The 70,960-nt window shown below is 43.0% G+C and overlaps 4 protein-coding genes across 4 annotated transcripts; all 4 read left to right on the forward strand.

The window, feature by feature from the left end:
- Positions 1-11,705: 11,705 nt before the first annotated feature.
- fn1a (fibronectin 1a) lies at positions 11,706-37,143 on the forward strand. Its single transcript, XM_040027758.1, has 49 exons — positions 11,706-12,028; positions 12,687-12,812; positions 12,927-13,061; positions 13,309-13,440; positions 13,550-13,687; positions 14,553-14,711; positions 15,146-15,343; positions 15,489-15,671; positions 16,233-16,409; positions 18,468-18,623; positions 19,126-19,254; positions 19,524-19,667; positions 22,216-22,337; positions 22,461-22,629; positions 22,712-22,897; positions 23,025-23,153; positions 23,289-23,378; positions 23,463-23,657; positions 24,713-24,991; positions 25,539-25,802; positions 26,016-26,110; positions 26,435-26,603; positions 26,707-26,793; positions 26,884-27,075; positions 27,637-27,909; positions 28,459-28,573; positions 28,650-28,726; positions 28,819-28,908; positions 29,011-29,277; positions 29,373-29,489; positions 29,620-29,784; positions 29,868-30,023; positions 30,109-30,222; positions 30,320-30,589; positions 30,742-30,953; positions 31,338-31,425; positions 31,523-31,708; positions 31,784-31,873; positions 31,965-32,156; positions 32,245-32,334; positions 32,963-33,071; positions 33,194-33,410; positions 33,620-33,790; positions 33,882-34,020; positions 34,182-34,343; positions 35,043-35,168; positions 35,328-35,434; positions 35,544-35,663; positions 35,793-37,143. The coding sequence occupies exons 1-49, from the start codon at positions 11,899-11,901 to the stop codon at positions 35,859-35,861; spliced, it is 7,506 nt and encodes a 2,501-aa protein (XP_039883692.1). The 5' UTR covers positions 11,706-11,898; the 3' UTR covers positions 35,862-37,143.
- A 1,922-nt stretch (positions 37,144-39,065) lies between these two features.
- On the forward strand, positions 39,066-43,977 carry umps (uridine monophosphate synthetase). The gene is made up of 10 exons (XM_040027759.1): positions 39,066-39,531; positions 40,161-40,314; positions 40,653-40,777; positions 40,887-41,074; positions 41,179-41,270; positions 41,406-41,566; positions 41,646-41,763; positions 41,860-42,035; positions 42,127-42,241; positions 42,702-43,977. The coding sequence occupies exons 1-10, from the start codon at positions 39,382-39,384 to the stop codon at positions 42,878-42,880; spliced, it is 1,458 nt and encodes a 485-aa protein (XP_039883693.1). The 5' UTR covers positions 39,066-39,381; the 3' UTR covers positions 42,881-43,977.
- Positions 43,978-58,972: 14,995 nt separating this feature from the next.
- On the forward strand, positions 58,973-61,487 carry cryba2b (crystallin, beta A2b). Its single transcript, XM_040027761.1, has 4 exons — positions 58,973-59,130; positions 59,751-59,892; positions 60,290-60,432; positions 60,750-61,487. Exons 1-4 carry the CDS (start codon positions 58,973-58,975, stop codon positions 60,895-60,897), a joined length of 591 nt encoding a protein of 196 aa, XP_039883695.1. The 3' UTR covers positions 60,898-61,487.
- Positions 61,488-62,159: 672 nt separating this feature from the next.
- fev (FEV transcription factor, ETS family member) lies at positions 62,160-67,999 on the forward strand. Its single transcript, XM_040027762.1, has 3 exons — positions 62,160-62,312; positions 65,314-65,385; positions 66,466-67,999. Exon 3 carries the CDS (start codon positions 66,525-66,527, stop codon positions 67,005-67,007), a length of 483 nt encoding a protein of 160 aa, XP_039883696.1. The 5' UTR covers positions 62,160-62,312; positions 65,314-65,385; positions 66,466-66,524; the 3' UTR covers positions 67,008-67,999.
- The last annotated feature ends 2,961 nt before the right edge of the window (positions 68,000-70,960 follow it).

The raw sequence follows: 70,960 nt of genomic DNA on the forward strand, positions 1-70,960 counted from the left end.
ATCCAAATTAAAAGTCCCTGACTAAACAAGACTGGTTCTGAGTTTGTAGACTGTACAACTTGGAGCCTTTTCCCCACTTTAAAAACTCTGTTCAATGAAATATGACCAGATCTTAGAGCCAAATGTCAAATGGGGCACAAAGTAAATTGAATTTTAAACAGCTATTGAAAGTCAGAGTGAAAGAACGACTTCTGGGCTCATCATTCTTGCTTTGCGGTTTCCTTTGTGTGTCTAGACGAATATGACAATTAAATGAGGGGCTTGAAACTCACTTGTCTGTAATGAGTTTCAAATGCTGCAGAAAGTTGAAGACTGCAGAAAACGCACTTCAGTTTAATTCAACTTTATTAAGTAGTACCTGTAAAAGACGAACGGCGGACCCGACCACATTCCAACGCTTTCAGCGCACACTTTTATGTCCAGTTGTCGTACTTTTACACTTTCGGCTGCAGCTTTTCAGCCGCCAGCCGCGCACATCAACAACAACAGACAGTCAGGATCCAGCGCAGACTTTAATGCAGGGGAGGCGTGATGAGCTCCGGTGTGTCAGCTCCACGCAGCGGCGCCACAGACCACGCCCCGCCACAGTACCAAATCGCAACAACAGTCACCTCAAGGTTCTTGATATCCGGTCGTTAAGTGATGACGGGATGAATCCTACTTCCGGGCCTAAAGTAGTCTGTGTTTAATATGGCTTTTGTGTTGTTAACATGTTTTGTATTTTCTTCTATTTAATCTCAAAAAGCTCCTAAAACAGTCAGTGATCACTGTTGACCTCCCTCGGCTTTTATTACCGCTAATCATTTATTTAAGCTCAGTTTTTAAAACCTTAGGATGTAACTACAGCCCAGCCCATGCAGCAGTATATGAATGACTAACCTGGTATTGTGGATGGATTATCTCAGTTGTTCTCCTGGCTGAAGTTTGGTCCTTTTACAGCATCCTGCCATGCGATTACATTTGTTCCTGACCACCGAGAACACTCACGTTAACTTTTATCGAGTGGAAAAAAAAGTTAGCTTGTTTATGTTATGCTAACATAGCTGTGTCGCTAGCGGTCACGTAGCACATCATTATATACCAGCTAGCCCAACTTCAGTAACCCTACAAACGTCACTGCTGTTTAGTTTTCTGTCTTCATTTATGCTGGAAGTGATAGCAGAGCTGTACGTTTGAATTTGTTTCCAAAACCCCGCAGTCAGGACATGCTATATTGTATTTAGATAGAAGCTAGCGAGCTAACTTCCTGCTAACTTCTAAATTCCATTTTCATGGATGCCTGGATGTTAAACTCAGTTGTTACACCTGGTAGAGCAGAACGCTGATCATTTTATTAAAGATGAAAGACTTTAGACAGTTTTTCAACTCTCAGTAATGCCATAGTGATCGTTTGATATATGGACCTGCAGTTTAGGCCCAGACACGGCTAGTGACGTCAGACTTTACGACCGGATTGCAAGGTAAAGACCCCACAATAAATCAAAGGAAGAAGTACCTGGATTAAAGTACACAAAGGTTTACTGTCACAGGCAAACAGAGTTAGCAGTGAGCGGAAATATAAAAGCAGAATGGCTAATCCTTCTATGAGGGAGTTGAAAAAAACTCTATAATGCTACGATCACAAAAGGAAAGGAGTCGTATATACAGTGTAAAACCAACGTCTGTGACTAGCGACCTGTCCACAGCCGCCCACTTGACAACCCTGAGATGGGTAAGCAGTTTGGAAAATGGATGGATGGATGCCAGCTGGACCAGGAGCTGGTGCCTGGTGAGAAAAGGCGTTCTTTGTTTTTTCCTTTTAACTTCTAGCTCAAACAGTACTGCAGCTGCACCTTAGCGAGCTGTAATACCTCTCAGCTGAGTTTTCTGTCATGTGGTATTTTTCCCTTCTAATTTCCACGTCTCTCTACACGCCACATTATTAGGCAGATTAATAAAGACCCAAAGGAGAGTGGGCTGCATAGGCTAACAGTCACTCTTCTGTTCTGATATGAGATTAGATATTTGGGGCAGGTCACTGCACAACATCAAAGACCTGACCTGGTATATCTGCCCCGGTTCAGTGGACAGATAGTCTGTCCCAATAACGCCGCCCGTCTAGAGACATAAAAGGAACGTAGTCTTCCTCTCAGGCTCGTCTACCTCCTGCACACACACATATCGCTCTCTGTTGTCATGGAGCAGTAGATTTAAATCCCCCTCCTGGGGTAAGACATGATCATCTGGAGTCCGAACACAATTCAGAAGGAGACTTTCATATTTATTTGCACAAATGTTTGCCAAGTTATTACATAATTCATCCGTTCATGAATCAGCTCTCTTATTTTCATGATGTGTTGTCATTCGTTCCTTTTTTCTCACCAAACAAGGATTTTATGTTCTGTTTATGGCATATCCAGATGTCTCCAGATGTTTCCTTAAGAAGTAAAATGAGAACAAACACACCGATCTGATGTCAGCAGAAACACACACTACCTATCTCTCTTTGCATCCCATCCCTCGCTCGCTCCACCCAAAACAACTGATGTCTTTCCAATACTACTGGAGAAGTTGCATAGAGAATATGCATCTCCCAGTGTGTTTCCATTCACTGGTTTCTAGTCAGGCCAAACTGACTCATGCAGGTTATGACATAACACGCCAACTCGGAGAGAGGAGGAAAGGAAACAGAGCTGCAGTATCGTTTTATACTTCTTTCTCTCAAAAACCAAACGTATGACAGAGAGTACTGAAACAGCGCCACAATGCCTGACTGCAGGACCAAAACTCAACTCTAAGATCATTAAAAGACCAGCTCACTCATATTACATGACATACCCTGTGATACTCGCTTCTAGAGGGGTTTTCCACACAGATGCTTTAAATCCAGGGTTCTCAGACTGTGGCAAGCCTTGATAACATCTTACAGAGCCTCTCTTCCATTCAAAGCGAATGAAGCTTGTAGTAGAAAGAGCTCTGAGTACGAGTCCAGTCCCTCATAATCCACTACACTTTTCCTCAGTGTGGGCAGCAAACCTCCAGAGCACGCTTAATGTTTTTAAGCAGCTTACTGAGAAGCTAGTGGAACTCATGGGTGTGGGATCAAGAGCTGGTGTCGGGTGTTTCCTTTCCTTTTTTATTAACCCTTTAACTTTAACTATTACAGGTAGCTGCCACTGTGTCTCAAACATGCAGCACTAACACTGGACCGAAACTAATCTAACAGCCACATCACTAAATGCTAAATGAAGCCGAGCGGCTATAAACTAGGAAAAAGAATGAATGAAATGAGGAAAGCCCACCATCCTCTGAACAGACATACTACAAAGATGAAGAAGCAGAGTTTGATGTGTGTGCTGGGTCTGTAAACTGGCACCCAGTCATTAAAAACACTTCCTGCTTCCAGTGAAATCCATCAGTCTGTGAGATTTCTGTTTGATGTGAGTGAAACAGAGCGAATGAACTTTTTAAATTGTGCCATTGACAGCTCTGAAAGAGGACATTTGATAGAAATTCAGCATGAATGGAAGGATCACACACACCTGTGAGACAAGCATGTCTGCAGTAATCCATACTAATGTTAATCTCAAGTACAAAGCAAAGTGACTGCATGGGGTAATCCCTGCGTAGTTGCTGCCTTTCCAGCAGCAATTTGTAATGCAACAAGTTGCAGTGAATGTTTCTGCTCAGCTGTGGATGACAGATGGAAAAATGATGAGACGTCTTTAGCCTCTGGCCCAAACCTTGAGGGTCCTTTGTAGACTACATTGTTGTCGTGATACTTTGCACACACACACACACACACACACACACACACACACACACACACACACACACACACACACGTACAGACCTTCCAAAAACATCTCCATCTGTAGTTATGTGCCTCTAATTAGAACATGACTGTGTGTGACTCACATCAGAGAGAAGTCATCATTTCCCAGCTCTCCTGTTTCCATGCCCCTCTGTGCTTAGTAACTGTTTCTCTACAGCATTGCAGTGACTCAACAAAACATATCTGGAAGCGAGGCTGTTGGAGACTTTGCCTTCTTTAATTTCATTGCTTTGTCTTGTTTTTTTGTTTTTTTACTTTTTCTTGTCCCTCGTTTCTTCATTTCTCTGGTTCCTCTTTCGGGTGCCCTGTTCTGCATTCGAGTTATGACTTAGGAATTCCTCACCAGTGTTATGGTGTAACCATGGCAACCCCAGTCTGAATATCCCATGGTAACTAGACTGATGCTTCATATAAGTCTCACAATATTAGTTATTTTTGTTCCCTTTAAACGTTAAATTTGGGAAACAGCCTCCCGTGATCTGTTCGTTTTTTTTTTCTGGTTTTAGTTTAGAAAAGAAACTAAAAAAAGAAATACATTTTTATGTGAGGGAAAGGTCATTAAAGCATTGTTCAGAAACTCGTACATACACATGTAAATGTGCAGATTAAATAGGAGCAGGTCGGAGAGGGGACAGCAGGGTGAGACGGGTCACTCTGTGGGGTAACACATCTCGGTTAAGTTATCCAAAGAGCACATTGTCCATTCAGCCTCTGATACATGCTAATATTTATCAAGTTACCAAGAAGTTAACAACTCAGATTAAACTTTCCCTTTCCACCCCAGTGACCACAAGGAGAGTAGAAAGAAAAGAACCGTCATCTAGGAAATATCATGCGTTATGTGGAAAACTTGATCCGTAAAGTCCAGAAAGGTTTTATTTTTACGTTCACTGGCTGCTGTCCAACTTTCAGGCTCCTGAAAATAAATGTTCCTTTTTACAGGGAAACAGTCCTTCTGAGAAATCCCTTTAAGTCCTTCTCAGCTGTAGGATAAAGCTGATATTTTGCAGGGGTGACCAAAAACACCAAAACTACATGGTTAGCTTTGTACAGGTAGCTTTTTATGGTTAGTCAGTGTACCTACTTAATGCACATTTATGACTGCTGAGGTCAATAACACATTATTCATGAATATTTATAGTGGCTAAATATAAAGAGATACTGGAAAACAGCATAATTCCCTCCTCACTGAGAAAGATCTGCAAAAATATTTCAATCTTGAGATTAAGTTTGGAAAACGTCGCTGTAAAGAACAAGCTTTTATGGTGGTGTTAGGACACAAATCACATCTGTCTGTGAGGTCTTCCAGCTGCAACACACACACACACACACACACACACACACACACACACACACACACACCAGACCCCCTTGTGACTCTTGTAACTTCCTCCCATCCAGCATCAGTTCCCTGTGGGGGTCCACGGCCCACTGGATTATGGGCTGTCACCAAGAGATAAACTGAATGCTGCAGTGGTGACATCATCTGTCTGTTTGTTTGTTGGGTTGTCACTGGGGAATTGAAGAGATGGGATAAAGGAAGGAGGAGGGATTGGAAGCCAAAGAGAAAAGTGGAGTTTTGGAAAAAGAAGGAGAAACATGGAGAAAGAGGAAGTTTAATAAAACAGCAGACATTAAAAAATTCCAGAATAAGCAGCTTTAACCTACGTTGTCTTCTGAGTTTGTTCAGCCCTCAGTAAGTGCGCTGAATAATCAAACACTCGCAGTTTGCACTTCCACGTCGTTTGCTTTCAGAGGACAGCTGCTTAGTCTGGACGGACTTTTCAATTAACTGCAGCTCATCTGTGTATTATTCTTAGAAGTTAACAGTAACGTCCTTACCAGCAGGATTATTTGGACTCTTAAACCTCTGAAAGCTGCTGTGCTCAGGATTTCACAAAGTAAAAATGTATCCAAATGCATCCTCTAAACTTTTGTGGTTTTATCCAAAGAAAAGAAAAAGAAAAATCAGATGTACAGAAAAAAGTATTTCTAATCAGGTAATCAGATAAATATTATTACCTGTCATGTTATAGTTAATGCATAACTTAACTTCAGAAACAGTAAATAACGCAGAGATTTCACTGAAACAAAACATCAAAGTGAGAACTTGAAAGCATCACATTACTGTGTTATCTGTCAGCTTTAAAGGTAACAGGAGGTCATTCTGTTTGCAATTAACCAACCAGAGTTTTAACACTGTTTTCACTAAAGCCATCATTTATATTTGTAAACATACAGAACTACAGATTATGAATTAAACTGGGAAACATTGTTCATACAGCCCATGATATCAATGCTCAATGTTGGTTATAGAAAATCACGCTGAATAAAAACAAGATTTTGGCTTTAGAGTATCGTCAGTCACGAGGGGTCGAATATGCTGGAAAAATAAATCCAAAGGCATAAAATCTCCTTATGTACTTGAACTACATGTTTCTTAGTATGTAATAAAACTTTATTTACTAAGTTATTGCACAAAAATACACAAAAACAAATCAAACAGTCTTTTCTGGGAGGTGAGATGGGAAGCAGTGAATGATTTTTCATGGAATTACCCTAAAAACATATGAAGAAAGATGCCCAACACATGGAAGAGGAAAGGAAAGAAAATCTAGGAAATATCACGTATCATGTGCGGAAAGCCACCTCATCTGGAAAGTCCAAAAACATCTGGTGGTTATGCTCACCTGCTAGTGCCCTTTTACTTTTACACTTCGAAAGTGTTCCAGGTTTTTCATATGATGGCACTTCTGAGATTTCCCTTTAATCCCTTCTCAGCGTGTTACAGGTCGAGGACAAACTGCCCTAAGCACTAAAACAACGTGGCTACATGGTTTCCTGTCTAACGTATTTACCTTGAAACATTTAAAATGATCTTTAGCTACATCATGCACAGTAACATCTGTTTTTCGTTCAGCACTTAGTTTCATTTTGACTTTTTCATTCTGTTTAACCAACTGAACTATGATTGTACAGCACACATCATTAATGACTTTAAAAACCAAGAAATGGATGCACGTTTGAATTTATTTAGAATTTATGTCATTCAGACAGAATCAGAGAAAATCTGCATGTATGTACTTTAAACAGTATTTCAAAAGCACATACAGTCTCACATATACACTGAGAATCACTTCAGTCTTTGTGATGAAGTGTTGAAGCTTCTATACTTTAAGCTGCCATAGATGAGCCCTGTTAGCTTCTCCTTAGTGATCACCATGGACTACACCTCGTAGTCCTCCTATATGAGGAGCATCAGTTCAAATAAATATGTTTGTTTTTGTTCATGTTTGACCATCTGTGTCTGCTACTTTCACCAGACCCTGTGTGTCACACTTTCCAAGTGGGTAGGACGACAAAAACACATGTATCCCCATGACTGTAACAGTGGATGTGGTCCGTGAGGTGTATATGACACATTAGCATGTTTCCTGCCGCTTGTTCTAATCCGGTGGTTGTGGATCTGAATCATTCATATCTACGGTGCGCTGAAGCTCGTGGTGGTGGAGATGGTAGAGGCCATTCTGCTCTCACGCTCTCTCGGGTTGTCATGCAGTTTTCCTGCACGTCTCCACAGCAAATGGCTGCGGTTGGGTTTACACAGAAAGGGTAGATATCAGCCTCTCCTGGGGGGGTGCCACCCGCATATAATCCACATTTTTACAACCATTTTCATTTGCTTTTTTGAACCAAGCATCTTATATGTTTCTAAAACTCAAGAACAGTCAAATAAATGAGCAAACACACTGTGGGAAAAATAAAAAATGTTGTTTGATTTACATTTGTGACAGTTTACTACTAAAATACTGAGATTGTGAAAGTAAGATCCAAATGTAAAACCTTTGCTGATGGCTGTGAAGGATCCCGGTACAATAACAACTCAGCTGCAGATATTCATGGTACATTTCAACCCAGATCTGAACAGGTACAAACTGTGAGATCTGAAGATATCCAAAACTAACAGAAGTGAGAATCGTGTTGGGCCTGAGCGTCTAATCACTCCGTCTTTCTTTAGACTGTGAAATCATCTCCCCGGAGGAGAAAGATGAAGGCAAGAAGCTGGAAACAAAGAAAAAATGTTAAGAGAGACTTTAAGTGATTTTTTTTTGGTATAATTCACATTTTTAATATGAAACGCAGGTATTTGGGTCTGTGTACATACAGCATGCTACTAAACAATATGTAAAATGGCACTAAAAACTAGAACGAGTAAATTAAATATGAAAACCAAGTAGTAAAATATAATAACTGATCTTAATACATGTACAATATTACACAATGTGTGGCAGGGAGCAGCAGCAACAATTCACAAAGCCTATATTCAATAAAGCATGTCGTCGAGGTCCAAGGTTATTTATGAATTACATAAAATCATACAGTATTGTACATTTAGTGCACACAACGCTTTAAGACCTACTGAGAGAAAAAGGTGAATGCATGTAGACAATTACAGGTTTCTGTCCCATCGTGCCATCGTGCCACGTTCTTTTCTGATGCGTCATTGCCAAGTTTGTTGATGGATGAGCACAAAAATTGTTACAGACATTCATACTTCCTTGCTTGAGTTCATTTTATTGTGAAAGGTGATCTCCCAAATGTCTGGACAAAATCAAATCATTTATAATTAATCACACACACAAAACTCCAGGCAAGAGGACAGAAAGGAGCTCCGAACTCTCAAGAATCGTTGTTAAGAGCCAAAGGAGACTTCTCTGAGACATTACAGTAGTATGCAAGGAATGACCGTTGCTCAAGACACACTAACACACTTAATGATTATAAGAAAGAAGGAGGCAGAGAAGAATGAACGATTGCCTGCACAAGCAGACGGCACCAAAAGGCTTTCGGACGAGCGTGCCGAGAGGACGAAGGAGAAGGAAACAGGAAAAGCTGGATGGGAATGTGCAGTTGCTTTGCAGAGACTTTGCAGCTGTGACCTCTTTCCTCACACTTGTCCTCCTTCTCAAAATGATCATTGTGCATGTGTTGTGTAATACATTCATAGAGTTACAGTATGCTTTCCACACCTCAGCATTAACCCTGTATTTGCACATCCCAAATTTCTCAACTCTATATTCACTTTTATTATCAGCTCTCACGACGCCCCCTCTGCCTAGAGCTTACTCATATCGTCTGCAGAAGACTGAAATCTTCTGGAAAAAATTTCCAACCTTCCTTCTTTCGCTTTTACACTTTCCAACTTTCGTTCACCTTTTTCTTGACTTTTTATGCGCTCTCACAGACCTTCCACTTTCCTTCTTCAGTGCCGGATGTTTGCCAACATCAAGATCTCGTGTAGTCTGCTCTGGTTTCTTCAACCTTTCAGCTAAATCCGGGATGAAAAGATTAAACAGCACACAGTGTTTCATATGTTTTATAATACAAATTGTATACTTTTACAAATAAAAGGAGGTGTGGTGTCTGTATCCATGCTTTCCTTTATTCCACAGGTCACATAATGGAAACATTTCCTGAAATTCTGGTCATCCTGCTTAATTTGCTTAATAGCAAATTACCCTTTGAAACCAGTCACGTTAACCGTAATGATGTTCTTGCATTGAAATGCAAAGCCACATCGGGCATTTGGTTTGCACAATAACAAGATAATGATGTTAGGTTGGATTTCCAGCTTCATCATTGTCACTCATCACAGCAGAGCAGTAGCAGGAAGAGATTAAGTTAACCAGAGATGGGGGGGGCCCACAGGTTGAATTACTGCAGTACACAAGTTGATTTTTTTTGGTGGGGGGGGAGTTTTATGAAAACCAAAAAACAAAAGTGGATTATTAAAGTTAAAAGTTTTGTTTGAGATGAAAGCATCAGTGAGGGGAAAAGTAACCACGGAGCGGAAGCATTCCATTTATTGTTGGCAGTTTCCTATGGTTAGCCTCAGTTTGTGTGTAACAGCATTTTAATGTCACATAATTATCTCACTGCATAAGGTTGGTTTAAAAATGATTAGCTCATGACGCTGGCATGATTAGATGACGCATGTTGTTTTCCTGTCCTTTGCTACACGCCTGAAGTTGTTTGTTCCTCTGCTTTAAACATTTTTATGGTTTTCTGTTGTCACGAGTTGTACGTTAAAGAAGAAAGAAGGAACAGCTCGCTGTCCCAAAGCCATACGGAGAGACGAAGAAGCACAGCGCATCATGTTGTCGGTCCGTAACCAAAAACACATGTGAGGTTTTCTGCGCTCAGGAGCGATCTTTCCTCAGTTCTTCGGAAACACGAAACACTGGATTCAGCTCATGGGATAGGATGACCTGTGTGTCTGTTGATCAGCAGCCGAGTCCGTGTATGTCGACATACAGTGACTCAGACTTTTATGCTGACAGCTGTTGAATCTGTTTCATATTTCTAAATTTTTGAAAAGAAAATATGTTTTCGGTCATGCAGCACACGCCGACAAACTTCCCATGCATGAGCCAAAACGTAACGGGCACACTGTGGTGCATCATAATCAGTTCCCCTGTAACTAATCACTGTCTCCCGGTGTGAAGCAAATGCTCAATAAAATGAAGTGTTGCGACAGATGTCACAGAGCCAAATGATGCCAACATAAAATCTCTCTAACGCCTCAAAAATGTGCCCAGATTTCCTGACGCACATAACATCGCAGTCAGAGCGCCTTCGCTCACATTTCACCGTGGCTTGATTGGCTTAAATTACCAGCTGGCTGCCGATTAATCTGCTTTACTGCTGTAACTGTTGAGCTCATGACATCGCAGAGGAAATAATGACACCCTGTGAGCTGTTTTTCATTTCTAGCAGGGCCTGGAGCGTGAAGTACACATCAAGCGGTAACCCATGTAACTCCAGTCTTTGTACCATAAAGGTGTCTGCATTTACATTTCAGGACATGTCCACATAAAAGCTAAGTGCGCAGCAGAACTGCTGTTGAATCAAAGCTGTTAATGCGGTTAATATCCTAAGCTGGAGACTTGGGTGCAGTTAACTATGAGGGCTTTCCTTTTATTAAACCGTTAAGTTTTGACGTTGAATAAGTTTCCAGATTCTAATTTCACTGTAAAAAACACAAAAGTCTGATTCACTTGGAGTTTTTCTCTTCTAAAGATAGGTATCCGTTTGCAGTGCCGCCGCTCCCCGTTAGCAATCCCCAAAAGAAACTCCTGGTCAGATGTAATCCACTACTCATGCTTTTTATGAGTTCGACCGAAATCAAATCCAATCAAAAACCAATGAAATGTGGAAGCTACGAATCAAGAGGATGGACGGTGGGTGAGACAGAATGGCAAACCTCTGGATTTGCACATTACAGGAGTTAGCCTGTATCACAGTGGACTCGTTTCAGTAAAACACCTGGACATAAACACTTTCCAGACACTGAAACTGTAGGCTACTGGAGACTTTCCAGACACTGACGCCATGTGACCTAATTCCTGCAGATCGCTGCTCAGACTGTATAAAACCTATATGCCAAAACACTGCATTGCATCAGTGCCCTGCAGGAAAGCGAAGTCTGGTTGGTGCAAAAGAAGCAGAGGAAGAAGCTTCACATGAGATGCTTTTTATCTCTGGAGAAAAGAGGCGAAGTTTGGTCTTGAACCTAGAGGCAGTGCTGCTCCCCTGTAACCACCAGTCCCCACCTCTCCCACTCCCACCCCCACACACAGTTTGTTAAGTTTGGTAATCTGCGTGATGAAAGGTTATTTTAGAGCAATTCTTCGTCAAACATAAAAACAAACAAGCAAACAAACAAATAAACGAAGCAAAAGCAAGACAAAGCAACATTACATATGAATGATCTTTGTTTCGCAAAAGCCTGCCTGCCCCACGTCTGCGTGGGTAGTCCCTCTCATTGTTGCACCTCCCTCCTCCGCCTGAAAGTAAGCCATGCCCAGATAAATCACTCCCAGCACAGAGTGGTAACCTGCACACTGGGGCCGCAGACTGCAGAGGAGGACAGAGGGAGCAGGCTGGGACGCGGCAGAAAGCGCACAGTCTGATTGGAGCCGAGTTCTCTGGGTGTATTTGAAATAACACTTTCATATACGCATATAATAACAGCGGGACACCTGCAGCTTCATTCTGCTTTCATTGAGTCACTCTTCGACAGTATGACTGGCAGCACCATCGCCAGGGTGCTGGTTGCCCTGTGTATCGGGAGCGCAGTGAACTGTATGCCCAGAGGGACGCACAGGGATCGGCGTCAGGCGCATCAGCATCACGTCCCCTCAGTCTCTCAAGGTAAGCCGTTTGTGAGTGAGTGAGTGTAGCAGCCTGTGAGCTTCCAATCTGAGGCCGGAGTGGGGGGTGGGGGTGAGGACATTTTAATTAAACTGCAAAGTTTGCGCACTTTTTTTGGGGGGGTCCTTGGTGGTCCTTGCTGGATTGTGCAGTCATAAAACTCTGGATTAACCTCAGTCACCAGAAAACCTCCTGTCCTCCCCAGACTGGGTCTAAGAATGAGAAGGGAATGAAAATACAAAGCACGCCATCTGTTTAAAAGCTGGGAAAAGTCGAAAGGGAATCAGATGTGAACAAAGAAGATGGAGATAGAGAGTAAAAGTGGAATGTTATTATTCCCTGCTCTGTGCAAGTGATTTATCACTCGGCATTAGGCTCCTTTGAAGTCAAGTTAACACATCCAGGCACTTTCACAGGCAGGGGAGAAGCCTTGTCCTCCAGCAGAGTGGTGATTCCAATTTAGGGTTTGCTTATCGTTGTGTGGGAGAGAAGTCCCGTGTCTGTTTTTAGCTGTGGTTGGGGCTGGACAAGTTTCCAGTGGCTGCATTTGTCTTTCAAATTTTAAAAAGATCTCTTGCTTTAATCTTTACCAAGCAGCTTTGATCTGTATCACTCAATTGTTTTTTCTCTCTGTCTTGTTTCCATTTTCACGTGTCAGAGGGTTGTATGGAGAATGGTCAGTTCTATGGAATCAATGAACAGTGGGAGCGGCAGTTTTTGGACAGCACTCTGGTCTGTACCTGCCACGGAGTTGCAGGAATCAAGTGTAAAAGCAAACCCCAAGGTTAGTTTGTGGGCTGTTAGCTGCGTCCACAAAAATCACATCTATTCTTCACTTCTGTCTGAGAAAAGAACAAAACATGTACCAAAAACATCTTTTCTGCTGTTGCTCTTAAAGAGGAAAGGTGCTACGATAAAGTCAACGAGCGGTACTACTCTGTGGGAGAAACTTATGAGAGACCCAAGGACGGCATGATCTGGGACTGTACCTGTATTGGATCTGGGAGGGGCAAAATCAGCTGCACCATTGCCAGTAAGTGTGTGATACTGTGTGCCTGTTTTAACTGCTCTAACCTCAGACCACACGTCTAGGACTGCCAAACAGTAAACTGGTTAACCCCCCACGCTCTCCACAGTTGATTAGAACCTGGTGCCATGCAGCTATTTGCAGTTAGTGGTTAAATAATGAAGCATCACATTTTTTCAGTTCCCTTTGTTTGCTCATGCTGATGAGCCTGAAATCATCTCTAAAATCATGTCTTCTCCTTCTCTGCACCTAGATCGCTGTCATGAGGGCGGGGCTTCATATAAGATCGGTGACACCTGGAGGAGACCCCACGAAACAGGAGGCTACATGCTGGAGTGTGTCTGTCTGGGTAACGGCAAAGGAGAGTGGGCCTGCAAACCTGTTGGTGAGTCATTCAGACAGGCAGTGACTAACAGATGCATTCTTCTGCATCAGCCATATGTGTGTTTCATAGACAGTGCTGAACAAGTAATTAATGAGTTTGTACCCTGCAGCTGAGCGCTGTTACGACAATTCGGCGGGAACATCGTATGTTGTTGGGGAGACGTGGGAGAAGCCGTATCAGGGATGGATGGTCATGGACTGCACCTGCGTCGGGGAGGGAAATGGACGCATCACATGCACCTCCAGGAGTGAGACAACTTATTTGCTTTGCTTTGTCTGCCCCATCTACACTTCTGCTTTGCTTTCAGCTTTAGCTAAGAAAAATGAAATTCAGTTTTATTTATGCAGCACCAAATTACAGCAACAGTCGCCTCTAGGTGCTTTATACTGTAAGTGAAGGACCCCACAGTAATACAGGGAAAACCCAGCAATCAGACAAGCCACTGTGACCAAGCAGTTGGAGACAGTGGGAAGGAAAAACTCCCTTTCAAAAGGAAGAACCTCTGTAAGGACCATCCTCAGGAAAGGGCAGCCATCTAATTTCCTGCCGTCCTACTTTTATTCATTTGTTTTCGAGATTTTTCTTGTTTTGCATGATCTCCATGGATACGTAAGCTTGTCTGCCGACCCTCAGAAAGTCACACGAGCAGAAAATCTGAATTTATTGCTGCTGTTTTGAATCACACATGTCTGCACATCCTTTAAACCCTCAGTGAATGCCATCCACGTAGCATGGAGTCTTCTAAGAAGGACTAATGGTAAAGTGAGCTTGTTATTTCTTGGAGAATTTTAAGAGGCTGGGGAGGAAATGTTTTCCAGCTGTGTCGACAGTTTAAACCGTCACTCCAGTCCTTTATTATGTTGGCTGGTGCATCAGGTAATAATGAATGCTTTTCTCAATTAGTTTGTTGTTTTATCCAAGTGCTCAGGGTGGCCTTGGACACTTCGTAGAGTTCATCAATAAATTTCCCCATGTGTGCACAAACATGCAACCAGCTGCTAGCCAGTGATTCAGGCCCCACTCCATCGCTGCAGAGAGTTTTCCCCAAGTCACCAGACTGCTTAGAGTTTCCTTTTATTTTATATTCTACTTCTCATTTCCTTCTCTCCTAGATCGCTGTAATGACCAGGATACTCTGTCCTCCTACCGTATTGGAGATACCTGGACCAAGACCGACGCCCGGGGTCACCTGCTCAAGTGTCTGTGCACGGGGAACGGCCGAGGAGAGTGGAAGTGCGAACGACATGCCTCACTTCACACCACGGGCCTGGGTGAGAGCTGACAATATCCCTGTGTCTATTCTCCCCGGCTCTGTGCGAGGAGAGGAATGCGTACCAGAGACACATGTTGTGAGGCGAGAGAGATAAGAGGTGCCAAGTGTCCAAGTGATGAAGTGAGAAAAACGCAGCTTGGAACTCGTGATCGTGACCTCATGAGAAGCAGAGGCAGAAATGGAAAGTAGATGTGCAAATGTAGGGGGAAAGTGATGACAGGGTGTGAGACAGAAACATGCTCATTGTGACTTAGAGACAGTAAGACAGTCTTTTTATTGTAGTGTAGGCGTTACTCATATACTTAAGTTGACTCATGTATGCACATGAAGTCTTTAGAACTACTAATAATTTCACTTGTTCTTTATTCGTGCTTTTAATCTAACTTGAGCTGTTGCTCTGATATCTGACTGGTGTAACGTGTTGTGTTTTAGGCACTGGCTCCCGTGTTGTCACCAACATCCACCCCGTGGTCTACCAGCCCGACGCTGTGCCCGAGCATGCCCAGAATGGAGCCTGTCAGACGGAGACGGGGCTGATGTATTCTGTTGGCCAGCGCTGGATTAAGAAACAGGGAACTACGCAGATGATCTGTACCTGCCTTGGCACCGGGTCCAGCTGCAACCCATGGGGTAATGAATTATTTCTTTACAAATTTGCAAATTACAAAGTTCACCTGCAGAGTTAAGCATAATTAGGCTGACGGCACAGTCAGACACACAAAAACGACTTTCAAGTGGTGTTTATGCCTCTGTTTGTTTTCCCGTCCTCCTTCAGATGGACCTGCTCCAGTATACGGTGGCAACTCCGGTGGTCTGCCCTGTGTGTTCCCTTTTGTTTACAAGGGAAAGACCTACCACTCTTGTACCTCCGATGGACGTGCTGACGGGCAGCTGTGGTGCTCCACCTCGTCTGACTTCGAGACAGAGCAGAAATTTTCTTTCTGCACAGAGAAGAACGGTGAGCTAAACGCTGGAGCGCTGACGTGTTGACATGTTTTTTCTTCTGTGGTGGTGATTGTGTGCTTCAGATAGAAATATCATCTCTTTGATATTTGAAGAAAATGAGTGTGGGCTGTTGAAAAAGACAGGAGTTGCGTTTTATCGACAGTAGGGCTTCTCCTGGTCAGTGCAGGTAATCCCCTCACGATGGGAACAAAAGGGCGTGAACATGTTTCCTTTAAATGTGAGGCTTTTCCCATCTCTTAACTTTAAGACCTCATACAGGTTTTCTGATGTGCAATAACAGCGAGGCTGCAGTGAGAAGGAGGCAGCTGACCATGTGCCTCCTCCTGTGTAATGACAGGCAGCTGGCCAGCTGTGAGATGGTTTCCATTGTAGCACCCAGACCTGCTGTTCTCCTAATGTGTTAAACAAAGACCCTGAAACGTGTTAACAATGAGCTGCTACGTTCACATTTGCCCAGTTGTCACAAGCTTGCGTCCAAAGCAAGATGCACAGTCTGTCAAGGAGATGTTTATTAAACTTATTACTTATTATTTATTTTTTTCTTCTTCTTTAGCAATTGTGGCAACACGTGGCGGTAATTCTAACGGCGCTCTCTGCCAGTTCCCTTTCCTCTACAATGGCAGAAACTATACCGACTGTACCGCAGATGGACGAAGGGATGGCATGAAGTGGTGCGGCACCACAACAAACTATGATGACGAGCGGCGTTTCGGGTTCTGTCCCATGGCGGGTAAGTGTGTGCAGAGTGAGAGAGGGCTGTTAGCTCGTGGCTCAGCAGTTTCCTAACAATGATGGCAGCTAATTGCTAATTGCAAAGTCTAACCTCCACCCCAGTCTGAATGCTTACCTGACCTTTAAAGCTGATTGAATTAGCATGGAGGCGATTATCAGCGTGATGCTAGAAAGCAGCCTGGGCTGATATCACAGGCAAAATCTGTTTACACTTCTTACACCTTTTGTTTACAGCTTGGTGCCATTTAGTCTCTGTGGGTAACAAAGGAGACTGAAGCCAGTGAAACTGTGGGAGGGGTCGTTAAAACCACACTAATGTCTGAAGCAGTAATGACAGCGATGGCGTTGGTGCCATCGTGCTGTAAAAAGAGAAAAATCGGATCAATTTAAACTTTGGAGACGTAAAAGTCACTTTATACAAAGCAGCTGAGCTGTCACAACAAATGTGTGTTTTTGGCATCGCAGTGAATACATTCAGAGCGCAGGGCTCCTTTATATTGACAGTAATGACTTCACAGGCATCGTCAAAACAAACACGGTCGTTGGGGTGTTAATGGTGACGTTTAATCAGGTCCGGAGCCCCCTCGCCTCCACCTGTGGCAATCTTCTTCAAAGCTTTCTGCACCGCCTGCCGTGTGCCCGCGGGACAGCCTCCAGCTGTGACCCACAGGCAGAATTTAACCTCCATTATGCAAATGTAATCATTTACTTGGTTAGATCCACAATCTAACAACCAAACAAAACAAAGCAATCCCTTTCTCAAATTCAGCCCCTGTGCCTGGTTAAACTGCAATCAGCCTCTCAGCTGCTGATAAATCTCTTTGGCAGGAATTTAATTTAGTTCCCACAAATCGGCCAGAAGCTTTTTAAATAGCCACTTTGAAGTCAGGGTTTAAATTACACTAAAGACTATTAGTTTTATTAATTTTAAATAGATGACTGCTGATGGAATGCAGACTGACATTTAGGCAGCTGTTAATGGGTTTGTAACTGGAACAGATCCACATTTTACACGGTCTGAAGGAAAGGCTCATTTTAACTGTGAGGGTAGAAACGCGTCCAGCATGAATTCAAACAAAAATCCAACAATATAATTATTTCAACTGGTCAGGACCACTGAACCCAGAAACAAAAACACATAAATATGGACAAATGGACAAAAAAATGAGTGTCTTTTTTTTTTTTTTGGCTCAATTTTGAACTTTCCACTTAAAAATGAAAGACCTGTGGTTCAGTCCCAGGAAGAGACACAGATCCCTTTGTGTCAGAAAGGATATCCGGAGTTTAATCAAATAAATAAATACATGAAAAATCAAACATGCAGAGCTGCTCGCTGCGCTGACCCGTTGTGAATCAGGGAGAAACTAAAAATAGCTTCTCGTCATTTACTCACTCAGGCTTTCATGCATATTTATTTTGAACAGAATTCGTATGAAAGTTTTTGCATGTTTTTAACAAAAGCATACACAAAGGTTTAGTGTTAGTGACATACAACATGCAAATATTTTAATTCATTTAAACCCACAGCAAAGCCTTCCTAAGCCACGTTCTAATCATTCCTGTACTTATGTCCTAGCTACAGCCTTCATGTGCAGTGATTGGTCAGAATCGACCAATCAGAATGCAGTAAAGTAAAAAAGGCCACACGCTTTCTTTCCACACATGCACGCTCACACATGGAAGCAGGTCTTTACTTGCATCAGACACTTTTTCAAACTTATATCTCTCTGGAAAAAACCCAAACCACTCACTCTCTTTAATTATGGCAGATTTCATACATACGAGAGCACACGACAGCTGTTTCTAGCTTTTAATCAAATGTTCTTTGCTATGGAGACAAAGACAGGTATTCTGTGGGGTCTGCATCCTCTCCCACCCTGTGCAGTAATAGCAGGGTTGAGTCAGTGATGTCCAAAGGGCATCGTTCATGTTAATGTGTTTGTTTTTATCATGATAAAAGTATGCTGTGTGTGGATCCGTGCATCTAATTTTTTTTAGTATTTCCTCCCCATTAAGACCAGCAGGTGTAACATTCAGTTGCTTTTGTGTGTCCCAGCTCATGAAGAGGTGTGCACATCGAATGAAGGGGCGATGTACCGTGTAGGCGACCAGTGGGACAAGCGTCACGAGGTTCTGGGTCACATGATGCGGTGTACCTGTGTTGGCAATGGCAGAGGAGAATGGAGCTGCATTGCTTACTCTCAGCTAAACGGTAGGTGTCCACACGTGTAGCTGCAGGATACACCGTGGAAACAAGCAAGGGGCTACAGACTGGTATTAGATCTCCCTGAGTGTAAAGGTGAAAGGTCGTGCTAGATAAAAATCCCTCACCTGCACAGCTGCACTTTATGGGCCCTTAGCTGCACCTGCACTGCACACAGACACACACAAACCCTGCACTGCACACAGATACACACAAACCCTGCACTGCACACAGACACACACACCCTGCACTGCACACAGATACACACAAACCCTGCACTGCACACAGACACACACACCCTGCACTGCACACAGACACACACAAACCCTGCACTGCACACAGACACACACACCCTGCACTGCACACAGATACACACAAACCCTGCACTGCACACAGATACACACAAACCCTGCACTGCACACAGACACACAAACCCTGCACTGCACACAGACACACAAACCCTGCACTGCACACAAACGGTGCTCAGCATTTTGTTGAATGTCTGTTTCAGACCAGTGTAGCGTGGATGGCTTGACATACGAGGTTAACCAGACCTTCACCAAGCGGCACGATGAGGGATACATGATGAACTGCACCTGCTTTGGCCAAGGCCGTGGCCGCTGGAAGTGTGACGCCATTGGTGGGTTTGTCATTGCACGCGCACTTTGCATTTTTCCAATCATCCTAATCCTTGCTTCAGTGTAGGGTCGAAGAACAGACACGACTTATCGACTAAGCTTATGCTGCGTATTTGTTAAATGGACGGAGAATCCTCTTAATTTTTATTAGTAGTTAAAATATAATAACTCACAGCGAGTGCAGGCTCTGAACTGTAAATATATATGACTTCCATGAGTTTCAGTGCCCTTGTTTTTTGCATACTGTTACACTTCTGCTTTGTGCCCTCAGACCAGTGCCAGGAGCCAGAGACGAGAGCCTTTTATCAGATTGGAGACTCCTGGGATAAAGTCATCCATGGACTCATGTACAAGTGCTACTGCTATGGCAATGGTGTTGGAGAGCTGAGCTGCGAGCCCCAGCAGACGTACCCTGGTGAGGTTTTAAACGTGCTTTTGTTCGTGTATTTTGGGCTGACGTGTGGCTGTAACAGCAGGAGCAAAGGAAAATTCCCAGGACTGTGATACAAATATTTTTGAGTGCGATTTAATTTACTTCAGCTTAAAAAACATTTTCAGTTTATTAAAAGTCCAAACAAAGAATAACAGGAAGCCGTAAAGGACTATCACACGCTCGCCTGTCCCGAGCATGCTCGTTTTTTCCTCACCTGGGCACCTTTTCCAGCATCACTTTGTGCTCCAACTCTTGAAAAATGTTTGTTCAAGTCCCTTTGGGAAAGAGGCTGTTGACTTTGATGTGAAGTAGACAGAGCCCGGAGTGGGTGTGATTTCCTCTTTTACGAGTGCACCCCCCACTCTGAGCCTTTGTTCTTGCCAGCATGTGGTACAGCCCCTGTGTTGTTGCTACAGCTGTACCAAACGCCACAGTGCAGAGCGCGTATCCAGCCCAGACACACCTACTGCACACCGAGCTCCCTGAACAGCAGGTTTCAGTTTGTGGATTTTGGTGTCACGTTAATTGAAATCTCATCTCGTAAAGTTTAAACCAGCGTCACTCAGAGCAAGACACTACTTCACATTCAGTTACCTGGACCGTAATCTCAGCACACACCTTTCAAAATCACAGATTTTAGCTGGATTTAAGTTCCCTCTTAGTACACTTTGCTTTTTTAATCTATCACTATTACCTTCATAACAGACTCCGGTGTGTCTGTCGTGCACGTTTAATGTTTTTTAGGTGCTTTTCCAAACTTTTCTCCAACTCTATAAAAGAAAAGAGTCATGCACACGTGTGAGCTTGTGTGGTGGCTTTAGTGTTTCGAGGAGCAGAAACATTTCCATCTCCTGCAGCTTGGATAAATTTATCAGGTTAGTTCCAAGTGAGGCTGTAACTTTGTGCAAATGGTGACTGTTCCAGGTTTAAATGGACTGTTACTGGTTTGCTCTGTATCTGAAGCAGGTTGACAGAAGATACGAAATGTAGGGCATCGTTCTACCGTAAGTGGCCATAATCGCAACCAGCTGTGAACTAGCTCCGCGTGTGTGTGCATGTATGCGTGTGCGCGCATGTGCATGCATGCTCTTTGGCATACAAAATACAGCGTGCTAAGATTTAAGGGCAGCAGGAACCAGATCCAGACTCGAACTGGGAAAAACCATAAAAGGTAAAAATGGAAAAGCAACAGTCTTGCAGGACTTTCCAAAGCTTCTGATTCGGCACATGCGTTGATAAGATCTAGAAAAAATGTTTTCTTGTCTGCCATCTTTGTTTTCGTCTTCTTGTCTGGGGTGTAATTGAATCTTTTGATGCATTTCTTATTGTTAGGATGACTCCCAGAGTGACTTCCTTTTGCCGCTGTCCTTATCACCACCTCGCGGTGCGTCTGTCGGTATCAAGAATGAATGTTGTGTCTAAGTGTGAAAAGTGAAGGGTCAGGTCTGCATGCGCATGCTTGTACGTTAAAGAGACATAAGTAAAGCTGGGGAGAGCGCATTTGTGAGGCTCGTTGTATAGCCGCTCTGCAGTGAGCGTGCATCCGTTCGTGCACCTCCCACATCTGATTCTGTATAACCCTTACCCTCGCCAGTGGCCTGTGGGGCTGTAATAGGCAGTAATAGGTCCCAGATTGTTTTTGAGGTTTGCGTATCTGCTAGAAACTTATGGTTAACCACGCCACTTGCTCAGAAACTGTGATTACAGGTCTGCTATTTGGGAAAAGCAGTTAGAAAACCTCAGTTCTTTATAGAAGCTACCAGTTTCTATGAGCCCAGCTTATGTCAGGAGTCTGCGCACCACATGACTTCTGTTTACATTCAGGATGACTCGATGTATCCCCTTTGGATTTCTGCCTCTGCTTATACCACTTCTCTTCTTTTGTGTCTTCTAACCTGCAAAGTCATCTTGTATAATTTGTGCATCGTTCGGTGAACTCCTGCATGTCTGCAGCTTTTTATAGTGCAGACTCAAACCCTTACAGTTTTCTCTCAGATGGTGCAATGACCACCAGATCTCACCACAGCGTGGTTGTCCCCTCACAGACGAGCACTAATGCGACGGCTCAGGTGGTAACTGTTGTTTGGGTGAATATGGGGAAATTTGTTGGTTAATTAAGCAGCGAAACATGTTTCTTGGATGGAAAAGAGACTACATAGTGGAGGAAAAAGTTCTGTATGTCAAATTACACTGTGTGAGAATTACAAGCTTCATACTAGTGTCAGTTTTTAACATGTTTTTGCACTTTTTTAGCTTCTGAGACAACAGGAAAAATCTTAAACTAGGGTGGAAGCAGAAACTGTTGAGAGTCTGCGCTGGAATCTCACACAGACCTGCTAGTTTTTCACGCTTTTTCTCTGCTGTGTTCAGGAAAATCCTCCCACACACCCACTCGCTGTTAAACTGGGTTATATAAAGCCGTTGGTTTTACAAAATGATATCCCACACTGGAGCACAGATGTGCCTGCTCTCCTGCACACTGGTCACTCACTGCACAGCGGCTGGTAAAGCAGCTCTGTCTCTGTCTCAGGTGGTCACCGCCCCGTCCAGGTCATCATCGCAGAATCTGGAAACCAACCAGACTCCCACCCTATTCAGTGGAACGCCCAGTCGTCTGCACACATCACCCAGTACATCCTTAAATGGAGAGTGGTAAGGGTTTTTTTGGAGATATGTTTCCTCTTCCTCCCTGATTGGCCTAAACTTAATTAACCATTAAAACAATGTCAGCCTGTAAACTGTCCCTCAGATCTTACATCTCATGTGATTTTACAGAAAAACTCTCACAGCCCGTGGAGGGAGGTGGCGATTCCTGGCCATCTAAACTCGTACACCATCTCTGGTCTGAAACCCGGCATCACCTACGAGGGTCAGCTGATCAGCGTGCTGCATTTTGGGCGCAAAGAGGTCACACGTTTTGACTTCACCACCACTTATGGATCCTGTAAGTTAACGAAGTCACTGATGGTTTTGGAGGAATGTGTATGGGACTGTCCTGAATAACCAATCAATGACGTTCCCTGTAGTGGCTACAACACAAGGCGAGACCACCCCTCTTCCGCCTGTGGTTGACATCTCGGAGTCTGTAACCGAAATTACCTCCAGCAGCTTCGTCATCTCCTGGGTTTCTGCCTCGGACACAGTTTCGGGTTTCAGAGTGGAGTACGAGCTCATCGAGCAGGGACAAGGCACTGGACAACCTATCGTTCTTGGTAGGCGCCGATACAGATATTTACACTTTAAGATCAAAAAAATCTGACGTTTTGCTTGATTTCAGAATCCCAGCAATTCCCTCGTTCGTCACAGATTTGTTGATCCAAAATATTTCCTTCCTGTCAGATCTGCCCCGCACAGCTACCTCTGTGAACATTAATGAGCTTCTCCCTGGGAGGAAGTACACTGTTAACGTCTATGAGGTCACTGAGGGAGGAGAGGACAACCTCATTCTTACTACTTCACAAACAACTGGTGCGAACACACATTATTTGTCGTCATCATCACCTTGATTTTACAACTAAATGCAGCACTGAGATACAGTTCGTGTCATGCATCAACACGCACACCACAGTGGTTATAACGTCGTTTTTACACCTTGTTTCATAGTACCTGATGCTCCCAAGGAGCACGAAGTGGGGGAAGTGGGAGATACATCCATCATGATCAGCTGGGAAAAACCGCTGGCTCCCATCACTGGTAAGCTACGCTAACATTTTCAGTCGCTGGCTATTGAACTCATCTGCCTACACACGGGTAACTGTTTCCTCTTCCTCTGTGCAGGTTATCGTGTGGTCTACACTCCATCAGTAGAAGGTGAAAGCACGGAGCTGAATCTCCCTGATACAGCAACGTCTGTGACTCTGAGTGACCTTCTACCAGGGAGCCTGTACAACATCAGCATCTACGCCATTGAGGACACCCTGGAGAGTGAACCCATCTTTGTACAAGTCAGCACCTCTGGGGAACCACTGCCAGGTAAATGAGTGCTACTGGCTGATTGGTCTAAAAGATGTAAGGAATAATCCACGATGGTTCATGTCAGCACCTCTAATCTTTGCATATCATGATTTGATCTTCCGCCTGTGCCTCCATACATTCTGAATTAATACACTTGCCATGAGGGCACCTATCATAACCTGCAAGTTGTCCTGTGGCGTATTTAGAGATTTATGCCTGTTTCCAATCCTCAGTAGAAGCAAGACGAACTTTCCAAGGAAAGTCAAGTCACTGAGTTCACAGCTGTTGGGATGGAGTTATGTAAAACCTGTTAGTCTGCCAGGTCAAACAGATGTTGGAAGAGTGTGTGTACAGTTTGTGTGATGGACTGAGGATGTGTAAATTAGCTGACCGAGTTTAATATAAGGCAGAAAAGTGAAACTCCACCTCACACCGCAGCTCATATTAGTCAGTTTTAGGCTGTTTGTTGGTTGCCATTGGGGTTGGGTGCAGGGTTGGAAGTACTCGTCTCAGTGAGCGTCCTGTAACAAGAATCATTTATAATTATTTACACACATGTTGAACACATCAGCTGGATTAGACTGGATTTATGCAACAAGCAATGAAGGTCAGATGTTTTTGGAAATGCAGTAGTCATTTAGCTTCAGAGTGAAATTCGGGGCTCTGCAAAGACCCAACATAAAAAACTTTGTACAATAACTCAAAGTTTGCTATGAATCAAACTGCCAACTACGTAACTTGATCTGGTTTGTGTTATTTCCCTTCTTTTATTCTGCTCGGGTCAGATTTATTTCTTCTCTTACTAATTTTGTCCAGCGCTTTTGTCTCCTACCTATAAGTGGTAAAGAAGTCAGGCTCTCTGGGTTCTTCCCTCAAATGCATGTTTCCTTTATTAAGGGGAAGATGGTCATACACATTTAGCTGCATGTGCTGAGTGATCACAGACTCCATCCATTGCATTATACGTGCATTTTTTTCTTCTCAGCATTTTAAAATCATTTTAACCCAACGTTTTTAGTCTAACTTCAGTTTTAAAGAACACATACTGACATTTGTTTGTGTCGTACCCACAGATGAAGTGGATTCCCCGACCGACCTGCAGTTCTTTGAGGTGTCTGACAAAAAAATCGTTCTGACATGGTCCAGACCCTCTGGTGAAATCTCTGGTTACCGGGTCACCGTGATGCCCGTCGATGAGTCTGGTTCTTCTCAGCCAGAGATGAATCTGCCCGTCAGTCAGAACGCCTACACTGAAGTGACGCATCTACAGCCAGGAACACTGTACCGATTCAGTGTCTATGCTGTTCATAATGGACACGAAAGTTTGCCACTTATTGGAGAGCAATCTACCAGTGAGTATGACAGATGGCCTCCAGACTACAGGGAAATCTTTTACATGCCAAAACTGGATGTGAATACACACAGCCTCTCTTCTTTGCATGACTAAAATCTGGGTAAAGGGGCATTAACCCTAACACAACCACACTGTGAAACAGACAATACAATGTGCACATGTTTTAGTTATCCTATAAATGCATGAAATCATGATTACTGATCAGAAACCGTAATAAACAAGTGCTTATTTTTCCAGTGGCACGTATTTCCTGTGGTAGAGTTTTTTGCATTTTGTCAGGGCGTCTGGGGATTTAGTTCTTCCAAGCAGCCTGGGCTCTGGTCCAGACTGTGGGGGCTCTGCGGGGGCCATTCCATCTGTTATAGGACCCTTCGTTTCTGAAGATGGTTTGATACGACTGGCTGTTTGAATATGGGATAAAGCAGACGGAGATGAAGCGTGAAACATGCTTTTTTTACCAGAACTGAAACTGTTCATACTGCTCCCGACAGTCTTTTAGATCAAACTGCTCTGAATCTAACAGTGTTCATTATCTGTCTTCTCAGAGCCCGATGCCCCCACAGACATCCATTTTGCCAATGTGACCGAGGACAGTGCAGTGGTGCTGTGGTTTGCACCCCGTGCCAAAATTACCGGCTACCGTCTCTTCCTCACTGTTGAGGGCTCCAACCCCAAGCAGCTGTACCTGCCTGCCCGCCTCACCCAGTACACCCTCCTCAACCTGCAGCCAGATACCGAATACACAGTGACTCTGCACGCGGAGCAAGCCAACACCATGAGTGCGGGAGAGACGGCTTTGTTTACAACCAGTGAGTATCCAGTGCATTGAGCTTTGTGGCCACCGAGCTTATACTTCAAACTTTTGTGCGTTTTGCTATTAAAAAAGATTTTTCTGGATAAGTCGAGTCAATGAGGCGTGGCCTCCTTCAAACACCAAAGCATGAATATTGAAGTTTTTGCTGTATTTATACTCCAAGACACTAAAATTGATAAGAACACACCTTCACCTTCTGTGTTTGTAGCCCCAGCGATGGGTAATGCTCCTCATTTCAACACTGATGTGACTGATTCCTCCATTATAATCACCTGGACTCCAGTTCCCCGCGTTGGCTACAAGGTACCCTCACTTACAGTATATTTTTGCATCATTTGCCTTTTTGGGTGCAGGTTTTCTTCTTTACGTGTGTAATTCTGACTGTTTAAATGCATTTTCCTGTTTGCTGTGCAAAGCACATTCCAGTTATTCTTACTTGAGTGTGCGCCTCTCAGAGTTAGCTACTAACATGGGAACTTGAACCCTCTGAGATATATCTGATTGGTTAGAAGATGTCGCACCAGAGATGAGAATGTTCTGCTGGCTTCAGTGTTCTTGGGAAAGCACTGACCTCTGACCTTTAACTCCTCTGCTCAGTCTGTCTGACTGTGTGCATTTATCTTTCAGCTGACAGTACGGCCCAGTCAGGGTGGGGAAGCCCCGAGAGATGTGACCTCTGAGTCAGGAAGTATCTACGTTTCCGGTCTGACTCCAGGAGTGGAGTACACCTACAGCGTCCAGCCGGTCATTAATGGATACGAGCAGGGAACTCCGATCACACGCCGCGTTGTCACACGTAAGTGGACTCTTTTCATTCCACTTTCCAAACCTTTTTTTCTCTGTTTTGCATTCTTTTTCCACACGTCCTCCTCTGATCTTCTATCCTCTTTGCTCTCCAGCTCTGTCTCCTCCAACCGATCTCAATCTGAAGCCTAACCCAGGCACCGGTGGTGTCACAGTGGAATGGAACGGAGCCAGTACTCCAGGTACACACATGTGCAATAAAAAGAAGAATCCCAACAAGCAAATCATGAATAGCCAGTCTAACAACTAAATACCTCTCTTATCCCTCTAAGACATCACCGGGTACAGAGTGACATGCACTCCCACTGACGGACAACAAGGAAACAGTGTGGAGGAATTTGTGGAAGGTGATGAGAACTCCTGCACTCTGGAAAACCTGAGCCCTGGTGTGGAGTACAACATCAGTGTTGTCGCTGTTAAAGATGAGATGGAGAGCACTCCGGTATCGACTGTCATTACACCAGGTGAGATGTTTAATTTCACAAGAAGGCCTCTCAGAGGTTTGAATGGGTTTTCTTCCCGGTCCATCAGTCCATGCAGACAGGATGTGCATGTATGGAAAGTCATTCTCTAATCAGCTGCAGAAGCAACATGTTGAAGGTTGATGTTTTCAAATAAAACATCAACCTTCAACTTTTAACACCTACCAGCTCTTTTCTGAAACTGTTGCTCTCTGCATAGGCACCAGCAGCTAAGTGCCTATGCTAAAGTGACTATGCTAAAGTGACTCATAGGTAACACTAATGCTTTTAATGTTAACTTTATATATCACCAAATGGTAACATAGGTATATTACCATTTGGTGATATATATATCTGTATATCAGGAGACGCAAACTTAACATTAGGGCTTCCATCAGTGTCACCCTGCTGGAAGTCCAGTGTTTGTGGCCCAGATTAACCAGTTTGTATCCTTTCTCTCCTTTTTCTTTTTCCTCACGTTTGGCTCTTTGTTTCTTTGTTTGGCGTTTCTGGGTTTTTTCTCTCTTCCTTTCTCTGCCCCCAAATCTCTTCCCATCCATCCAGAAGTACCACAGCTGACTGACCTCAGCTTTGAGGATGTGAGCGACACCACTATCAGTCTACGCTGGACACCGTTCGACACCAAAGCCATCACTGGTTACAGGATCACTGTAGTTGCAGCCGGCGAGAGCGTACCGATCTTTGAAGACCAGGTGCTGCCCACAACCGGTCAGTACACGGTCTACGGACTGGAACCGGGCATCGACTACGACATCAGCGTTACCACTCTGACGGAGAATGGCGAGAGCGAGCCCACCACGGTCACTCAGCAGACCTGTAAGAGCCGTGTTTCTACCAAGCTGAACTAAAAGACACACACGTTCAGTGTGAATTCACTGTTTAGGTTATATAATGTAATAAAGCTCTCATTAAACCTTTGACACGGATCTTTAAACAACAGAAACCTTTAGGTTGCTGATGTAATTGCTGTGCGTGTTTTGTTGTCAGTTTAATAGCCCTGAGTGTGTGTGTGTGTGTGTGTGTGTGTGTGTGTGTGTGTGTGTGTGGGGACCATCTGGTATTAGTTGAGAGGTTTATCATACTAAGGCTTGCCCTCCCACCCCCCACCAGTACAAACAGTGCTTGTTCTCCCAGCTTGAAGATGTTGTAAAACTTCAGAAGAGGATTTGCACCGACACACAAACACATCACAGACTCGTCTTTTAAAAGACGGTCGTGTAAATATTTCACTTTCTCTTTTAGTTGTTCCCTTATGTTTGTCTTTTCTCTTGCATCCTTTCGTGGAGTTATTAAATTTCCCGAATCCCGTTTCACAACCAATAAGAAATCTCATAAATCCAACAGTCTGCTCTGTCTTTCCCGCAGCTGTGCCAGCTCCCACTAATTTAGCCTTTGGGCAGGTTGGGCCAGACACCATGGAGGTCACCTGGGTCTCTCCCCCAGTCCCAAACACTGCTGACATTAACAGTTTCCGTATCAGGTAGGTGAAGAAACACAAAAATGTCCTCATGCAGTAGCTTGTGAATATAGCTGATGTCGGTCTCTGTGTCATTCAGGTATCATCCCATCGATGATGAAGATGAGATCACAGAGACCAGCGTAGGAGGGACGGCTAACGGCGTGGTGCTAAGAAGTAAGCTGTAGTAATCATGATTAACACAAAGCCAGGTACAGTCACAGAAGAAAGGGCTGCATTCACATCTGTGCTGTTGTTGCTGTCTGCAGATTTGCTGCCCAACACCGAGTACCTGGTGAGCGTGATGTGTGTTTATGAGGAGAGGGAGAGCTCGCCTGTGGTTGGCTCTCAGAAAACAGGTGATTCTAAGTCAGGAGCAACTTTGCATCAGCCTAGAATCAGCCACTGGCATCATAAGAGCCAGTGAAATCATCTTTATCCTTCTTTGTCCCGACCTGCAGCTCTGGACTCACCCGTCGGCCTGCAGTTCTCTGAGATCATGACCAACTCCTTCACCATCCACTGGTTCGCTCCGCAGAGTAAGATCAGCGGCTACCGCATCCGTTACCAGATGGTGACGGGTGGGAGGTCCAAAGACGAGAGGCTGCCCCCGTCCAGGAAGCACTTCACTCTGACAGGACTCACTCCTGACACAGAGTACTTGGTCAACATCTTCGCCGTGAGCGGGACACAGGAGAGCCTGCCGCTCAGCGGGACACAGAAAACAAGTATGAACAGCCACTTTCAATGTTTTATCCACTCACGACGTTAACGCCAACGCGTCGGATATGTATTTATTTTTCTTTCTGGCGTCTTTGTCCAGTCTCTGATGCTCCCACTGACCTGGAAGTGCTAGACTCGAACCCGACAAGCATCACTGTCCGCTGGGCTGCTCCCCCAGTTACTGTGCGCTACTACAGGATCACCCATGGAGAGTCAGGTAGACTTACAGATTTAATTTGTACCAAGAACTGTATATTTTTCTGACTATATTATTCCTTTTTGTAATTTTTTTTGGCCAGTCATTAGTAAATCGTTACACTTGCAAACGGAAGGTCTTTTTGCCTCAGGTGGTCATGGTAATCCTAAGGAGTTCACGGTTCCTGGCTCTCAGTCCACCGCCACAATCTCTAACCTGAAGCCTGGAACTGACTACACTATCACTGTGTACGCTGTGACCGGCAGAGGAGACAGCCCCGCATCCAGCGTCCCAATCTATGTCACTCATAAGACAAGTACGGACACACAAAGTGCACAATCTGTCTGAGACATAACAGCGTTACACTTTCCTTTTCACATCTGTTTTCTTCTCTTGCAGGTGTCGACTCTCCCTCTGAGATGGAGGTGACAGATGTGAATGACAACAGCATCACAGTGAGGTGGAGCCCCGCCGCAGGCCCCATCAAGGGTTACAGGGTGACTGGGGCTCCTAGAAATGGACTGGGACCATCTTTTACCGAGGTGGTGGCTCCAGGTACGTTTCCCACATTCGCAGCGTGTTGTGAAGTTTAGCTGTAAACTTTGAGCCGTGTTGATTTTCCCTTTTTTGTTGTTTCCAGATCAGACAGAGTTTACTTTTTCAGGCCTGATGCCGACGTCGGAGTATACCTTTAGTGTGGTTGCTCAAGTACAAGACGGGGAGAGCTCTCCACAGGTGGTGACGGCTTCAACGAGTAAGGATTTGCCTTGTGGAAACTTTTAACTGAAAGTTGACTTAAACGACATCACCTTCTCATACTTGTCTTTCTTATCCTCTCTCATTCCCTTTAGATGTAGACCGCCCCAAAGACCTGACCTTCTCAGACGTTGATTCAACCTCACTGCGGATCACCTGGGACAGTCCCGAGGGAACCGTCACGTCTTACCGAGTGTTTTATTCAAGTTCTGAGGAGGGGGAGAGAGAGCTGCTTCCTGCTCCCACAGGAGACGCCGAGTCAGCCGACATATACGGTCTCCAGCCCGGCACCGAATACACCGTGAAGGTCATTGCTCTGTACGATGACACAGAGAGCACAGCCGTGGTTGGGACACAAGCTACAGGTAGGGAAGGGAACATTTATAACTACATGTTTGAGAACATTTTCCAGCGCCAAAGCTTTCTAATTAATGCGAAACAGCAGTTCAAGTGAAAAACCCAAGTTTCCTCTTCTGTTTCCTAATAACACTTATTTTTCTTTTTTCCCTCCTTCCAGCAATCTCTCCTCCAACTAACCTCCAGTTCTCCCAGGTCAGCCCTACTTCTTTCATTATGCGCTGGGACATGCTGGGTCAGGACAATCAGCTAACAGGGCTCAGGGGCCTCACGGGCTACCGTGTGGTGGTAAACCCAAAGAACAAGAGCGTGCCTACCAAGGAGATCAACCTGGCCCCAGACACCACTCAGGCACACATTTCTGGGCTCATGGTGAGTAAATCAAATCAACTTCCAGTGCCTTAAACTTCAATAGCTTAGCTATCACAGATACTGACACTTTTTCAGTCTCTCTTAAGCATCGATACCAGACGAGAAAGAAAAATGTGCTCACTGATAAGTTGGGAATAATTCTGTACATGATGTAATTGTAAGCATTTAGCCCGCTCGATCAGCTTTAGTGCAGTAACACACGCACACACACACACACGTGGAGGTCTGCACACTTGCTGATAACGACCCTGTTTAACGAGGCTTTCCCAGGCACACCCATACCTGTGCACAAACATGCACAGACATATAATCTCGCAGCTTCAGTCGCTATTTTGACTCTCAGCCTTGTGGAGAATGTAACCGTATCTCTTTGGGTCCCGTTAGATTGCAACCACCTATGAAGTCAACGTTTATGCGCTGAAGAACTCTCTAACCAGCAGGCCCGTCCTGGGAGAGGTCACCACCCTGGAGAGTGAGTTTATAAAATGGATAATTTGACGCATAAAAACGAAGAGCTGCTTTTATTCCATCTTATTAATACTTTTTCTCTGGTGCTGCTTTGCTTCAAGATATCAGCCCGCCTCGTCGTGTGCGTATCGCTGATGTTAATGATTCCACCATCACGCTGACATGGCGGGCCAAGCCAGACCCCATCTCTGGTTTCCTGGTTGAGGCCACGCCCACCCACCCCTCTTCCGGCTACACACCCATCCAAAACACCATCAGCCCTGATTTGCGCTTATACACTATTACAGGTACGAGACAGCAGAGGTAAACATGTGTTTCTGCACATACAGACTCTCACTAACATGTCTGTATTCACACTCTAGGTCTGGAGCCTGGCACCAGTTATAAGATCAACATCTATACGCTGAAAGGACATGGGCGCAGCGTACCTTTCACACTCACAGCGACCACAGGTAACTGTGCACATCACACAGTATTGTGTATTTACTTAAGAAAGACTTTCTCCATATTTCCTGAGTAATCACTTTTCTGTCTGTCTTGTAGCTCAGCCTCTGGTCATCCCACCCACAAATATTCGCTTCACCTCCCTGAATCCGAACAGCATTTCTTTCATGTGGGAGCCGTCACGCAGCCCAGGCATTACAGGGTACTACGTCACCTATGAGGAGGCGGGTGGTGTGCCTCGAGAGGTCCTTCCTAGACCCCATGCAGGCCAGGACTTTGTTACCATCAATGGTAAGTGTCCATGAGTGTTACTACATGTCATGTAAACATTTATTTAAAAAAAAATGATGAATCTTTTTGACTTTTTGTTTGACAATAGGTCTGAAACCAGGAACGGAGTATGTCATTAAGATCGTAGCCCTGCAGAATGCTTTGAGAAGCACACCGCTGGTGGGGAAAGCCAGAACCCGTAAGTGCAGACGTCGTCCACCTGCAGTCGTTTATCGACTGTAACTTCTTTTGTTACAGTTCAGCTACAGATGTTTCTACGTTTCACTGTGTGTCGAATGTATTAAACGCTTTTATTCTGACTTCTGGTATCACTTAAGAGAAACTGAACATTGCAAAGTTATTTCTCTTGCATCTCCCATCACCTTTTTAAAATGTGATATGCTGAAGGTGGGACATGGTGTTGTGGAATAATATACTCAGTTTATGAGTACTTCTACAAAGACTTACAGATTACACCATTAAATAAAAGCCTTAAAGGTTGTTTTTTTAAAGTTTCCCACTTGCAGCAGTTAGATGATGTAATGGAGAGAACTTTGACTTTGATTATTTTTCACGATTGTTGTTAAGAGTAACTTCTCTCAGAGAGACAAAACCAGCAGTAATAACTGCTACATGAGCTGTGCTGTGCTGCCCTCTGCTGGCCATGCAGCACTGCTGTAAATATGTTGGGCAATTTATGCTTGCCAGAGGATCTGAGTTTAGCCGTCCAAAGCTCTTTTAACCGTTATACAATGAAACCAATCCAACCTAAGTACTGGAATCTAAGAATCTAACAGCCAGCACACGTTTGTCTTTGATCCAATCAGAACCAGCTCCAGATTCTCAGCTGTTGTTCCCTGAGCTGCCTCAGCTTCCTGTTCCTCATCGCCCCACCACTGACATTCTGGATGTTCCCGAGTCCTTTGACGACAAAATGTAAGCATTCCCACAGTCGTATGGAAAGGAAGGACATTTCTTTAACCACCTTAACAGTGTTTTCTGATTTCGCGCCTCTTGATTTTTGCTGTTTTATCATCCCTTTCTTTTTGTTTCTCCAGTTTTAACTCCAACCACGTCCACCTGGCTGGCACCAGCGGCCAGAACCAGCCAGGCCAGCAGGGTCAGCATATCTATACAGAGTATCAGGGTCTGGGCCCCAATAATGGATTCGGCCCCTACAGTGGACCCAAGGAAGGCCAGAGACCCACTCTCAAAGAGCCCTTAATTTATATTCCTGTGGCAGGCCCTGATGGAAACAGAGTACCTTTGGTGAAGGTGGGTGAGGCCCTGACGCAGCTATAATCTTGTTTCAGTAAAGCAGTGAAAGCATCTCCAACACGTTACATCAGCTTTATTTGATGAAATCAAAGTAAAAACAAATCTTATGTCTTATGCATGCTGGTTTTTGATTTCAGAGCAGGTACAAATACATGACCCTAATTAATATTCATGTGCTCACACTTTGTTCCATGTGGCTCCTGTAGGTGAGCGACGGCCCTCTGCCTGGTCTCGCGTTTGGTTTTTCTGACAGTGAAACAGAGATTCCCCAAGAAGCTCAGACAATCACAACCATCTCCTGGAAACCCATCCCTCACACGACAGAGTACGAGGTGTCCTGTAATCCTATCACAGACCTGGAGGAAGGAGGCTTCCAGGTACAGACGCGTGTGCACACACATCCACGTGCGAGCTCGTTTGATATGAGAGGACGTTCCTCATTCAGCTGCTTTATCTTTCTCCACACAGATGCGTCTCCCTGGCAACTCCACCAGCGCCACTCTGATTGGACTGACGTCTGGAGCTTCCTATAATGTCATTGTGGAGGCCATGAAGGGCGGGGCTAAAGAGAAGGTTTTGGAGGAAGTCGTAATCGCTGGCGATGCTGGTACAGCAGTTTACACTCGCAATTTTATCCTTTGATCACAGAAAACTGAAAAGTAGAAAAGATTCAAAGAGTCTGAAGTGAAAAATGGGAAAATATTAAATCAATAACCCGATGAGTTTCTTAATGAGCAATAAAAAAAAATTGTTTTTTCGTCTTCAAAGGTGGCATCCCCATCACCCCCAAACGGGACGTGTGCTACGACACGTTCACACACGCCTACCATGAAGTGGGCTCAGAGTGGGAGCGCATGTCAGAGACGGGCTTCAAGCTGTGGTGCCGCTGCCTGGGGCTGGGCAGTGGGCATTTTAGGTGTGATTCATCCAGTGAGTGGCTTATTAACCCCATCCCAGCATGCTTTGCAAAACCCTACCATGGAATTAAAGTCCAGTAATAATTCTATGTGATTTAAACACAAGGAATTTATAATAGGGAGGCATAAAACAAGCAAATGGAAATTCAGTTAAACACATAAAATGATGCCATTTGCCTTTATGCACATTATAAATTCCTGAGTCATAGAATCAGTGGATGTGCAGCAGCATGCAGTAATAAAATGTCAGCATGGGCAGCCACAGCAATGAGAAATAGACCTTTGCATAGAACATTTTTTGCCTCAGGTTTAAATGTATTTGCTGTTTCAGTTAATCATAAAGAAAATGACTTTACTGTGTGTGAGTCAGCTGTAGCCTGCCCATGTGGATCCCTCTGATCCTTCTCTGCAAACTGTGAAAACCTCACATCAAACTGATCTGCCCCACTGAGCCTCGCACTCAGTTATTTGTATTGTCCATAACTGCAAAGCTAACACGACGATACGAGAAGCTGAGAGCATTTCATTTTTCTGTATATTTATTATGTGTCTGCACACGCTGCATAAATATGTATCTGTGAATGGGCTCGACTGATGAACTGCTTTCTTTTATCTTTTGCACATCTGTGCATTCACTCCCTCTCTGCATCATTTCCTCGTCCCTTTCTTTTTCCGTGTCTGTCCCTCTCTTTGCTGCCTCTCCCTTCTTCAGAGTGGTGCCATGATGGCGGCAATAACTACCCTATTGGAGAAAGGTGGGATCGCCGCGGTGAGGATGGTCACATGATGAGCTGCACCTGTCTGGGCAACGGCAAAGGAGAATTCAAATGTGAACCTCGTGAGTGCTGACTGCCGGACACACACCAGAGCCGGGTGTCGTGTTTGGTTAATGACACGAGAACACGTTTGGTGTGAATAAAGTGACGAGGTCTATGTCAGGATTTTTTTAACGTGTTGAGTTTACTCTCATGCTTCTTTAATTTCTATCCTTCTCCAGATGAGTCGACTTGCTATGACGATGGAAAAATGTACCAGGTCGGGAAGCAGTGGCAGAAGGAGTACCAGGGAGCCATCTGCACCTGTACTTGCTATGGAGGACTACAGGTGAGAACGCCACCTGTAGTGTTGCTTTAAAGCTCTTTAAAGGTGTTTGTGTGCGCTCAAGGCCAGGCTGGCTGTGTGTGTGAGCAACATCTCTCTCTCTCCTCTTCAGGGCTGGCGATGTGAGAACTGCAGGAGGCCAGGAGGACAGCCTGAGCTGGAGGCTGACCTCCTCCAGCCTGTTCACCCAGACGTCTTTGATCGTTACAGAGAAAATGCTCTTCGCAAACTGGTCAGTGTCTTTTTCTAATAGTAATCGTTCCAATGAAGATTTACATCAGATAAAAATGTAGCTGTAGCCCATAAAACATGCATGTTTCCTCTCCCTTCTCCCTGTGACGTGCCCTTCTCTGTTCCCCAGAACATCCAGTGTCCGATTGAATGTTTGAGGCCGGAGCTGCTTGCAGACGCTATCAGCCCACAAGAGTAGAGACGAAAGGAGTACGAGTAAAGGAGGACAAAATGACGAGATCCCTAACAGCGTCAGCATCGCTTCAAGATGGAAGCCCCCGCTCGCTTTTGTGAAAAGGAAATATTCCATCAGATTTGTGCCTTAATTTTTTTTCCCACCAAATTGTAGTGCCTTAACAACACTTTTCTACTCCAATCCTTGTGCCTTTCAAAGACCTGTAGCAGCTTTCTTTGTGGGTTTTGAGCCTCTTTTCTTCAACAGAACCAGGGATTTCTTCCATCAGAGTAATTTTAGACAAATCTGTCAGAGCACAAATCCTGCTGCTTCACCCCCTTGAACGTTCATTCCCTAAATCACTCTCTTTCTCACACACACACACACACACACACACACACACACACACACACACACACACACACACACACAGAAGCAGTATTGTTATGTGTGTTTTGACCGTTGTATTGGTGCTTTTGTTTTCAGAACATTCCTCTTTCAAACACAGAATGCATTTATGCAAATCTCTAAATGTCTGCAGCCACCTTTTGTTGCCATATCCGTTTTTTTTTTTAAATGCATTTAGATAATGGTGGAATGCATTTTGTGGGTCCTTCCATATCAATAGAAAGAGGGAGAGCTGTTTTGCAAAGGCAGTTTCAAAGCCATGCAGTATTGCTATTGTACCCCCAAAATAACTTTTAGCTCCTGTGGGTCAGTTTTAGTGACATATACAGAAATGACCGTCACAATCCGATTAAAATAAAACTGCTATGACAGTTTTTATTAGCGTGAATCTACATTCTTTGTAGTGAAGTGTAATTCCCTTTGTTACGAGGAAAGCACTCCTGTAAGTATCCTGTGTATATCTGTGGTCTGCTAGTTTGAAGAGCAGCTGATCTTTTTAAATGACAGAAAGATTGGAAACAGCCTTTCTGTTACTTTTGATGTGTCTGCTATTAATCTTTAATTCACCATGCAGACGGTCGTCATCAGCAATATGAGTACAAATTATAGAACCTATAAAAAATTAAAAAGTAAACCCAGAACTGGCTCACCTAAAAATGTAACTGTTGTTTCAAAAATAAGTTGGAGAATTCACCATCATTTCCCAGTGGATTACATTTTAGTGTTTTTTTTTATTTTTTTATTCAGTTCTTTTATTTATCCCTTGTTATTCAGGCATTTTGTTCAGTGCTATTTTAGGGTGTACACTTTATTTTTGATTCATTTGTTTTTTATGTTGTTGGTGCCAGACTCTGAACTACTGTGGACTGAATCTTTTTAATAAACTGATAAAAACACATGCCTGTTAGTGAGACTGAATTCATTCCTAGTTATCTCTTGTTTTATACAGTGCCTGAAGTCACTTTTACTTCAGTGAAATTTTACTTACTTATTTTGGTCAGCAAACGCTGTAGTTTTAGTCAGTTACCTATTAAAACCTTGGTAAAGACTTTGTTTAAAAAGCCTAAATCAGAGAATCATGCGGGGCGGATCTAGAGAAATTTTCTTAGGATGGCATGAGGGTGGCAAGGAAATCAAATGGTGTGGCAAAATCAAAGCCTTTTTTTTCAGACACATATGGAGGTGGTTACATATTGTTACAATAATTCAAATGCAGTAAGTAAACGTGTTTTTCATATAAATATAGTTTATTATTATTTTCTGCAGCTCACATAATTAAACGCTTTAGTTACATAAAACATGCAGATTTTGATCTTATGTACTGTACAGCCTGTATAATAAATATATAATATGTAGCCTAAGAAGTATAAAATCCACAAAGCTATGGGGCGGTTCATTTACAAAGAGTCTCACTTGCGTTTCATACTTTTTTGTTAGAAAAAAATCAAATTGTTACATGCTTAAATTTATACACCATGTCAGAAATCTGCACTGTCATGAACAAAAACTTAAACCTAATTTTTCATGATTTGCTGAGTTAACCCTCTGAGGTCCAAAATATAACTGGCCATTTTTGATTTTACATTTGTATTTCACCTTTAAATTGTTTTATTTTATTGTTTCCCCTGCCTTGCTTGGTATCATTCTTTATAGCTCAACCTCACGGGTCTGAATTTAGTTGTTTTTTCATTGACATACTGTATTAATGCAACTGATCTGAAATCACACAAAAAACATAAAATCCTAGTAGTGGCATTTTTTTTTAAAATTGTACAGCCATTTAAAAATGTTACAATAACTAAAATGAGAGAACAATCAGGTGTCGCAATAAGATTCCACACAAATTATTTGTGCCAGTAAAAAAAAATGTTTGTCCGCCACAAGACAGAGAAGAACACCACAGACCAAAACCCTGTAGGCCCGATAACAGCAGGTGTATCACTTCTCTTTTCCACCTAGAGACAGTGTTTACATTGCAATCTGCCTTTGTGACATTCGTAAGTGCCTTCACTGACACACAAAACAAAACAACAACTACACAACACACTAACTACCCACTCCACGCTAAACGTCACAAATCTCCCACATCTCAAAGCTCTCCATCTCTCTCTCACTCACTTGCTGTCTCGCTGCTGACTTACACTGAGGACTTTTTTTAAAGGTCGACATAGTACATTTGCACATACAAGAGGTGGCTTTTTTTCTTTCTTTACTGTTTTGGTGCTATATATATATGTGTGTATATATATATATATATATATATATATATATATATATATATATATATATATATATATATGTATTAACACAACTCAGGATTTAGTGGTCTGTCATTAAAATTTAAAAACTGGTGTATTCTTACTATCATAGGCATCACTTGCTACTGAAAACAAAAGGGGGTAACACAGAGCAATATATTCAGTTTAAGAATTTATGTTCACTGTTAACTGTAACTACGCTCAAAGTGTTAATTCTATCTTATTTTAATAAATAAAACTGTCATATGCAAAACTGGGGTGGCACGTGGGGTGGCAAGAGATCATTTTAGGGTGGCACCACCCACCCCACGCCACCCCATGCCACCTTTCTCGATCCGCCCCTGGAATCATGGGCTTGCAGGAAGCCCTTTTATGACCGAAACTCTTAAAGTTAAAAGATAATAAAACATACAATATGTTTTCACCAACCAAATCGATTTGACGTTATTTTTTGAATACATGGCTTATGAGCATGGCGGAGGTCGGTGCTTTTATTTTGAAGGGCTATTACGCTGACGCGGGTGTTTACTTCCGGTTAGGGCGTACTTTTCTCATCCATACGCCTTCTTCTGGATGTGCTGGAGCCTATCACAGCTGAGAGGCTGGACAGCAGCCTGTCGCAACGTTATTTATTCGAGTCTTCATTTTTGAACTTTCACAAACAACGATTCTTTCTACCAGGCTTCTTCACGTTTCTTCACTGAGCTACGCGACATTTGATCTGTAAACATTAAACGCTCTTAAAACGGACATTGACGCTTTTATTCTGAAAGGTTTAGCGGAAGTTTTTGTGTTACCGTAACTGGGGTAGCGCGAACTGGACGAGCAAGTTTTGAGGACGAGTGAAAGTGCAGCCGGAGCTCGTAAATACGGAGAGAATGGACGGCGCTTCAATTGATAGTTTAATCCTGAAGCTCCACGACGTGAACGGAGTGAAGTTCGGGGAATACAAGCTGAAGAGCGGCCTGATGACACCCATTTATATCGACCTGAGGGTGCTCGTGTCCCACCCCGCGCTCATGAACCAGGTAACACGTGCTGTCTTCGTGACTGCAGAACAGAACAGCTTAAAGCGATACCGGACACACGAAACGTCTGCCGGATGCACTTTTTAAAGGCAAAAGTATCTGTGTAGGCACTCGTCAGTTCCTGTGTAATATTCATACTCACGTGGTTTATTTCACGGTAATGTAGCAGACACAATGACTGAGTTTCAGGGATCCCCTCCTTTCACGGAAAATAACAGTTAAAACAGATAAGACTGGACCTCTCACCAGCTAATCACTCACTCCAGCCTCAATAATCGTTACAGGAATCAGCAGCTTTCTGAAGCTCTTCAAGTCACTCAGACTCATTTATTTAGGTTGGCTTTTAATTAGATTTGTGCTGTGTGTTTTATTATTAATGTATTCTATGTATTTCTGTTTTATATTACTGTGAAGCACTTTGTGGTTTTTATCCTGTGAAAAGTGCGATATAAATAAATTGATTTGATTTGATGAGCGTTTCAAACCATTCAGCCTTAAACAGCCGGTCATTTAACTGTATCAGCTTTCTAATTAACATTTTATTAGAAGTTCATCATCTGCAACACATCACTCTAAACTGTGGTCTTTTTTTCTGACAACAGACCCAAACTACTGTTTTTTACTTCCAGGTGGCAAATCTCATCTACGAGCGAGTGCAGGAAGAGGGTCTGCAGTTCGACTCTGTGTGTGGGGTTCCTTACACAGCCTTGCCTTTGGCCACAATTATCTGCTCACGACATGAACTGCCCATGCTCATCAGGCGGAAGGAGGCCAAGGACTACGGTGAGCCGCTCTCAGCTGATCAGGTTTTCAAAAAAATAAAAAACAATGCTGCCACTACAGGCTCCGATTAAACTTGCTGTCCAGATGTTTGAAAAACCTGAAGCCTCAGGCAGTACCCCCGCTGAGGTGTGCATGAATACACAGGTGTCCGGTGTAGGCAGACATTAAACTCTCTGAAATCCCAGTTCAATGGTACAGAACCTGCGTAAACCAAACCTAAAAAACAAAATGCAAAGCAAGAAAGTGCGTGCTTCATCTTGCATGCTATATTGTTGGTTAATATTTCATAGTTTGAGAAGTTTGTCCTTCAGTATTTGCCTTCTGTAACTCTGCTTCAGGAACCAAACGGCTGGTGGAGGGGTCGTTCCGTCAGGGGGATACGTGCCTGATCATTGAGGACACGGTGACCAGCGGCACCAGCATCCTGGAGACTGCCGAAGTGCTCTACAAAGAGGGACTGAAGGTCCAGAATCTAACCTTACAGTAAAGATAATAATATCATAGTTACGCTGTACTGATGTCATCAAGAGCAGCAGTACACAAGAATGACCTCTGACATGTTTTTATTCAAGGTGACGGATGCAATTGTGCTAATGGACAGAGAGCAAGGTGGCGTGGAGATGTTGGCATCAAAGGGAATCAAGCTCCATCCCATCATCTCCATATCTCAGCTGCTCCGTGTGCTGCAGGCAGCCGAACGCATCGACGCCCAAACCGCCCAGCGTGTCCTCGAGTTCATCCGGGACAACAACACTTTCAGGTACAACTCTCCAGATGTTTTCCCGGTGTAGCTGGTGTGTCTGCTTGCATTACGCTACAATCTAGAAACTGTCTGGTGAAACTGTCACCTTGACTCACTCTCAGGCCCAAGAATGGCACAGACTCTCCAGCCAGCAAGAAGCTGTGTGTGGAACAGAAGCTGGAGCTCAGTTATTCAGAAAGAGCCAAGTTACCAAGTATGTAGTCTTAAATTATTTAGTTATTTCACATCAATACAGAGACTGGTGGTGTTTTCACTGAGCTCCACACACGTGCTGTGTCTGCTCTTGCTCTTTTCTTTTCTCATTTTCTGTTCCTTCTGTTGTCTGCAGACATCCATCCTCTAGCATCAAAGCTGCTGAAGATTATGGAGGAGAAACAGTCCAATCTTTGTGTGTCTGCTGATGTAACCAGCAGCGAGGAGCTGCTCCAGCTGGCCGAGTCGCTCGGTCCAAAGATCTGCATGCTGAAGACCCACGTAGACATCCTCCAGGTACAGCGGGATCAACTAAAACCTCAAATCTGTACATGCAACAAACAAACTGATGGTTTTTTTCCATGTGTGTTAACAGGACTACACATTAGCCTTTATTCAGAAAATGCAGGCCGTGGCAGAAAAGCACAACTTTCTTATCTTTGAAGATCGCAAGTTCGCTGACATCGGGAACACAGTCAAGCATCAGTATGAGGGTGAGACGATTTCACGTTCTTTTGGTCGTGTAAATTCAAAGTGACTTAAAAATGTCTCCAAAGTAGTCGAACGCTGTGATCTTGTCTTTTCTCCAGGTGGTTTGTACCAGATTTCATCGTGGTCCCACATAGTGAATGCCCACGCAGTGCCGGGGCCGGGAGTGGTGAAAGGTCTGAGCGCTGTAGGGAAGCCTCTGGCCCGAGGCTGTTTGCTCATAGCTCAGATGAGCTCCCAGGGATCGCTGGCTGCTGGTGAATACACGAGGGCTGTGGTGAGCTCATTTCTGTGTGTGCTCTTCTTCTAAATTTGTTTACATGTGCTTTGTGTTCTCTTCAGTTTACAGCTGCTTTGTGTTTTCATAGGTGCAAATGGCAGAGGAGCACTCGGACTTTGTGATTGGGTTTATCTGTGGCACTAAGCTCACAGAGAGGCCAGAGTTCATCCACGTGACCCCCGGGGTGCAGATGCAGGCTGGAGGTAAGTCTGACAGCTTTTACTGAACTTTGAGCTGACGTTTCTTTGTTTATCATCATTTTTTCCACTTATATTCATCATACTAAAAGAACTACGAAGTGAGTTGTGAATGCACTGTCTATATGAAATCCACCCTACTGAAGATGCATGGATACACAGTGCATGCACTCAGTGCTACATCCCTTGTTGTTGTAACCCGAGGAATCACACACGTCCCATCAGGAGATTCAGAGAGTTGTGTTAACTCGCTCGAGGTTTTTATAAAGTTCAGGCCAAACTGCACCTCAGGCAGCCTTGCACTCCGCTTTTTGCCTCTTTATGGTGCCATGACTCATTTCTAACACAGGGTGGTGCTGTAGTACATGAAACTAGTGCCGCCCCTGCTATTGCTGATCTCCCAAAGTCTGCATCAGTCTCCTCTAAACCTATTTTCCCTTCTCTCGGCCTCCCTCCCCCCTTACAGGAGATTTGCTGGGCCAGCAGTACACCACTCCAGAGGAAGTTATCTACAGCAAAGCCTCTGATGTCATCATCGTGGGACGAGGCATTTTGGCAGCCTCTGATAGGGTGGAAGCTGCGGAGTTGTACAGGAAGTCGGGCTGGGATGCTTACAGAAAGAGAGTGGGCCAGAGCAGCATCTAAGTAACTCTCTGACTCGAGTTTCAGAGTGCACCTGTGACGAGGACCTGTGCAGCTGATCGGAGTGTTTTGAAGGCAGCGTGTAATTATGCACACGCTACCGTTCACTTCAGGTATCACTGCCACATCAGTGTGCAACACTACAGTGTTTGACACTTGGAGCGTGTTCTTGGCAGGTGTGCGTTTTACTGTTGATCTGCTGCTTTAAATGTTTGTGATTCATTCCTTTTAAATTTGTTGCACAACTTGAACTGATTTCTAATCTCAATGTTTTTTCTGATCAGGTGTCAGTAGTTGGTTTTAAATAATGGATTGAGGTCATTCCTCCGGTCTGAGTACTGCAGTGACGATTTCGAAATGGAGATTCACTTAAAATAGTGCAGGATGTCTCTTACAGCACGAAAAAGACCACATCGTGTAGCTCTGTGTATGTCACAAAACCACCACCCCTTGCATGCTGTTATATCAGTGCTAAAACACTAGATAGAAATGCGAGAATATTTTGTGGGGGTGGTGTGACTGTGAGCTCTGTCTCCTGCGTTTGAATCACCAGCCAGCAGGGGGCTCTGTTTGGGGTTTGTTCCTTCTTTCTGGGCTTCCAGGGGTTCTCTCCAACTTCCTCCCGCACTCCACAAACTTGGGATACCCTCCAATCCCTGCGTGACCCTGAATTGGAGAAGAAGAAGAAGAAGAAGAAGGACACTGTAATATTTCAAGCTTCAAGTTCAGGGCATTTTTAATTCACAGAGGTTCTTCATTAGTCTTCACGTGTTCACAAACAGCGTAAATCCCATGAAGGAGCCTTTTAACTGCACCTGCGCGTACTGTTGGTGGATTTTGCAGTTAGTCACAGCGCAGTGCTGAACAAACTGAATGATGATTTAACTCTTGATTTTGGGAAATGCTTAATTTGAGGTACTACGGACCCGCTCAACAGTGTTTTAACCCCTGCACTTGTTTGGTTATTAGTTGATTATTAACCTCAGATTACTGTGACTTGGATGAGGGAAAGCTGAATGGAGCTCATACCTGTCTCTATTAGATCTATTGTCTGCCGTCCTTATCGTTTCACATACATAAATAAATGATCTTTATATAAATTTATGACTCTTCTTTCTAAAGACATTAGCTAGCTTGTGCCTTGGAGCCACGGCGGTTGCAGGGCAGGCACTACATGAGATAAAGGAGCTTCATATTAGAGTCAGTAGTTTTATTCTTTTGATGCTTTTCACCTCTGCAGATGGTTTTCACACCACAGGCAAATTCTTTTTCAATGAACTGTAAGAACAGTAACTGTAAATAAGTAGGATGAAGAAATGCATTTCAGGAAGAGGAATCATTCATGAATATGCCATTGTTTAGAGCACAGCGATGATGATGATGATCCCTGTTTGTTGTCCTCAAAGTCGAAGGTGGTGCTTCTGTGGCTCACACTGGTTTTTCCAGCTCCTCTCACAGGTGACGGTTCCTGCATACAAAAGAAATGGTGCCCACTGGTTTTAAACTTCCCCAAGTGTAAAGTCACCAATAATAATAATTTAGAAAAGGGTTTCTCTTACTAAGCCATCAAATAAAAGCATGGAAACAGTGTGTGTCATATGGTTATAAAAAACAGGCAAATGCAGAGACTTGCATTTAAATAAAGTGTCTCTTGTCTTAATCATATGTGACCTGGTTGTGGTTACGTTCACCGTCAGTATGCAAAGGCCCATTTTGAGGCAGGAAAAACCCTGCAGATGTCCGTTTAGATTAAAATGTGGGGAATTTGGAGGCCACAATAACACCTTGAAGTCTTTTTGAATTTTTCTTTTTTTGGAAACCACAATGTTTTTTCCCCATGTGGACATTCATATCAGCCAACCAAACGACAAGCTCCTCCCTCTGTGCTCCTACTGAGACAAAGAGCTGAGAGAGAGAGAAACCCTCCTCAGAAGGTCTGACTCGCATACCTGCAGTCGACCTGTGATGGACTCCAGTTTGGCGTTCACGTCATCCCAGTGGCGGCCGCACTCCCTCGCCAATGCCAGCAGCCGAGTCTGCAGGGTGCCCCTGTTCGACGACTCCTGGTCAGGCTCTCCAGCTGGATGAGCCGAGGTCCTGCCTCTCGCCGCCTCTGAACACACAAGCACAAATTGCATCTGAAGCAGGAGGTGCAGCTTTTTTTTTTTTTTTTTAGCTATTCTTTTCTAAATCCAGGCTTGATCACGTGGAGGTATTTGGAAAACTTTTTTGGCGAGATTGTTGTCTTGCAGAAAGTCAAATCAAATGTATGCGATACACAATCACTTCACAAGAACACATTATTAAAACAAGTCCAGTTCTTGCCTGATTTCAAGTGAATCTGCATCAAAACAGGGTGACAGAAGTAAAACGAGTGTTTGCAGCAAATGTGAGCACAAAGCCTCACTTTGTACCAGCCTGCTATTACAGTTCTCCTCTATGCAGACGACTTTCCTGTTTTCAAGGCACAACTTGGATCTGCTGTACAAATCTTATGGATACACGCTAAATGAAACAATAGTGTGCACGACTCCAGATTCTGATCCCTCATCCTAACATGGTCCCAAAAGGCTCACAAAAAACAACATAGCAACAGCAATAAAGCAAATGTTGAGGCTTCAAAATACAAAGTTCATAAACCAATGGCTGACATGGGTTTTATCATAGGGGTGATAAATATATAACATATTGTCGTAAGACTAAAAGTATAATACAGATTTTAGTCTGAGAGATTTGATGTTTATTCACCTGCAGGTGCACTTTACCTGACTGCTCCGCTTTCCACAACGTTTTGCACATCACTATTTAATACAGGAAGTAGGTGAACTAAAACAAGTCATCTTTCTCTGTGAGAGGACCATATTAATGAAAGCAAACCTCAATGACACCATAGAGATCACTAAGGATGCTCCTGCTGCTTTTCTTCCTCCTCATCCTAAGCTTCCTTCTCCTTGTCTTCGACTTCCATCCAATTGTAATTTAATCAAAGGCTACGTTCACACTGCAGGCGAAAGCGCATCAAATCCGACTTTTCTGACCCATATCCGATCATGGTATGACAGTGTCAACTGTACAAGTTCGATATTTTCAAATCTGATCTGGGTCACTTTCATATGTGGTCCTGAATCCGACACATATCTGATGTTTTATAAAGCGACTGCTGTTTGATGGTCATGTCGCATTAAATCCGTCTTTTACGTCACTGACACAAGACAGACGCCAACTATCAGCACCGGAGAAGACACCGCGAACGCTTCCTGTCCATCCAGTGAAACTGCTGGGACAACAACGTTGGAGAAACGTGAACATTTTATTTGTACTGTATAATCTGCAGCTATCCTTTGAAGCAGCGCTCCTCTAAAACAGCAATAAGGATCATTATTAGGCCAAATGTAAATAACAAAATAACTTTATAACTTAAAGCAAAATTGGGAAACGTAAAGTCCGAAACAAGTCTTTATATATAAGGTGCATCGGTCAAACAATACTGTTGGTCTGGGTCTAAACTGAGCGCGTTGTGTGTGACGTCTTCTTTTGCGCATGCGCCGCTTTGAGCGTTCACACTAGAGCGCGTTTGCTGTCACGTTTTATTTGTAGTGTGAACAAGCAGACAAAAAAAGCGGATTTGATCAAAAAATCGGAATTGAGCATTAACACATGCAGTGTGTTAGTAATGAACAGTGTGTTCATTACACTGACATTCTGTTGTGCAATTGTTATTTACTTGTATTTTATAATTTGACTCTACATACTGCTGGGTGGTTTGTAAAGGTTACAATAACTAGTATCATCGTTATGCTATATTTTCTAATATATATAATAATCTCAAAAGTAATGCCTTGAAGCAGAAAATAGTAATATTTTATTAAAATTTCAAACTAAAGTACAGTATTTGAATGTGTGCATTGTGTCTACTGTTTGTTAACTGACAATATTCATAAACGTCTTAATAACAAATTCCATATTCTATTACCACATTATTTGTGATCAATGGGTTGGCGGGGTTAGGGGTGTGTGTGTGTGTGTGTATGTGTGTGTGTGTGTGGGGGGGGTCTTTAGGCTTTGGCCCCCACACCTGCCACCACTATATTTTTAAGCAAGTATTTCTAACTTTTATTTGAATATTCAGTTTCCTACCATCTGCTCTTAAAGGGTAACCTGAGGGAGGTAACCCGCCCTCCCCCTTCGCACACACATGCACACAAAGAAAACACACAGTAGAATTCACAGCCTCATTATAGTGAATAAATATTTATGTCATTTTACACCATCAAACTTAGACAGCTAAGGATGAAGAACCTTTGGTTCTTTAAAGAACCATTTGTAATAGCTGAAGAACCATCCACAAAATAAAAAGGTTCTTTGACGTAGGATGGTTCTTTAAAGAACCATGAAGACATCTGAAGAACCATTTAAGAACCATAATGTTTCTGAGAGTAGTGGCAAGTATACAAGCAGTCCTCATCAACCACTGAATCTTACAAACCCATAACACAACTTAACGTGTTTTGTTAATAATACCTTTTAAATACCTTAATTTTTAATACTTTCTAAAGCAAATTGCTTATCAGTGTGAAGCAGCCTTATTAAAGAAAAGACTTGTGGTGTCAAATTTTCTCTATAACAGCCACAAAAGATAAAAGTCTTTCCAAGGATCTCTCCTTTTAACCTAGAAACATGAAAATAGGAAAACAGGTTTATCACAAGATCATAACAAGGAGTTAAAACTAGAGTCCACAGCAGAATAAGCTGTTTGACATTGGCAGAGAAGATTTAACGAGGTTTTCATGGGCACAACCTACATACGCAGCTCTGCTGCTCAACCCACAAATGCATTTTCCCACAAATGTGGCTCCATTAAAGGAGAAACAAACAGACCTTCCAACAGCATAAGATTTACTGCCAAGAAGCAGTTACAGCAAAGAAATAATCACCCAAACACACACTTCACTACACACTTCCTCACTTTTTATATCATAAATTTATATCTGCGCACTTTGTATTGTACAGGTGAGAGCCTATAATATTATTCAGAGAACCTGGATGATTACCTAAGAGGAAGAACTTGGCTACAGAGGGTAGAAAAAGGTCCCTTTGAACAGGAAGCCTCTGAAGGGTAGCCATCTGCCTTTCCAGTGGAGTGAGAAGAAAGCCGTGTGAATAGAAGAGCACTGAGAGACAACAACATGAGAATAAACAGGTGGGTGGGCTGGTAGGGACAGTTCAGCGATATAGATGAGCGGGAGCTTTGGTACAATAATCCAAAATCATTTGTATCTATTTTTTTCCTGACGTTGTAGTTTTCAGATTTAGATATACTGGACTCACTGAAATATCTGAATGAATGAATACATCTAAACACTAATATCCTTTCCAGTGTTCTCTTTGGGTAAATGTGTATGAAGATATGTTTCCTGGTGGATTTCCCACCAAATTTAAACACCAAACTTTTCCTCCACTAACTCTGAGACGATTTTCCCTCAGAGTTACAGAGCAAGGTGTGTCGCTCTGCAGCAGAAAGTTATTTGCAAGGCAGATAATATGAAAATGATTCCCACACGGACGCTGAATGAGACAAAACGAGCAGGTTGGCAGGTAGCTACGTTACAATGAGCCCTTTTACAGTTCAGTGCAGGCACAAAGGTCGTTGCCCGGCACAGAGAAGAGGAGGGAGGGGGGGCTTTGGATGGAGCAAAGGCGTTAGTAAGAATAATTCATTTTGTGTGGGTGTTTGGTGTGACCTCCCATCAACACACACACACACACGTAGAGACAACCCTCCCCCCTTTATGTCAATATTGGATCAGAGTAACGCACCATGCGACAGGTGTCTGTGCCTGCCCCGAGGATCCACTTTGAGGGGTGGAGAAAGGAAAAGAGTGAGCGGGTGGAGAGAGAGAGCGTGTAGAGGTATAAAAGGTGAGGTCTGAGGCTGCGCCTGCTATTATTTCTTTGCTTCTTCTAAAGGTAAGCTTTGAAGCTCCTCACTCGTTCCCTTTCAGAGAATCCATTCTGACAACTTTTGCTTGGTGCTGTAACTTTTTAAAATCTTCTCCTAAAGGTTGAACATGAAGAAGCCAGCTGTTTTATGCCCATCACATCCCTCTCTGGGCCGACTTACGCTGTGACCTTTCCCCGTTTGTCCGTATTTGCTTCACGTTGAGCCTCACGTACAATACCTGAAGATGAAGTTTTGTTCGTTCGGCTCGCGTTACGCAGGTACGGGTTGGCAACCGGAAAAGGCACAAGGATGACTTTTAGTTAGGGAAGATCACTGGGAAGCCTTTAAATGAGACGAATGATAATGTTGTTTCCTGCAACCAGTTCAAGGTGTTTTCATTGAATGTCCCAAAGGGGTAAGGACAGGTAGCTGAGTCAAAGTGTGGCCTTTGTTTTAGTAACTCCAGGGTGTTGTACATTTCACTGAACAGGTAGATTGTCTCATTTGCATACAGCTGGCAGCAGGCAACGCTCTAAAGAAAGCAGTGGCAGCAGAAGCAGCTCACTACCTGACTGAACAAGTAACAATCATTCAAAGTCTGACGGGCAAAGACTCTTTTGTTGCCTCTGTGTTTGTTTAGAAAGGAACAAAGGTGCTCTGATGCTATAATAGATGTTGCAGTTTAAATCTGACATGTACTGTATATGTCTTTTCTTCCTTTTTTTTTTTACTGAAAAAGTAAAGATATCTAAGTAAGACTATGTATCCCAGACTCAACTCAATCCACATGTTCTGTCAAAAGCAGCCGCCTTAAACAGACACACCTGTCTGCTCACAGCAGCAGTAACAGCGTCAGTGACACACGCTATCACTGCTGCAAACGTGGGTAACTGACACTGGGACTGGGTCCAAGTAATAATCACTCACTGGTTTTTTTTGGTTTTTTTGGTGGGGGGGGGGGGGGGGGGTTGAACCTGTCTTTGTGTGTTTGCCTAAACTGCCCCAGAGTGACACGAGTACGCACGGAGAAGGCTGACATTTACAGCGGCAGGGATCCGTAATTCCCTTTAGTGCTTTTTTTGATAATCATTTTCCTATTGGCACATTCATGATGACAGAACGTGTTTTCCACTGGGGGTCTGTATGTCACCATCCATCTCTTACGTCATAAAGAGAGACTGCAGGCAAGCACCAGAGAGCAGAGAGATGGGCTTAATGGGACGTTATGTTAGCCATTGACTAAACATTAACCACACACACACACACACGGCAGACATCTGATAGAAGCCATCTGTTATTTAGAAACTGTGATGCATTATTAAGCCACCCCAATCCTAATATTCATGTTCTCTTTATTTTGTCTTACACTGAACATTATTTACACCTTTGTAGCATAAAGTGCTGTTTTGATCCACTAGCCTGAAGGCAGAGCTATAAGCTGTGCCCTGGGTGACGAATTTATTACATATTTAAAAAAAAATGTTTACACATCTAGTTCAACTATAGTACCCCCCCCCCCCAAAAAAAACCCCTAAATCTACCAAACACTTAATTAAAACATACAAACTTTGTTTAACATCAGAGAAAAATGCATTGAACCTTAATTATACAGATACAGTTGTATATTCTTTCTATTTCTAGGACTTCCTTGTGGCTCAAATGTTAAAGGCTGTATAATTTTGTAATTACGCTCTTTTGTGCTCCTTTTGCTATATTGTCCCTGCTAAATCCCACACACTCCTAATAAACTCCAAAAATACCTCATTTTTGCAGGATGGCTTGTGAGCAACATCATGAGAAAGCCTGTCCTGCATGTCATTCTTTACCTGAGAGCCTATTTGCCTCAGCTCGAATCGCCAGTCAATATTTGTTTAAAACCAGAGGAAGGGTAAGCTCACACTCCTCAGTATCCTGGTTACCTTGTCCCGACTGGTCCTGCTGCTGCTGCACCCTTCCAAGCAGCTCCAGCAGCTGCATTAGTTGCAGGTAATTTGTTTAGGAGTCACCGTGGAGGCCGAGCCACCTGGCTGGAACGAGTTGAAATAAACATAATGCCACAGTCATGAGTTTGGACCTGTTGGTTTTATCACCAGCGGCTCCCTCACTAACATATTTCCTCCACAGAAGACGAAGGAGAATGTTATTTGTATCACAAATGCATATTGTGTAAGACGACGTTAGTCAGTAGCTCAGTCTCCTCACGATGAATTTAGTTTTTTACTGAAGATTTAAAGCATGTTCGTATATCATGTAGCCCCTCACTCATGTTGCTAGCAGTTAGAAACAGTACTGTGAAAAAGTATTTGCTCTTTTCCCCACTGATAATTTAATTTTGCATATTTGTCACATTTACAAGTTTCAGATCAAATAATTTGTAATATAATTATTAGTTGTTAGCTTAATGAGTCCCCATTAAATCAAGAAATCACTTAAACAGAAGCTGTCTAACAAAGTGAAGTAGGCCATAAGAACTCAAAGAGCAGCACATCATGCCACAATCTAAAGAAACAGCTGAGAAACAAAGTCACTGACACCTGTCGGTCTGGGAAGAGTCACAAAGCCAGTCTAATTCAATTCAATTCAATTCAATTTTATTTATATAGCGCCAAATCACAACAAAAGTCGCCTCAAGGCGCTTCATAGATACAGAGAAAAACCCAACAATCATATGACCTCCTATGAGCAGCACTTTGGTGACAGTGGGAAGGAAAAACTCCCTTTTAACAGGAAGAAACCTCCGGCAGAACCAGGCTCAGGGAGGGGCGGGGCCATCTGCTGCGACTGGTTGGGGTGAGAGAAGGAAGACAGGATAAAGACATGCTGTGGAAGAGAGACAGAGGTTAATAACAGATATGATTCAATGCAGAGAGGTCTGTTAACACATAGTGAGTGAGAAAGGTGACTGGAAAGGAAAAACTCAATGCATCATGGGAATCCCCCGGCAGCCTACACCTATTGCAGCATAACTAAGGGAGGATTCAGAGTCACCTGGTCCAGCCCTAACTATATGCTTTAGCAAAAAGGAAAGTTTGAAGCCTAATCTTGAAAGTAGAGATAGTGTCTGTCTCCTGAATCCAAACTGGAAGCTGGTTCCACAGAAGAGGGGCCTGAAAACTGAAGGCTCTGCCTCCCATTCTACTTTTAAATACTCTAGGAACAACAAGTAGGCCTGCAGAGCGAGAGCGAAGTGCTCTAATAGGGTGATATGGTACTACAAGGTCATTAAGATAAGATGGGGCCTGATTATTTAAGACCTTGTATGTGAGGAGCAGGATTTTGAATTCTGGATTTAACAGGAAGCCAATACAGGAGAAATCTGCTCTCTCTTTCTAGTCCCTGTCAGTACTCTTGCTGCAGCATTTTGGATTAACTGAAGGCTTTTCAGTGAGTTTTTTGGACATCCTGATAATAATGAATTGCAGTCGTCCAGCCTGGAAGTAATAAGGCTTTGTGGCTCCAGTGAACAGTGCTGAAGCTTCCCAGGAGCTCAGAGAAGAGCCCAGAACAACATCTAAAGAACTTCAGGCCTCACTTGGCTCAGAAAGGGACCGGGAAAAAATATCCTCCGTGGGAGAGTCCAAGGAGAAAAGCACTGCTGATTTTTCTGCCAAAAAACATCTGGATAATCCCCGAGACTCCTGGGAAAATATTCTGTGGACTGACGAGAAAGGCTGAACTTTCTAGAAGGTTTGAGTTCCGTTACATCTGGATCAAATTAACAGAATTTCATAACAAGAACATCAGAGCAACAGTTGAACATGGTGGTGGTTGTGAGATGGTCTGTGGCTGCTTTGCTGCTTCAGGACCGGGACAACATGGATTCTGCTCTCTACCAGAGGAGTGGGCCACCAGTTTGTGCCCTGAAGCTCAAGAGCACTTGGGTTATGCAGCAGGACAATGATCCAAAATTCAGCACCAGTCTCTTATGAAACATCTGGCTCAAACAGATACGTACTGACCACGCTGTCCTGCTGAACAGTGAGCAGTTACTGTAGGAGAGAAAGGGAATATGGTAGCAGTTCACTCGGTTTCAAACAGCGACTGTTGCAAATGGAGGCTTGCATTTTAATAAAAAAACCTAAATAAATTAAAGTTTCACTTGTACCGGAATAACTGGAAAAGGATGGAGGAGGAGAGAAATACCTGCTGACAGCACTTCATAGTGCAGCTGGACAATGATCCAACCCAAGAGTTCATCAGTGCTTTACAGAAACTGAAGACAAATCTGCAGACATGGAGACACATGCACATAAGCAGCAACTGAAGTAGGCATATAGTAACGTTCATGGGTTTAAGAATTCATGCATTCATGCAAAGGATGAAGTTTGTCCAATTACTCTTGAGCCTCTACACATAAACAGGCTTTATTTTGGAAGACTTGATGAAATGATTTTGGCTAAACCTGGAAGGCTGCACTTCAATCACAGCTTGATTATCTGATATAAAACGTGGTGTGCTGTGCAGAAGCAAAGTTACAAGAACGATGTCATCGTCTAAAACAGCCGTGGAGCTAGGCTACCTGTCAGCATTACTAACTGTGTCTCACATTGTGCCACAAACTTTTTTCACCTCGAGCCCACTGTGGCATCTTTGTAAGTCACTCCTTCTTTCATATCATCTTTTCAACGTACAGCTTGCTGGGTCTGAATGTCAGGGTGTCTTGGAGAGTTGGTGCATGTGCCAACCTGGCACACCTTACTACATTACTTCCTTGACTTACTCTGGGGCTCTGCTTGTACCTGCTCGCTGTGTCATTGTTGGTTAAGCTGACTGGTTACCGTCCACCTGGGTAAGTTTGTCTGCCCAATCAGAGTAACACAGATAACATGCAAATATGCTAACATTAGTATCTACATTATGCCACTCTGTATCTCACTTAAACTGTTAGAAATAAATAAATGAAATGTATTTTACCTGCAGAGAAAGTCTGCGTCTCAACCTTACATCTCTACACCTCACACCTCCACTGTATGACATCATTCCTATATTTCATACTTAATTCAAGTGGCTTACACTAATGCAAGCAAACAAAGGTCAAAGCAATCTGAAACTCTGACCAAGCTGCTTGTAATCGCAGCTTATGGTGGAAACTTTCAGGCCTTCTTGCTTGAAAAAGCCCTGCGTACCAGACATGGGTCATATTTTCTTATCTGAACATACAATTTCCTTTAAAATACACCGTTTTCAGGCCACCTCATCTGCAGAGTCTGTGTGAGAGGAAGCAAACATTAGCGCACAGCAAACATAGTATTTGAATGGTACTCAGCATGTCTGCTGGAGCTGCTGTTTATACCTTTGCAATCTACTTTGCAGTGTATTTAAACACGTGCGTGAGTTATTCTCTGTAAATGTTACTAACTCATTCACTGTTTTCCAGTATTGATCCGCTCATGCAAATGCCCGAGTGAAATGCCCAAGCACATGTAGCATTAGCATATTGTTTATTTGTAGGCTGTTCTGGAGTCATCCTGTTTGTACAGTTACATCCTGTTTTGCTCTTCCTCATGTTTTGTCCTGATCCACAGCGCAGTAAGTGCTGCATATAGAAAAAAAGGGGCAGCTACAACATTTTATATTGACTTTATGAATCAAACTTCACTGGGCTTGTCTGTTTCCTAGCTGCCTCTGCTGTGACCCTCTGCAGGGTTATACTGTATTAGTGCTGTTAAGACAAGCGTTTGTGTCTGTTCAGCAGGAACATGATTACATTTGTGCCGTCTGCCAAACTGCTCAGTACTATCTGTAAATGGATGAGCGCAGTGAGGGGCTGCGTGTATGTGCTGCCTGTAGGCTATGTGCTGTTTCCTCTGACAGTTACTGATAATGAAAACTCATGCAAATGCCCAAGGCCTGCTCTCTCGCTCCCTCGGCTGGTCCTTGCCTCGGCTCTGTCGTGGCAGGGTGAGTGTTAATATTTTAAGTCCTCAGTCTCTGAAGAGTTGGCTGAACAAGCTGCTGGGTTTCTATTTTGAACTCAAATAAAAGAAAAATGAGTTTTATCTCGGCACTTTGTCTAACTCCCTCAAACTTGCTTCTTTTGTGTTTGATCTGTCTGCTCAGACACCTGAATGCTAACAGCAGCGTGCGCGCGTGAGCCTGTCGTCACAATTTAATCGTAATTGTCTACAGAAAACAATTACAATCTATCTATCAATCTATCTATCTATCTCTATATATATATATATATATATATTTTTTTTTTTTTTACCGTGTAAATCAACTACTTGGATGTCCCTCCTGTCAGAGCAGCGGGGGCAAGAGGAGGCGGTACAGCAGATGTCCTGTTCACATCATCCTCACCTGGATTAGTCTCCAGGGTAACGTTCCACCTGAAGGAGGGCATTTATTCAGGGCAGTGTGTGTGTGCGTGTGTGTATGTGTGTGCGTGTGTGCGCAGGTGCGTTCACTCACTATTCAAATAGTCCATACTCAAATTGACCCAGAAAACAAGCAGTGTTAATACACTCAGGGACAGACACCTGGAATATAACATTATACTCCAAAATATAGGTACTGATCTATTTAAATGTAGATATGTTTGAGAAGTTGTATTTAAATATTAAACTATGTGTTTAATATCTATTTTTGCCATTAGTTTCACAAACGTCACTTTTATCCCAATGCAGAATAGTTGCTTGGACATTGCAGCGACAGGGCTGGTAAACAACACTGAAACATTTATTTACACTTTCCCAGTGAATACTACTCCTCGCTCCATCACGCCCCTCGGTGCCTCTGTTTAATAGTAAAAAGGACCGTTATACCAAGCAGTTTGCTGGTGCATAAAAATATGAAAATTACCACCAGAATCTACTTTAATTATTTATTGTTAAATAAAAAAACACACATTGGATGTGTGTTAATATTGTGTATTGTGTAATACCAAATTTAAGCCTCAGGAAAGCGTACGTGGGGGTGGTAGCTGGCACCGAGTCCTGTGAAATAATCAAATGTTCCATGACCTTTAGCCAGCAATGCAGAGCGGTCATCAGATAATAGCTCTCAGTGTATTTGCCACCGATATTTTGCATTTGACTGGGTGAATGAATGAAGGGGTGAACTTGTGACCTCTGCCAATCACGGGTCATTGTGGGATCTGGAAGAAGCAAGTATTTCCTTTGATAAAAGAGGAGGAGAAAATAAACTAAATATATCCTCTGTGTACTACAGTACTGTGCATATCGTGACTCATCGTCTTAACTAATTTCATGACGGTTATTTTATGATAATTGTGTTTGTCTTTCACTCTAAACTAAGCTTCATGTTAAACTTTCTTTCTGTGTTGCCAGTGTGAAAATATCATTTGAGCATTGATGAGTTAAAGCGGTTAAACGACATCACTGTGTGCTGTGTAGCTGGTGCAGCTCGTAGCCGCTTAGACAAACCATTTATAAGTTAGCAGAGGCAGCGCTGAAGCTACAGAGGAGAGGGAATTTGCTTTTGCGCTACGACTTGACGAACTATTATTAAACTTGACCCACAGCCGGTCAGCAGAGCAGAGCTATCGTATGACCAGCAGGAAGAAATGAATGGATTTGTTATACAGACAGATAAGGATTCAAAGTAGAACTGTACTGTACTGGCTCTGAGCTGGACTACACTGCCCCTCATGTATGCAAATCCCCACCAGCTGCATTTAACAGGGAAATAAGGTGTGTGTCAGTGTCAGGTTTGTGTTCATAGGTAAGGATATATCATTTGTTTTACCTCGGTTTTAGCGTGTTCGGGTACACCGGGTCATTACTCTTCAAAACTGAACAATTCATATGGATTTTGTGCCCAAAAGGGAGGCAGGTCCCCACAACATGTCTGTGTAAACAGTTCATGATGTAGTATGTGCGCCTGCACACAGAGCATCTGTGTCTTTATAAGCCTTTCCTTTCACCTGCCATCACCTGCTCTGAAGGCAGGCTGGGTGACACAGGCTAATGCACACACACATGTGGAGTGAGGGGCAATGAATGGGCTATCAGCAGACAATGAGAGAGCTGTTTGTACAAGTAAGCAGCACAGACACACAGCGTGTACCCAGTCATAGCAAAATGAGCTCTTTACTGTATGTTTAGTGAGAAAAGAGGAATATTTACTCCTCCTCTTCCCACACAAACTGGAAAGTTTTCACTGAATTAACCGGAGAAACGGACTCAACTAACTGTCAACCTTAATTCATGATGTTCACTTTATTATGTTTGCCAGCTTCTGTGTAATAACCATTTTAGCCGCTAGATGTCACCAATGATGAAGGAAAACTCCACCGCTTCTTTAATCATTGTTATGATCATGTGTTCAAACCTGCAAAAATGTAAATGTAAGAGATGCACATGGACAGGTGATGTCTGTAGGTTTAACGTGGTCCGCATCTGATGAACTGTTCAACAGTTTTCAGCCAGCAGTGGAGCTGTTAGACAAATAAAGACAGACAGACAATAAAGCCTGTTCTGTTAATAAGAGGTGAAAAAGGTATACAAAGTACGTTGAGCTTGTTTTTATTTATAACAGTAAATGTCAAAGGCCATTCATACACATTTTTGGAGCTTCAAAGAATAAAAATAAAAACAGGAAAAATGGGGCAAAACATGCAAATATAATTACTACATCTGTAATACAGCTTTGATCAGTATTGTTAAAAAGCCAGATGACATTTAAAAGTAGAATAAACCTGAATAAGCTTTTTTCAACAAAACGAACAACATAACCGTTTAGATGTTTGTTCTTCAGTGTACGTCAGAATGCTCATGTAGGTGGACTCATCAGCCTAAAGACAATTTCTTTGTGTGTATGATGTGTATCATACACCTCTATGTGTTCTCATTCGTACAATGAAAACTGTGATTTGGTCTGATCCTGATCTGAAAAACAAAGCACTGCAGTTTTTACTACAGCACTTCACCCTCCAGTTCTTTCCAGAGCCGGAGGAAAAGAAAGAAAAACATGTCCTAGATGAAAGTGACACATGTCCTGGGCTCAGTGTGCGGCATTCCTTGGACCCTTTGCCACCTCGAGTTTAGGATCCAGTTTACCTACTGCAAAGAGTGAGGGAGTGAGGGGGAGGGGGAGGGGATCAGCTCCCAGAATGTGTCTATTATCCCGCTACACCAATCAAACTGTTGTGTCAGTGCGTTGCCATTGTATAGTCCTGGGTCAGGTTGCCACTGACCGTGGCTGCCATATTGATGACTAAGTCAGTTTGGGGCTCTGAGGACAATGGTGCTCTGGAGCCTCCACAAAGCACGAGGCTAATGCTCCCCTTTCAGCCGGCCCGCTCAGCTGCTGAGTGTGCAAGGCTGCTGGGCAAATGGAGTGGCTCGGGTCCAGGGGGCCCAGCCCTATAAAAACACAGGCGAGGGTCTCTCCCCCGACATTGATTATACTGGATCTGTCCCACCTCAGTACCGTCTGTAAGTATCTCAGCACTGCCTCAGACTTAGCTGCAAGAAACAGTGACGGTGACAGCTTTGTGTACTAGGTGGAAGCGACAGGCAGCGAGACGCTCCTCACACTGTGGCTTTGGTAGTTAGTCTATTACAGACGCACTTTGTTAACATTAAAAAACTTTATTATGAGGACAGCTGTGCATTCCTATAATAAGCTGGCAAGATGATGCCTTTCGGGTGTGCTTGTGTGTGGCTTTTAAAGACAATGCAGGCGTTTATCTGAGTGCAGTGTTGTGTGCTTTTCCACCACAACAAAATCAAACGAGCCAGACTAGAAAGAGATGAAACTTCATAAGCTTTCACTCTGATTCTGGCTGGAAGTGGTTCTATCTGCCACGCTGGAGTCTCACGGTGCAGTTTATGAGCTGGAAACGTGGTTGCTGATTGAATCTCCATCTGATTGAATCTGTGCTTTAAGGAAATGGAAAAGTAAAGAATGAATGGAATTTTTCACTTGTGACACCTTTGGAGAGTGAGCTAAAAATAGATGCAACAAATGTTTTATTTTTCTCCAAGCTTCCAGATAAAGATTGCAGTTTTAGGATAATTTAGAGATGTGCCTGGCTCGCTGACGAGCTCTACCCCACTGATTGCTCATGCTACCCGGGGCTTTAGTTGTGATTGTGTGATGGTGTTATTCCTAATCTGTTTTATGCTGAGGGTCTTTATTAAACTCTGTACGTTGTTCAGAGAGTAACCCCCGAGGGAGAAGCAGCAGCCATGAACACTCAACAGATGGAGCAGATGGGCCAGTTTAAGATCACAGTCTGGGAGGAAGAGAACTTCCAGGGAAAGCGCTGTGAGTTCATGCTGGAGTGCCAGAACATCATGGAGAGGGGCTTCAACAAGATCCGCTCCATCAAGGTGGAGAATGGACCGTAAGTGAAAGACACATTAAAGCTGTTTATACCTGTAAGCGCATTATGGATCAGCACTTTTTCTTTTTATATTTCAGTAGCAACATCTTGTACATTCATGTTTGTTCTCTTGAAATTTGAATCTCACTGACCTGAAAAGGTCGGACTAAAGCAGACAGGAGTGAAATCAAGAAGTGGAGCAGACAGAATAACAAAAACTCTAAATTATAACCTGCGCTGTTATTAGTTTGCTGCTTGGCATGTACTGCTTGCATGTGTGTGTGCGTGTGCATGCATCCAAGTGTGTCCCTGTTGTGATATGAGTTGGCTGCGTGCAGCTGCTGGCTGTGACTCGTGATCAGATAAAAAGGCCGGGGTGGGCACAGCCCGGCAGCGGCGGTGGAGGCAGGAGCAGTATCTAATGTTTGCTTTGTGCTCTGCAGTCACAAAAGGAGCTGCATGCTGCTTTTGTGAGCGCTGGACTCTATTGTTTAAGAAGGACGACAGTGTCAATATCATTGTGTTGTGTATTTAGTCGTCCATTAAAAGTTTTTATTGTTTAGTGTTCTTTTTTTTTTATTTGGGGATTATTCTGTCGTTTCCAGCACATTTAACCTCAGTGTTTCTGTCTCTTTTCTCAGCTGGGTGGGTTATGAGTACCCTGAGTTCCAGGGACAGCAGTTCATCCTGGAGAAGGGAGACTATCCTCGCTACGAGGCCTGGAGCGGAAATAGCAGCTACAGAACCGAGCACCTGCTTTCCTTCAGACCCATCAAGTGTGCTGTGAGTCCCTCCTCCTTTTCATTTATCTGTTTTCTCTTTTTATCAATCAGTCTTTGTAAGCGGTCTGTCTTCTCCACGCCTCCTGAGACATTAACCTCCCTCCTTCTTCTTGTGAATCCTGCAGATGTGTTTGCATATATTTATTTTAATGCATCACTTACAGGCTACTCATCCTGTGACGCTTCCTATCCTGTTAGCTTTAGAAATGTATTTTTTAAAGGTCTCTTTCCTTGTTCCTTTAAAATAAATATGGAGCCATAGGTTCTATATGTTTTCTAATCAACCCTGAATAAAACCCTCATAGTTCTTAGCATTAATGTCCTCTTTATTTCTCTAATTACGCACCAACTATAATGTAATAAAACAGCTTCTAAATGAGTCGTTTGCTTCTCTGCAGAACCACAGTGACAGCAAGGTGACCATGTACGAGTGTGAAGACTTCCAGGGCCGTAAGTTTGAGCTGTGCGATGACTACCCATCCCTACAGGCCATGGGCTGGTGCAGCAAGGAGGTGCCCTCTATCAAAGTCAACTCAGGAGCGTAAGTTACACGTTTTTCTCTGCGTTCAACGTCTTTCCTTAAAATAAACAACACGTGCACGTGCTTACACTTACATATTGTGCTCTTATTTTACTCAAGTTAGTTTTTAATTTAACACGCTGCTGCAAAATATAGCTTGACGAGCTGCACACAGTCTCCTGACTTTGTGCAGTGTTATAAAATATATGAAGGCTCAACCTTGTAATTGCACTGAATTTACCAAAGTGCATTAAACTTTAAAGACTAGCAGAACCCAAAGATGCTTTACTGAATCCTTTGATGTGACCTCGACTCTAACCCTCCCTCCTTCTTTACAGCTGGGTTGCCTACCAGTTCCCTGGTTACCGTGGCTACCAGTACATCCTGGAGAGAGATAGACACCAAGGCGAGTACAGAAACTACAATGAGTACAGCACCCAGGCTCACACCAACCAGGTGCAGTCCATTCGTAGGATCCAGCACTAAGCCTCCACACTGCCGGCCTGACCCCACCTGAAAAAGAAAGAAAAAACCCCCTCCCCATAATCGCTCTCTCAACTTGAACCCTGGACAGATCGCTGTCACAGAACAGTAGATGGACAAACTCTTTCTATCACTCTGTGGCTCTGCATGTATGGATATCTAAGTACCTACTTCTACTATCATGCTGAAGCATGTTCTTGAAATTCTTGAAATAGGAAATAAAGGCTTTTCTTCAAAACTAGACATTGTTTGTCGGTTTTCTTTTTCTTTTTTTTTTTTTACATGAAAGTTTATCAACCCAAATAGAATAAATGGAAATGAAGAGCTCAGAGAAAGTGGCTGTAACACTCGACTTCTACTAAGCTATTAATCTGTACCTGCAGTTAGACTGCAGGTGTCCAAGCATTGCAAAACCTTTGTAGCTCTATGAAGACGTTGTTCTCAGAGGCAGGTTTTGCTTTGTGTTTATTTGAAGTGCATATTTGGCCTTTCAGTGAACATCCCTGGAAAGATTTGATTCTGTTAGGCTTCAGGATGTATAATGTTGTTCTTGTCATACTGTATTCTTATTTCCAATAAACAAGAGCACAAGATCACTTTGGTTTCTATTATTTGTTTTTCAACTGTTTGAGGCACAGTTTGGCAAACTGACCAATAAGGCAACGCTCCGTGAAAGCAACATGTGGCAGTTGGCCACTCAAAGCCGGCACCTTTAGACAGCTGACACTCCTTAACAGACATATGTAAATAAGAAAAAAACACGGGCATGAGTGGCTTTTTATTTAATTTCAACTGACTTCCTCTGCTATGATGGTGTTAAAGTGCTATTAAAGCTAACAAACTTAATAAAAAAATCCAGCAGGAGTTCCCCGGGAGACAAAACATCATAAATGTTATGTTTTAGTTTCAGATAAAAGTTTAGATACATTTTAGGTTTCACAACTTAATCGATCAGTTTGATCCAAATGAAAACTGCAGCCTCTGCAGTATAAAATCAAGAGATATCTGAAAGCAGCCCTTAATAGTGTGAACAGCACACACAGCATTACACTCAACCTTGCATACCGTGAGTACTTCATTTGAAAGTCTAGTAGCTTAGCATTTGTTTGCTCACTCTGATGTGTCACTGTGATGTTGATCTTACAGTCGCACTCCGGGTTCCTGGAGTGTGTTTACCTCCACCTCCACTCCTCCTGTTGGTCCAGGACATAGGATTCCGTGTTACACCCCCAAAAAAAGCTTTCACAGTCCCACACCCAAAAAACAGGATCTTTACATAAATGTGTAACCACGCGGCACACACCTTTCTCAAATATACATTCCTCTGCAGACTGATTAAAGCCGCTGCAGCGCGGATTACAGAGGAGTGACACTTGAGTAGACAAGAAAGTTACAGCTGCACAGCTCAGAGCACCAAGGTAAGCTCGAGACTTTACAGAGAAAACTTCATTGTTACAGCTTTTCGTAATGTTTGCAGGGTTGATTAGTCTGTGGTTTAGAATTACAGCTTAAAATATGAAGTTACTTCATTCGATTTGAATATTTAAAGTTGTCAAGTAACAAATTGAGTCCAGTGGTTATTGTGGGGTTTGCTAACAGTGACACTTTTGACTCTTTAGGTTTACAAGTGAGAAATTACACCACCTGGCTACCGGCTGATGCTAACTTTGCTTTTTATATTATAGATTATGTGCTCTAGCTCAGATAAATGACTTTTTTTTACTCTTTTTTTATTTTTACTTTTAAGTTTGAATGTTCCTCCAGTGGATTTCTGTCCTCAGACTGAGCACAGGTGGACGTTTATGCATCCATTTCTCTTCCTTTCACTTCTCCAGTGGATTCAGTCTGGCTTTCGAGGCTTGTTTTAAGTTGCCTGTGAATTTTATCTGTTACACAGGCAGCTAAAGCAAGCCTTGAACACCAAAGACACACCTACCAGGACATCTCCAAACTGAAGGGGGACAAAAATATGCTGCAAAATATATGATTATGAGCTCTGTCAGTTACAAAGCTTTTCCTGTGTGTGTGTGTGTGTGTGTGTGTGTGTGTGTGTGTGTGTGTGTGTGTGTGTGTGTGTGTGTGTGTGTGTGGTGCTGATATTTTATTCCAAGCTGTCTGCTTTGACTGTGATAACTCACCATATAAAAATAAACAGCTGTACACTTGATGCTCTGGTGCTTTTTAAAAATAAAAAATAAACACGTGTGCATTTGTGCGTGTCTGACCTCTGTCATGTGACTCATTATAAAGATGATTAATGATAAGCAGATATCCACTTTCAGTTCAGTCAGCACAGAGGACTGATTATATGTTATGAACTAAGATGTCATCTTTACAAAGGCCAGATGTATTTTCAGCAAATTAAAGGAACTAGTTTATGCATCCATGTCCAGTTCAGGGTCGTGGTGGGCGGGGCTTTGAACATATCGCAGGTTGCCAGTTTATGGGCGGTATGGCAAACTTAGAATCACCAGTTATTCTAACAGGCATGTGAGAGGAAGTCAAAGAGTGGATTTGTTGCTGTGAGGCAGCAGCGCGAAGCCTTTTTTAAAGCAATGTATCTGTTAAAATCTTTGTTCGAGGTGGCAAAGAGGATGGCTCAAATGTGCCAAGTGACAGAAGTGAAAGTGCTTTTGTGTTTATGACCATGTTATTAACAGACAGCAGGTATATGCTGCACTGTGAGGTTATGATGCATTGATGCTGTTGTTGCGGACGGAAAAAGACGAAGAAAACGTGTCAGAGTCTTTGCATTTGGTGTTTTTAATAAAATGGATTTTGTTGTATGATATAAAACATATTTTACAAGATGTGCTGGAACCAAACCCGGGACACTGAACATATCTAAAGACATTAAGTCACCAGAACCTAAATAAATATTAAAATATTAAATATTTTGGTACATTGTTACTGCGTCTTTGACACACTATTTAAAGAATGTTGAATTTTCAAACTATAAGTTCCCCAGCTGAGGATTTTCTTAATAAAGGTCATGTGTGTTATTAGTTGCATAAAGCTCTATCATCAGCCAGCGTTGCCCGTATGATGCCTTATTTACGCCTGAAGAAATGCGCAGACTCTAGCACATGGCCATAAAGCCCATGGGCTTTTCACTCCGCTGCTTCTAAAAACACAGACGTATAAAATTATGAGTGGACACGATAACGTCAACGAGCATCACGAGGCATGGTTTTAAAGTTACGACCTCATTACCCCCAGATTGAGGCCATATAACCTTAAACCCACACAGAGGAGGTTAGGAGGGATGAAATGTTCTTGTTTTCTCGTGGCCACTGAAGCGTATTTTTTCAAGGTAAATATTCTTTTTCCAACATGAAATAGGTCTTTGTTGTTTGCCGAGAGGTAAAGAGGCGGAAAAGTGAGGAGGATCTGAACTGGTTTCCATGTCAAACACTTCAATTCACCATAGAAACTCAGATCTTAACGCGGAAACTTTATTAAACTGTGATGGTGGATTGATAAGGGCCGAATTTCTATTGGCCTCTTTTTATTGTGGGCGCCAGGCGGGCTGACAGAGGTAAATTGCTCTTTTAATTAAAGCAATGCACCAGGGGAAATTGCTGTCTGAATATTGTCTCAGAGATGGGGGCCAGTGACAGTTGCCTGGAAACTTCAATCTGTCTACCCGCATTTATTCCAGATCACAGTTATGAGATAAAGTTTAATAAAAATCTTTTCCTCCGCCACCAACGAAATGAAATCCAACCCTTTCTGAACAAGTGAACACAATGAGACAGGACTGCGGAGGAAACCTCATGTTCAACATGTATCTCTCAGGTTCGTCATTTGGTCCCATTAAGAATGAGAGAAACAGCCCGTTTTATATATCTATCGAGATTTTTTACATTTTTCTCCGGGTGTCGGTGTCCTGCCGGCGATGATGCTCCGTTTCCAGGCCAGAGCATTGTTCAGCCTTTTCAATCTGAAAGCCCGTCTGCTCTTTTGTCGGAAATCGGAAATCCTTTTTCCTGGACGCGTTTCCTGGCTTCTAGCAGAGACTGCAAAGGCGACATGCTCCAGGCATTAGACTGCAAATGGACCAGGATACAATTGGAATTTTGAAGCTCAATGTTTGAATTTTTAAACCTTATTTTGTTTTATTTGTATTTTTTTTCCTTGCGCTCCAGTTTGCAACATTTTAGAAAAATCGGAGCATTTTTGAGCAGCTCTAATCTCAGTCCTCCGGTTCTTTCAATGCATTTTTCTACTTTCTTGAGATATTGCGCTTCTTGCTAGATTGTGCCTATAAAATCTGACCATGAAGAGATTTTTGTTCTTCTAAATAAATATTAAATCATAATATTTTGAAATACAAGTGATAAAAATCATCTGCTCAAGAAATCCTCTTGTCGTAATTTCTGGATGAAGATGCTGAAAATGTGTCTGTTTTCATTTCAGATCCAACAGAAAATCTGTTGAAAGAAAGCAAAGGAACCTCCTGGGCTCCGATAAACACAGGAGTTCAAAAAGGTAAGAGGACAAACTCGCTAAATACCGTCACTGCGGAGTGTCCAGCTCCTAATTAGCAATTTACTTACTTTTAATGGAGAGCGTCTTCAAACGCAAAGATATATGAAAACATAAAAAAAATGATATCGTAATAATAATAATGATGTTAGAAAATAGTCCCACAGAAACCTCTCAAATTATATCGCAAACGGGTCGATACATAAAAATAGTTTCTGAAATAAAAAATATTGATCACAATATCATAATAAATGCTAATAAATCAAAATATATCACAATAATAGCAGGATTTTAATGCGTTTACTCTGCGTTTCATGTATTTCCTAGTCGCGTCTTTAGGTTTAATAGATCATTCAGCCGGTTCTGAAACGTATTCAGTTCTTTTTCTCATGTTTTTTTTTTTTTTTGCACCATCACATTATTTTTCTTTTCTCCTCTAAAACAGATAATTATCAAAGCATCTCCGGGATCATTTCGAAAGAAAATAAAAATCGTGTTTATTTTATGATTAAAAAAACACAGCGGCCAAAATGAATTTGTCACGTCTTGTGTTGGACGCTAATATTCACTCTTACTGCTCTCAGGACTTCCTGCAAAGATGTTTTAATTTATTTTAAATTTCTGATGATTATGAGCAGCGTGTTTTTTAAATATATGTTATAGAAAATATGGAGAAGCTAAATATAACCGGACCCATTTAAGCTGCTTTAGAGGAGTAAATAGAGATTTGTAAAATGATGTCATGATGGAGTTATTATCTTTAATTATATGTAATAAAATAACTGCGTATCTTTTGCGTGTCTTACATTATTTAATACCTGAATTTTCAAATATGATGAAATTCACAATATTATCTTTCATGAACTGATAATGCTGAATTATGTAAACCGTTATTTTGAGACCAGTTATCTATCTATCTATCTATCTATCTATCTATCTATCTATCTATCTATCTATCTATCTAGATATATCACTTTTTACTTTCCAGACAAAATTTTGTATTTTTTAGTTTGTTGCTGTTTTCGGGATTTATTTCAGATTATTTCCGGACCAGTTGTGATTTTCTTTTCTTCCCACACTCAGGGAGTGGGCAGATTCAGCTCTGGCAGTTCCTGCTGGAGCTCCTCTCTGACAGCACCAACATGTCGTGCATCGCGTGGGAGGGCACCAACGGAGAGTTCAAGCTCATCGACCCTGATGAGGTGGCCCGGCGCTGGGGGGAGCGCAAAAGCAAACCCAACATGAACTACGACAAGCTGAGCCGGGCGCTGCGCTACTACTACGACAAAAACATCATGACCAAAGTCCACGGCAAAAGATACGCCTACAAGTTTGATTTCCACGGCTTGGCGCAGGTGTGCCAGCCGTCCACCACCGAGCAGGCCATCTACAAATTTCAGGGCAACTTCTCCCCGATCCCCTTCTCCGGGATTTCCAAACTGAACCTCGTGGCTCCTGGCGTGGGGCCTTCGGGGTTCTCCTACTGGGCTGGCTCCACACCAGCGGCTCTGTACCACAGCCACAACCTCCAGCCTCCGGGGCCGTTTGGCACCGTGTCCCCGTCCCACATCGGCTGCGTCAACAACATCAGCAGTCTGAGCACCATCAACAACCACTACAACTGACTCTCGATGCGTATTTTAGACACACGGGGAAACCGACACACTGCAGTGAGGGAGGACAGACAAACAGCACAAACACGCTGACTTTGGTGTTTGGCGGGGAAAATATGATTTAGGCTCAAAGTGGTTCAAAATTAGATGTTTTTCAAATGTCAAGTGAGGCTTTTTTAAGCGGCGCAAAGTTGTGTTTAAACTCAAAATTATGACTAATGACACCGGAAGTCTTCTTGCATGTAAGTAAGGCACGAAAACCAAGAAATTAAATATTTAATTTAATTTAATTTAATTTAATCCTTGTGGAGAAGCGATTACGATCAGATTACGCACAGTGCTTTGAACCTGAGCGCTAAATTTGATCCATAAATATTCCAAATATGAAATGTCCTTATTTAGGCCACTATCAGTGAGACGTAATCGGAAACCAAATAAAGGTTTACACGATGGTTGTTTTTGAAACAACAAACAAATAGTGTACATATATTTAAAAACGTTGAATAAACAATAAATCAGACCTCGGCTCCCTCGCTCTCCCAGCCCTTTCCCTGAGTTCAGTGTTTGTTTTCACATCTTCAGGTGGATTTGCACCGACGTGGGCGCGAGCTGCCAAACTACCATCGGACTAGTGGCGCCATCTTGTGGTTATGGATGAAAACAGGCTTGTTGGACTGGAATGAGACTCGCTTGAATCATGCTGTCACGTCGATCACCGTTTGGTTATAAATCAGATCAGACGTAATGAAACTCTTTGTAGGAAAAACAAACCTCACGCAATAAAAATGAAAGCAGCGCACAGACACGGGGAACAGGAACTTTGTGTGAAATAGGCTGAGTAAAAACCGAAACTGTGAATTCCCAAACTGCTCTGTAAATACTGTAGAGTAGAGACCGGCTCAGACTATAGAAGCTCTTCAGTGATTCTAAAGTGAATTCCTTCACACTGTGACTAAAACAACTGTACCAATAAAAATACATAAATAAACTCTTCTGAATAAAAATGTTGTCAGTATTGTGGGATTCATTTATTTGAAAGCGTGATCTTTATGTTGACCCAAACGTGGGTGAGCCTGTAAATGTCCTCCATGCGCCAAACCGTCAGTGCTGTTTCTCAAAATGCAAACTTTTATTTGGATTTGTGGACTGACCGCCTGCAGCAGTCTCGGTAATCAGAGAAAAGTTTGCAGTATTTGTCTTGATGCATGCTCATTCATCTGTCCTCGTGTGTTTCATTGATGCCTCTAATGCTTTTGATCGAGTGAACCACAGAAAACTTTTTGATAAAATGAAGAGACGGGGAGTTCCTCAGTACATCGTGAGGATTCTCTCTTACTGGTACGCTCATCAGAACATGCAGGTTAAATGGGGAAGCAGTATTTCTGCCCCCTTTGGTGTCAGCAATGGTGTTAGACAGGGTGGGATTTTGTCTCCAATTTTATTTAATTTGTATGTTGATGATTTGTCCATACAGCTGAGAGCCTGTAACACTGGGTGTATATTAGGTAAAACACTGATAAATCATCTTATGTATGCAGATGACCTGGTTGTTTTTAGTCCAAGCAGTGCTGGGTTACAGGATCTTCTTAATGTCTGTACTGAATATGGTGTGCAACATGACATTGAGTACAATGCTGCTAAAAGTGCTGTTCTGATATGTAGAACTAAGCAGGATAAACAGCTAAATTTCCCTTTGTTTAAACTGGCACAAAAAACTCTTGAAGTTCATAAAAAGGTGAAATACCTCGGTCACTTTATTACTGAGCAAATGAATGATGATGATGACATATACAGACAACGATGTGAGCTCTATGTGCAGGCAAATACTATTGCACGCAAATTCAGCTTTTGTTCACTTCCAGTTAAAGTGGCTTTGTTTAAAGCGTATTGCACACCGCTATATACTGCCCCCTTGTGGTCATCCTACAAACAATGTAGCATGCAGAAGCTGCATGTTGCATATAATGATGCGATGAGAATCCTATGCAGGATACCTAGAAGTGGTAGTGCCAGCCAGATGTTTGTAGCTGTGGGTGTTTGGACTTTTAAAGCACTTTTAAGAAAGCTAATGTTCAATTTTAGAGAACGACTGGATGGTTCGAGTAACAGTATAATTGTAGCGCTCACAGATCCGACACTGAGTGGTTCCCGTTACTCATCCAGTCTCAGAAAGCACTGGTTAAAGTGTTTGTGTATTTATTGATTTATTTTAAGTAATTGTGTTTTATGTATATTATGGTTTTATATTTTTACAAATGCTTTAGATACTTATTTATATACATATATATATTTAATGGTTTATACCTTGTGTTGGGGGGGCGGGTGTGTGTGTGTGTGTGTGTGTGTGTGTTGTTTTTTTGTCTTGTTTTTATGGACATGAAGTCTGCCAATAAAGATTGAATTGAATTGAATTGAATCATCCAGCTAAATCCTAAACGTTGATTCTGTTCAGCTGGACGCAGCGTGACTTCCTCAGTCTCAGCTGACTGCAGGTTTCTTATAAACAGTACATTTGCACAATGACTGAAACCAGCACCACTGAATGAACAACGGGCTGTGAGGTCAGTTTCATGATCATTAATATGCAGATTGTCATGACCATTGATCATCAACCACTGGTCTAAGATCATTGATCAATGCCACTCTAGCACAACAAAGAGAGCTACCTCGTCAGCCAGGACTCTGCAGTCTATTTACACCAGGGGTAGGCACCTCCAGGCCTCGAGTGCCGGTGTCCTGCAGGTTTTAGATGTGTCCATGATCCATCACAGCTGATTTAAAGGGCTAAATGACTCCTCAGCATTTCTTGAAGTTCCCAGGGTGGGATCTAAAACCTGCAGGACACCGGCACTTGAGGCCTGGAGTTGCCTACCCCTGATTTACACCAACAGGCCAGTGGACACTCTTTCAATGATGAGGATATACACATCGTGCGGAGCGCGGAGTCAAAGAGGCCATTTACGTGAAAAGGGAACGACCATCTCTGAATCGAGGAGGGGGCCCAAGGGTCCATCTGTCACCATCTTACAATGCTGTGATTGCAGCCGTTCCCCAACTCTCTGTGAATGGGACTCATGGCCATGGATCAGTGGTCTTTGATCAATGTGCATGTTAATGATAAAGGAACTGACCTCCCAGCTCATTGTTCATTCAGTGGTGCTGGTTTCAGTCATTGTGCAAATGTGCTGTTTATAAGATTGGAAACCTGCAGTCAGCTGAGACTGAAGACGTCACCTGGACCAGTGATGAAACGTTTCTCTCACTGACAACGTCCAGATGAACAGAATCAACTTTTTGGGAGTCTCGCACATTACATCAGCATGAGCTCTGGCACCAGCCACACTTTATATTACTGGTTTGTCAGCATGATGCTGTCTATGATGCTGTAACTGAGAAAAACAACATATTTCAGCTCATAATGTGCTCCTGGTCCTGCAGTGACTCATCCTGTTGGTCCAAACAGCCCCACAAACAACCAGCCATCTTTATCACTGTCACTGTGAATTACAAACAACAGACAAACAAGCTTTATTTGTCAGATTTATTATTACAGGTGAAATGCATGTGTGGCTTCTTTAAAAAGAAGAAAATATTTATTGTTCTTTCAGCTGTGGAAGTATACAAATATACAGTAATGTGAAATTGAAGCGTTCCTAAACATACGACTGAAAAGTCCATCAAATGTGCTCACGCTGTTTCAAGTGTCAGCTGCTGCTCATCGTGAAAGTGACTTCAAATAAGAGACGTAAAATAAGGGCAGTAAATCTTTTCATCCATGTGGGGGCAGCACAACTCCTCCAACGTCAGGATCCAGCTTATGTAAGCAGGTGATAGCAGAGCTGCTCTAATATAGAACATGGAGCATTTGCAAATAGCAGATTAACCCCAAACCTCATTTTATGAAAGTGCGAGACTGCAGAGGTTTGCCTGGGTGAGCACGACCAGTGGAACAATGGGACGTTCAC

The sequence above is a fragment of the Simochromis diagramma genome, unplaced genomic scaffold, assembly GCF_900408965.1.
Source record: "Simochromis diagramma unplaced genomic scaffold, fSimDia1.1 OVJJ01000343.1, whole genome shotgun sequence".
Lineage (NCBI taxonomy): Eukaryota > Metazoa > Chordata > Actinopteri > Cichliformes > Cichlidae > Simochromis > Simochromis diagramma.

Excerpts from the sequence above, each read along its gene's own strand:
- fn1a (XM_040027758.1), top strand. The coding sequence starts at position 11,899 with ATGACTGGCAGCACCATCGCCAGGGTGCTGGTTGCCCTGTGTATCGGG. Across the intron at positions 13,062-13,308 it reads AATCAGCTGCACCATTGCCA|ATCGCTGTCATGAGGGCGGG; the intron begins GTAAGTGTGTGA and ends CTCTGCACCTAG. Across the intron at positions 29,278-29,372 it reads CAGCGGGACACAGAAAACAA|TCTCTGATGCTCCCACTGAC; the intron begins GTATGAACAGCC and ends GTCTTTGTCCAG.
- umps (XM_040027759.1), top strand. The coding sequence starts at position 39,382 with ATGGACGGCGCTTCAATTGATAGTTTAATCCTGAAGCTCCACGACGTG. Across the intron at positions 40,778-40,886 it reads TCTACAAAGAGGGACTGAAG|GTGACGGATGCAATTGTGCT; the intron begins GTCCAGAATCTA and ends TTTTTATTCAAG. Across the intron at positions 41,075-41,178 it reads CGGGACAACAACACTTTCAG|GCCCAAGAATGGCACAGACT; the intron begins GTACAACTCTCC and ends ACTCACTCTCAG.
- cryba2b (XM_040027761.1), top strand. The coding sequence starts at position 58,973 with ATGAACACTCAACAGATGGAGCAGATGGGCCAGTTTAAGATCACAGTC. Across the intron at positions 59,893-60,289 it reads TCAGACCCATCAAGTGTGCT|AACCACAGTGACAGCAAGGT; the intron begins GTGAGTCCCTCC and ends GCTTCTCTGCAG. Across the intron at positions 60,433-60,749 it reads ATCAAAGTCAACTCAGGAGC|CTGGGTTGCCTACCAGTTCC; the intron begins GTAAGTTACACG and ends CCTTCTTTACAG.
- fev (XM_040027762.1), top strand. The coding sequence starts at position 66,525 with ATGTCGTGCATCGCGTGGGAGGGCACCAACGGAGAGTTCAAGCTCATC.